The following is a 72,089-nucleotide window of genomic DNA, read 5'->3' as shown; positions in this document are numbered from 1 at the left end:
CTTCTCCTTCTTCTTCTCCTCCTCCCTCTCCTCCTTCTTCTCCTCATTTTTCCTCTTCCTTCCTTTCATTTTCCTCTTTTTCTCTTCTTGTCCCCTTCTTCGGGCTAAATTGGCTAATAATGCCTTTTTGGAGCTAATTATGTCATTTCGAGGATAATTAGCTAAGTATAGGTCATTTTTTATTAAATAGGCCATTTAGAGCTAACTAAGCTAATTATGTCATTTCGTAGGATAATTAGCCAATTTAGCCTTTCTTCGATAAATCTAAGCTACGTAGAAGAAGAGATAGAGAAGAAGAAGTAAAATAAGGAGGAGGAGGAGGAGAGGAAGAAGAAGCAAGAGGATAAGAAGAAGAAAAGAAGAAGGAGAAGGAGAAGGAGAAGGAGAAGGAGGAAGAAGGAGGAAGAAGAAGGGGAAGGAGGAGCTCCTTCTCCTTCTCCTCCTTCTTCTCCTTCTTCTTCTCCTCCTCCCTCTCCTCCTGCTTCTCCTCATTTTTCCTCTTCCTTCCTTTCATTTTCCTCTTTTTCTCTTCTTGTCCCCTTCTTCGGGCTAAATTGGCTAAGAATGCCTTTTTGGAGCTAATTATGTCATTTCGAGGATAATTAGCTAAGTATAGGTCATTTTTTATTAAATAGGCCATTTTGGAGCTAACTAAGCTAATTATGTCATTTCGTAGGATAATTAGCCAATTTAGCCTTTCTTGGATAAGTCTAAGCTACGTAGAAGAAGAGATAGAGAAGAAGAAGTAAAATAAGGAGGAGGAGGAGGAGGAGGAGAAGAAGAAGGAAGAGGAGAAGAAGAAGAAAAGAAGAAGGAGAAGGAGAAGAAGAAGGAGAAGGAGAAGGAGGAAGAAGGAGGAAGAAGAAGGGGAAGGAGGAGCTCCTTCTCCTTCTCCTCCTTCTTCTCCTTCTTCTTCTCCTCCTCCCTCTCCTCCTTCTTCTCCTCATTTTTCCTCTTCCTTCCTTTCATTTTCCTCTTTTTCTCTTCTTGTCCCCTTCTTCGGGCTAAATTGGCTAATAATGCCTTTTTGGAGCTAATTATGTCATTTCGAGGATAATTAGCTAAGTATAGGTCATTTTTTATTAAATAGGCCATTTAGAGCTAACTAAGCTAATTATGTCATTTCGTAGGATAATTAGCCAATTTAGCCTTTCTTCGATAAATCTAAGCTACGTAGAAGAAGAGATAGAGAAGAAGAAGTAAAATAAGGAGGAGGAGGAGGAGAGGAAGAAGAAGCAAGAGGATAAGAAGAAGAAAAGAAGAAGGAGAAGGAGAAGGAGAAGGAGAAGGAGGAAGAAGGAGGAAGAAGAAGGGGAAGGAGGAGCTCCTTCTCCTTCTCCTCCTTCTTCTCCTTCTTCTTCTCCTCCTCCCTCTCCTCCTTCTTCTCCTCCTTTTTCCTCTTCCTTCCTTTCATTTTCCTCTTTTTCTGTTCTTGTCCCCTTCTTCGGGCTAAATTGGCTAAGAATGCCTTTTTGGAGCTAATTATGTCATTTCGAGGATAATTAGCTAAGTATAGATCATTTTTTATTAAATAGGCCATTTTGGAGCTAACTAAGCTAATTATGTCATTTCGTAGGATAATTAGCCAATTTAGCCTTTCTTGGAAAGTCTAAGCTACGTAGAAGAAGAGATAGAGAAGAAGAAGTAAAATAAGGAGGAGGAGGAGGAGGAGGAGAAGAAGAAGGAAGAGGAGAAGAAGAAGAAAAGAAGAAGGAGAAGGAGAAGGAGAAGGAGAAGGAGGAAGAAGGAGGAAGAAGAAGGGGAAGGAGGAGCTCCTTCTCCTTCTCCTCCTTCTTCTCCTTCTTCTTCTCCTCCTCCCTCTCCTCCTTCTTCTCCTTTTTCCTCTTCCTTCCTTTCATTTTCCTCTTTTTCTCTTCTTGTCCCCTTCTTCGGGCTAAATTGGCTAAGAATGCCTTTTTGGAGCTAATTATGTCATTTCGAGGATAATTAGCTAAGTATAGGTCATTTTTTATTAAATAGGCCATTTTGGAGCTAACTAAGCTAATTATGTCATTTCGTAGGATAATTAGCCAATTTAGCCTTTCTTGGATAAGTCTAAGCTATGTAGAAGAAGAGATAGAGAAGAAGAAGTAAAATAAGGAGGAGGAGGAGGAGGAGGAGAAGAAGAAGGAAGAGGAGAAGAAGAAGAAAAGAAGAAGGAGAAGGAGAAGAAGAAGAAGGAGAAGGAGGAAGAAGGAGGAAGAAGAAGGGGAAGGAGGAGCTCCTTCTCCTTCTCCTCCTTCTTCTCCTTCTTCTTCTCCTCCTCCCTCTCCTCCTTCTTCTCCTCATTTTTCCTCTTCCTTCCTTTCATTTTCCTCTTTTTCTCTTCTTGTCCCCTTCTTCGGGCTAAATTGGCTAAGAATGCCTTTTTGGAGCTAATTATGTCATTTCGAGGATAATTAGCTAAGTATAGGTCATTTTTTATTAAATAGGCCATTTTGGAGCTAACTAAGCTAATTATGTCATTTCGTAGGATAATTAGCCAATTTAGCCTATCTTGGATAAGTCTAAGCTACGTACAAGAAGAGATAGAGAAGAAGAAGTAAAATAAGCAGGAGGAGGAGGAGGAGGAGAAGAAGAAGGAAGAGGAGAAGAAGAAGAAAAGAAGAAGGAGAAGGAGAAGAAGAAGGAGAAGGAGAAGGAGGAAGAAGGAGGAAGAAGAAGGGGAAGGAGGAGCTCCTTCTCCTTCTCCTCCTTCTTCTCCTTCTTCTTCTCCTCCTCCCTCTCCTCCTGCTTCTCTTCATTTTTCCTCTTCCTTCCTTTCATTTTCCTCTTTTTCTCTTCTTGTCCCCTTCTTCGGGCTAAATTGGCTAAGAATGCCTTTTTGGAGCTAATTATGTCATTTCGAGGATAATTAGCTAAGTATAGGTCATTTTTTATTAAATAGGCCATTTTGGAGCTAACTAAGCTAATTATGTCATTTCGTAGGATAATTAGCCAATTTAGCCTTTCTTGGATAAGTCTAAGCTACGTAGAAGAAGAGATAGAGAAGAAGAAGTAAAATAAGGAGGAGGAGGAGGAGGAGGAGAAGAAGAAGGAAGAGGAGAAGAAGAAGAAAAGAAGAAGGAGAAGGAGAAGAAGAAGGAGAAGGAGAAGGAGGAAGAAGGAGGAAGAAGAAGGGGAAGGAGGAGCTCCTTCTCCTTCTCCTCCTTCTTCTCCTTCTTCTTCTCCTCCTCCCTCTCCTCCTTCTTCTCCTCATTTTTCCTCTTCCTTCCTTTCATTTTCCTCTTTTTCTCTTCTTGTCCCCTTCTTCGGGCTAAATTGGCTAAGAATGCCTTTTTGGAGCTAATTATGTCATTTCGAGGATAATTAGCTAAGTATAGGTCATTTTTTATTAAATAGGCCATTTAGAGCTAACTAAGCTAATTATGTCATTTCGTAGGATAATTAGCCAATTTAGCCTTTCTTGGATAAATCTAAGCTACGTAGAAGAAGAGATAGAGAAGAAGAAGTAAAATAAGGAGGAGGAGGAGGAGAGGAAGAAGAAGCAAGAGGATAAGAAGAAGAAAAGAAGAAGGAGAAGGAGAAGGAGAAGGAGAAGGAGAAGGAGGAAGAAGGAGGAAGAAGAAGGGGAAGGAGGAGCTCCTTCTCCTTCTCCTCCTGCTTCTCCTTCTTCTTCTCCTCCTCCCTCTCCTCCTTCTTCTCCTCCTTTTTCCTCTTCCTTCCTTTCATTTTCCTCTTTTTCTGTTCTTGTCCCCTTCTTCGGGCTAAATTGGCTAAGAATGCCTTTTTGGAGCTAATTATGTCATTTCGAGGATAATTAGCTAAGTATAGGTCATTTTTTATTAAATAGGCCATTTTGGAGCTAACTAAGCTAATTATGTCATTTCGTAGGATAATTAGCCAATTTAGCCTTTCTTGGAAAGTCTAAGCTACGTAGAAGAAGAGATAGAGAAGAAGAAGTAAAATAAGGAGGAGGAGGAGGAGGAGGAGAAGAAGAAGGAAGAGGAGAAGAAGAAGAAAAGAAGAAGGAGAAGGAGAAGGAGAAGGAGAAGGAGGAAGAAGGAGGAAGAAGAAGGGGAAGGAGGAGCTCCTTCTCCTTCTCCTCCTTCTTCTCCTTCTTCTTCTCCTCCTCCCTCTCCTCCTTCTTCTTCTCCTTTTTCCTCTTCCTTCCTTTCATTTTCCTCTTTTTCTCTTCTTGTCCCCTTCTTCGGGCTAAATTGGCTAAGAATGCCTTTTTGGAGCTAATTATGTCATTTCGAGGATAATTAGCTAAGTATAGGTCATTTTTTATTAAATAGGCCATTTTGGAGCTAACTAAGCTAATTATGTCATTTCGTAGGATAATTAGCCAATTTAGCCTTTCTTGGATAAGTCTAAGCTATGTAGAAGAAGAGATAGAGAAGAAGAAGTAAAATAAGGAGGAGGAGGAGGAGGAGGAGAAGAAGAAGGAAGAGGAGAAGAAGAAGAAAAGAAGAAGGAGAAGGAGAAGAAGAAGAAGGAGAAGGAGGAAGAAGGAGGAAGAAGAAGGGGAAGGAGGAGCTCCTTCTCCTTCTCCTCCTTCTTCTCCTTCTTCTTCTCCTCCTCCCTCTCCTCCTTCTTCTCCTCATTTTTCCTCTTCCTTCCTTTCATTTTCCTCTTTTTCTCTTCTTGTCCCCTTCTTCGGGCTAAATTGGCTAAGAATGCCTTTTTGGAGCTAATTATGTCATTTCGAGGATAATTAGCTAAGTATAGGTCATTTTTTATTAAATAGGCCATTTTGGAGCTAACTAAGCTAATTATGTCATTTCGTAGGATAATTAGCCAATTTAGCCTTTCTTGGATAAGTCTAAGCTACGTACAAGAAGAGATAGAGAAGAAGAAGTAAAATAAGGAGGAGGAGGAGGAGGAGGAGAAGAAGAAGGAAGAGGAGAAGAAGAAGAAAAGAAGAAGGAGAAGGAGAAGAAGAAGGAGAAGGAGAAGGAGGAAGAAGGAGGAAGAAGAAGGGGAAGGAGGAGCTCCTTCTCCTTCTCCTCCTTCTTCTCCTTCTTCTTCTCCTCCTCCCTCTCCTCCTTCTTCTCCTCATTTTTCCTCTTCCTTCCTTTCATTTTCCTCTTTTTCTCTTCTTGTCCCCTTCTTCGGGCTAAATTGGCTAAGAATGCCTTTTTGGAGCTAATTATGTCATTTCGAGGATAATTAGCTAAGTATAGGTCATTTTTTATTAAATAGGCCATTTAGAGCTAACTAAGCTAATTATGTCATTTCGTAGGATAATTAGCCAATTTAGCCTTTCTTGGATAAATCTAAGCTACGTAGAAGAAGAGATAGAGAAGAAGAAGTAAAATAAGGAGGAGGAGGAGGAGAGGAAGAAGAAGCAAGAGGATAAGAAGAAGAAAAGAAGAAGGAGAAGGAGAAGGAGAAGGAGAAGGAGGAAGAAGGAGGAAGAAGAAGGGGAAGGAGGAGCTCCTTCTCCTTCTCCTCCTTCTTCTCCTTCTTCTTCTCCTCCTCCCTCTCCTCCTTCTTCTCCTCCTTTTTCCTCTTCCTTCCTTTCATTTTCCTCTTTTTCTGTTCTTGTCCCCTTCTTCGGGCTAAATTGGCTAAGAATGCCTTTTTGGAGCTAATTATGTCATTTCGAGGATAATTAGCTAAGTATAGATCATTTTTTATTAAATAGGCCATTTTGGAGCTAACTAAGCTAATTATGTCATTTCGTAGGATAATTAGCCAATTTAGCCTTTCTTGGAAAGTCTAAGCTACGTAGAAGAAGAGATAGAGAAGAAGAAGTAAAATAAGGAGGAGGAGGAGGAGGAGGAGAAGAAGAAGGAAGAGGAGAAGAAGAAGAAAAGAAGAAGGAGAAGGAGAAGGAGAAGGAGAAGGAGGAAGAAGGAGGAAGAAGAAGGGGAAGGAGGAGCTCCTTCTCCTTCTCCTCCTTCTTCTCCTTCTTCTTCTCCTCCTCCCTCTCCTCCTTCTTCTCCTTTTTCCTCTTCCTTCCTTTCATTTTCCTCTTTTTCTCTTCTTGTCCCCTTCTTCGGGCTAAATTGGCTAAGAATGCCTTTTTGGAGCTAATTATGTCATTTCGAGGATAATTAGCTAAGTATAGGTCATTTTTTATTAAATAGGCCATTTTGGAGCTAACTAAGCTAATTATGTCATTTCGTAGGATAATTAGCCAATTTAGCCTTTCTTGGATAAGTCTAAGCTATGTAGAAGAAGAGATAGAGAAGAAGAAGTAAAATAAGGAGGAGGAGGAGGAGGAGGAGAAGAAGAAGGAAGAGGAGAAGAAGAAGAAAAGAAGAAGGAGAAGGAGAAGAAGAAGAAGGAGAAGGAGGAAGAAGGAGGAAGAAGAAGGGGAAGGAGGAGCTCCTTCTCCTTCTCCTCCTTCTTCTCCTTCTTCTTCTCCTCCTCCCTCTCCTCCTTCTTCTCCTCATTTTTCCTCTTCCTTCCTTTCATTTTCCTCTTTTTCTCTTCTTGTCCCCTTCTTCGGGCTAAATTGGCTAAGAATGCCTTTTTGGAGCTAATTATGTCATTTCGAGGATAATTAGCTAAGTATAGGTCATTTTTTATTAAATAGGCCATTTTGGAGCTAACTAAGCTAATTATGTCATTTCGTAGGATAATTAGCCAATTTAGCCTATCTTGGATAAGTCTAAGCTACGTACAAGAAGAGATAGAGAAGAAGAAGTAAAATAAGGAGGAGGAGGAGGAGGAGGAGAAGAAGAAGGAAGAGGAGAAGAAGAAGAAAAGAACAAGGAGAAGGAGAAGAAGAAGGAGAAGGAGAAGGAGGAAGAAGGAGGAAGAAGAAGGGGAAGGAGGAGCTCCTTCTCCTTCTCCTCCTTCTTCTCCTTCTTCTTCTCCTCCTCCCTCTCCTCCTGCTTCTCCTCATTTTTCCTCTTCCTTCCTTTCATTTTCCTCTTTTTCTCTTCTTGTCCCCTTCTTCGGGCTAAATTGGCTAAGAATGCCTTTTTGGAGCTAATTATGTCATTTCGAGGAAAATTAGCTAAGTATAGGTCATTTTTTATTAAATAGGCCATTTTGGAGCTAACTAAGCTAATTATGTCATTTCGTAGGATAATTAGCCAATTTAGCCTTTCTTGGATAAGTCTAAGCTACGTAGAAGAAGAGATATAGAAGAAGAAGTAAAATAAGGAGGAGGAGGAGGAGGAGGAGAAGAAGAAGGAAGAGGAGAAGAAGAAAAGAAGAAGGAGAAGGAGAAGAAGAAGGAGAAGGAGAAGGAGGAAGAAGGAGGAAGAAGAAGGGGAAGGAGGAGCTCCTTCTCCTTCTCCTCCTTCTTCTCCTTCTTCTTCTCCTCCTCCCTCTCCTCCTTCTTCTCCTCATTTTTCCTCTTCCTTCCTTTCATTTTCCTCTTTTTCTCTTCTTGTCCCCTTCTTCGGGCTAAATTGGCTAAGAATGCCTTTTTGGAGCTAATTATGTCATTTCGAGGATAATTAGCTAAGTATAGGTCATTTTTTATTAAATAGGCCATTTAGAGCTAACTAAGCTAATTATGTCATTTCGTAGGATAATTAGCCAATTTAGCCTTTCTTGGATAAATCTAAGCTACGTAGAAGAAGAGATAGAGAAGAAGAAGTAAAATAAGGAGGAGGAGGAGGAGAGGAAGAAGAAGCAAGAGGATAAGAAGAAGAAAAGAAGAAGGAGAAGGAGAAGGAGAAGGAGAAGGAGGAAGAAGGAGGAAGAAGAAGGGGAAGGAGGAGCTCCTTCTCCTTCTCCTCCTTCTTCTCCTTCTTCTTCTCCTCCTCCCTCTCCTCCTTCTTCTCCTCCTTTTTCCTCTTCCTTCCTTTCATTTTCCTCTTTTTCTGTTCTTGTCCCCTTCTTCGGGCTAAATTGGCTAAGAATGCCTTTTTGGAGCTAATTATGTCATTTCGTGGATAATTAGCTAAGTATAGGTCATTTTTTATTAAATAGGCCATTTTGGAGCTAACTAAGCTAATTATGTCATTTCGTAGGATAATTAGCCAATTTAGCCTTTCTTGGAAAGTCTAAGCTACGTAGAAGAAGAGATAGAGAAGAAGAAGTAAAATAAGGAGGAGGAGGAGGAGGAGGAGAAGAAGAAGGAAGAGGAGAAGAAGAAGAAAAGAAGAAGGAGAAGGAGAAGGAGAAGGAGAAGGAGGAAGAAGGAGGAAGAAGAAGGGGAAGGAGGAGCTCCTTCTCCTTCTCCTCCTTCTTCTCCTTCTTCTTCTCCTCCTCCCTCTCCTCCTTCTTCTTCTCCTTTTTCCTCTTTTTCTCTTCTTGTCCCCTTCTTCGGGCTAAATTGGCTAAGAATGCCTTTTTGGAGCTAATTATGTCATTTCGAGGATAATTAGCTAAGTATAGGTCATTTTTTATTAAATAGGCCATTTTGGAGCTAACTAAGCTAATTATGTCATTTCGTAGGATAATTAGCCAATTTAGCCTTTCTTGGATAAGTCTAAGCTTTGTAGAAGAAGAGATAGAGAAGAAGAAGTAAAATAAGGAGGAGGAGGAGGAGGAGGAGAAGAAGAAGCAAGAGGATAAGAAGAAGAAAAGAAGAAGGAGAAGGAGAAGGAGAAGGAGAAGGAGGAAGAAGGAGGAAGAAGAAGGGGAAGGAGGAGCTCCTTCTTCTTCTCCTCCTTCTTCTCCTTCTTCTTCTCCTCCTCCCTCTCCTCCTTCTTCTCCTCATTTTTCCTCTTCCTTCCTTTCATTTTCCTCTTTTTCTCTTCTTGTCCCCTTCTTCGGGCTAAATTGGCTAAGAATGCCTTTTTGGAGCTAATTATGTCATTTCGAGGATAATTAGCTAAGTATAGGTCATTTTTTATTAAATAGGCCAATTTGGAGCTAACTAAGCTAATTATGTCATTTCGTAGGATAATTAACCAATTTAGCCTTTCTTGGATAAATCTAAGCTACGTAGAAGAAGAGATAGAGAAGAAGAAGTAAAATAAGGAGGAGGAGGAGGAGGAGAAGAAGAAGCAAGAGGATAAGAAGAAGAAAAGAAGAAGGAGAAGGAGAAGGAGAAGGAGAAGGAGGAAGAAGGAGGAAGAAGAAGGGGAAGGAGGAGCTCCTTCTCCTTCTCCTCCTTCTTCTCCTTCTTCTTCTCCTCCTCCCTCTCCTCCTTCTTCTCCTCCTTTTTCCTCTTCCTTCCTTTCATTTTCCTCTTTTTCTGTTCTTGTCCCCTTCTTCGGGCTAAATTGGCTAAGAATGCCTTTTTGGAGCTAATTATGTCATTTCGAGGATAATTAGCTAAGTATAGGTCACTTTTTATTAAATAGGCCATTTTGGAGCTAACTAAGCTAATTATGTCATTTCGTAGGATAATTAGCCAATTTAGCCTTTCTTGGATAAGTCTAAGCTACTTAGAAGAAGAGATAGAGAAGAAGAAGTAAAATAAGGAGGAGGAGGAGGAGGAGGAGGAGAAGAAGGAAGAGGAGAATAAGAAGAAAAGAAGAAGGAGAAGGAGAAGAAGAAGGAGAAGGAGAAGGAGGAGGAAGGAGGAAGAAGAAGGGGAAGGAGGAGCTCCTTCTCCTTCTCCTCCTTCTTCTCCTTCTTCTTCTCCTCCTCCCTCTCCTCCTTCTTCTCCTCATTTTTCCTCTTCCTTCCTTTCATTTTCCTGTTTTTCTCTTCTTGTCCCCTTCTTCGGGCTAAATTGGCTAAGAATGCCTTTTTGGAGCTAATTATGTCATTTCGAGGATAATTAGCTAAGTATAGGTCATTTTTTATTAAATTGGCCATTTTGGAGCTAACTAAGCTAATTATGTCATTTTGTAGGATAATTAGCCAATTTAGCCTTTCTTGGATAAGTCTAAGCTACGTAGAGAAGAGATAGAGAAGAAGAATTAAAATAAGGAGGAGGAGGAGGTGAAGAAGAAGGAAGAGGAGAAGAAGAAGAAAAGAAGAAGGAGAAGGAGAAGAAGAAGGAGAAGGAGAAGGAGGAAGAAGGAGGAAGAAGAAGGGGAAGGAGGAGCTCCTTCTCCTTCTCCTCCTTCTTCTCCTTCTTCGTCTCCTCCTCCCTCTCCTCCTTCTTCTCCTCATTTTTCCTCTCCCTTCCCTTCATTTTCCTCTTTTTCTCTTCTTGTCCCCTTCTTCGGGCTAAATTGGCTAAGAATGCCTTTTTGGAGCTAATTATGTCATTTCGAGGATAATTAGCTAAGTATAGGTCATTTTTTATTAAATAGGCCATTTTGGATCTAACTAAGCTAATTATGTCATTTCGTAGGATAATTAGCCAATTTAGCCTTTCTTGGATAAGTCTAAGCTACGTAGAAGAAGAGATAGAGAAGAAGAAGTAAAATAAGGAGGAGGAGGAGGAGGAGGAGAAGAAGAAGGAAGAGGAGAAGAAGAAGAAAAGAAGAAGGAGAAGGAGAAGAAGAAGGAGAAGGAGAAGGAGGAAGAAGGAGGAAGAAGAAGGGGAAGGAGGAGCTCCTTCTCCTTCTCCTCCTTCTTCTCCTTCTTCTTCTCCTCCTCCCTCTCCTCCTTCTTCTCCTCCTTTTTCCTCTTCCTTCCTTTCATTTTCCTCTTTTTCTGTTCTTGTCCCCTTCTTCGGGCTAAATTGGCTAAGAATGCCTTTTTGGAGCTAATTATGTCATTTCGAGGATAATTAGCTAAGAATAGGTCATTTTTTATTAAATAGGCCATTTTGGAGCTAACTAAGCTAATTATGTCATTTCGTTGGATAATTAGCCAATTTAGCCTTTCTTGGATAAGTCTAAGCTATGTAGAAGAAGAGATAGAGAAGAAGAAGTAAAATAAGGAGGAGGAGGAGGAGGAGGAGAAGAAGGAAGAGGAGAAGAAGAAGAAAAGAAGAAGGAGAAGGAGAAGAAGAAGGAGAAGGAGACGGAGGAAGAAGGAGGAAGAAGAAGGGGAAGGAGGAGCTCCTTCTCCTTCTCCTCCTTCTTCTCCTTCTTCTTCTCCTCCTCCCTCTCCTCCTTCTTCTCCTCATTTTTCCTGTTCCTTCCCTTCATTTTCCTCTTTTTCTCTTCTTGTCCCCTTCTTCGGGTTAAATTGGCTAAGAATGCCTTTTTGGAGCTAATTATGTCATTTCGAGGATAATTAGCTAAGTATAGGTCATTTTTTATTAAATAGGCCATTTTGGAGCTAACTAAGCTAATTATGTCATTTCGTAGGATAATTAGCCAATTTAGCCTTTCTTGGATAAGTCTAAGCTACGTAGAAGAAGAGATTGAGAAGAAGAAGTAAAATAAGGAGGAGGAGGAGGAGGTGGAGAAGAAGAAGGAAGAGGAGAAGAAGAAGAAAAGAAGAAGGAGAAGGAGAAGAAGAAGGAGAAGGAGAAGGAGGAAGAAGGAGGAAGAAGAAGGGGAGGAGGAGCTCCTTCTCCTTCTCCTCCTTCTTCTCCTTCTTCTTCTCCTCCTCCCTCTCCTCCATCTTCTCCTCCTTTTTCCTCTTCCTTCCCTTCATTTTCCTCTTTTTCTGTTCTTGTCCCCTTCTTCGGGCTAAATTGGCTAAGAATGCCTTTTTGGAGCTAATTATGTCATTTCGAGGATAATTAGCTAAGTATAGGTCATTTTTTATTAAATAGGCCATTTTGGAGCTAACTAAGCTAATTATGTCATTTCGTAGGATAATTAGCCAATTTAGCCTTCCTTGGATAAGTCTAAGCTACGTAGAAGAAGAGATAGAGAAGAAGAAGTAAAATAAGGAGGAGGAGGAGGAGGAGAAGAAGAAGGAAGAGGAGAAGAAGAAGAAAAGAAGAAGGAGAAGGAGAAGAAGAAGGTGAAGGAGAAGGAGGAAGAAGGAGGAAGAAGAAGGGGAAGGAGGAGCTCCTTCTCCTTCTCCTCCTTCTTCTCCTTCTTCTTCTCCTCCTCCCTCTCCTCCTTCTTCTCCTCCTTTTTCCTCTTCCTTCCTTTCATTTTCCTCTTTTTCTCTTCTTGTCCCCTTGTTCGGGCTAAATTGGCTAAGAATGCCTTTTTGGAGCTAATTATGTCATTTCGAGGATAATTAGCTAAGTATAGGTCATTTTTTAATAAATAGGCCATTTTGGAGCTAACTAAGCTAATTATGTCATTTCGTAGGATAATTAGCCAATTTACCCTTCCTTGGATAAGTCTAAGCTACGTAGAAGAAGAGATAGAGAAGAAGAAGTAAAATAAGGAGGAGGAGGAGGAGGAGGAGAAGAAGAAGGAAGAGGAGAAGAAGAAGAAAAGAAGAAGGAGAAGGACAAGAAGAAGGAGAAGGAGAAGGAGGAAGAAGGAGGAAGAAGAAGGGGAAGGAGGAGCTCCTTCTCCTTCTCCTCCTTCTTCTCCTTCTTCTTCTCCTCCTCCCTCTCCTCCTTCTTCTCCTCCTTTTTCCTCTTCCTTCCTTTCATTTTCCTCTTTTTCTCTTCTTGTCCCCTTCTTCGGGCTAAATTGGCTAAGAATGCCTTTTTGGAGCTAATTATGTCATTTCGAGGATAATTAGCTAAGGATAGGTCATTTTTTATTAAATAGGCCATTTTGGAGCTAACTAAGCTAATTATGTCATTTCGTAGGATAATTAGCCAATTTAGCCTTTCTTGGATAAGTCTAAGTTATGTAGAAGAAGAGATAGAGAAGAAGAAGTAAAATAAGGAGGAGGAGGAGGAGGAGAAGAAGAAGGAAGAGGAGAAGAAGAAGAAAAGAAGAAGGAGAAGGAGAAGAAGAAGGAGAAGGAGAAGGAGGAAGAAGGAGGAAGAAGAAGGGGAAGCAGGAGCTCCTTCTCCTTCTCCTCCTTCTTCTCCTTCTTCTTCTCCTCCTCCCTCTCCTCCTTCTCCTCATTTTTCCTCTTCCTTCCTTTCATTTTCCTCTTTTTCTCTTCTTGTCCCCTTCTTCGGGCTAAATTGGCTAAGAATGCCTTTTTGGAGCTAATTATGTCATTTCGAGGATAATTAGCTAAGTATAGGTCAGTTTTTATTAAATAGGCCATTTTTGAGCTAACTAAGCTAATTATGTCATTTCGTAGGATAATTAGCCAATTTAGCCTTTCTTGGATAAGTCTAAGCTACGTAGAAGAAGAGATAGAGAAGAAGAAGTAAAATAAGGAGGAGGAGGAGGAGGAGGAGGAGAAGAAGAAGGAAGAGTAGAAGAAGAAGAAAAGAAGAAGGAGAAGGAGAAGAAGAAGGAGAAGGAGAAGGAGGAAGAAGGAGGAAGAAGAAGGGGAAGGAGGAGCTCCTTCTCCTTCTCCTCCTTCTTCTCCTTCTTCTTCTCCTCCTCCCTCTCCTCCTTCTTCTCCTCATTTTTCCTCTTCCTTCTTTCATTTTCCTCTTTTTCTCTTCTTGTCCCCTTCTTCGGGATAAATTGGCTAAGAATGCCTTTTTGGAGCTAATTATGTCATTTCGAGGATAATTAGCTAAGTATAGGTCATTTTATATTAAATAGGCCATTTTGGAGCTAACTAAGCTAATTATGTCATTTTTTAGGATAATTAGCCAATTTAGCCTTTCTTGGATAAGTCTAAGCTATGTAGAAGAAGAGATAGAGAAGAAGAAGTAAAATAAGGAGGAGGAGGAGGAGGAGAAGAAGAAGGAAGAGGAGAAGAAGAAGAAAAGAAGAAGGAGAAGGAGAAGAAGAAGGAGAAGGAGAAGGAGGAAGAAGGAGGAAGAAGAAGGGGAAGGAGGAGCTCCTTCTCCTTCTCCTCCTTCTTCTCCTTCTTCTTCTCCTCCTCCCTCTCCTCCTTCTTCTCCTCATTTTTCCTCTTCCTTCCTTTCATTTTCCTCTTTTTCTCTTCTTGTCCCCTTCTTCGGGCTAAATTGGCTAAGAATGCCTTTTTGGAGCTAATTATGTCATTTCGAGGATAATTAGCTAAGTATAGGTCATTTTTTATTAAATAGGCCATTTTTGAGCTAACTAAGCTAATTATGTCATTTCGTAGGATAATTAGCCAATTTAGCCTTTCTTGGATAAGTCTAAGCTACGTAGAAGAAGAGATAGAGAAGAAGAAGTAAAATAAGGAGGAGGAGGAGGAGGAGGAGATGAAGAAGGAAGAGTAGAAGAAGAAGAAAAGAAGAAGGAGAAGGAGAAGAAGAAGGAGAAGGAGAAGGAGGAAGAAGGAGGAAGAAGAAGGGGAAGGAGGAGCTCCTTCTCCTTCTCCTCCTTCTTCTCCTTCTTCTTCTCCTCCTCCCTCTCCTCCTTCTTCTCCTCATTTTTCCTCTTCCTTCTTTCATTTTCCTCTTTTTCTCTTCTTGTCCCCTTCTTCGGGATAAATTGGCTAAGAATGCCTTTTTGGAGCTAATTATGTCATTTCGAGGATAATTAGCTAAGTATAGGCCATTTTATATTAAATAGGCCATTTTGGAGCTAACTAAGCTAATTATGTCATTTTTTAGGATAATTAGCCAATTTAGCCTTTCTTGGATAAGTCTAAGCTATGTAGAAGAAGAGATAGAGAAGAAGAAGTAAAATAAGGAGGAGGAGGAGGAGGAGGAGAAGAAGAAGGAAGAGGAGAAGAAGAAGAAAAGAAGAAGGAGAAGGAGAAGAAGAAGGAGAAGGAGAAGGAGGAAGAAGGAGGAAGAAGAAGGGGAAGGAGGAGCTCCTTCTCCTTCTCCTCCTTCTTCTCCTTCTTCTTCTCCTCCTCCCTCTCCTCCTTCTTCTCCTCATTTTTCCTCTTCCTTCCTTTCATTTTCCTCTTTTTCTCTTCTTGTCCCCTTCTTCGGGCTAAATTGGCTAAGAATGCCTTTTTGGAGCTAATTATGTCATTTCGAGGATAATTAGCTAAGTATAGGTCATTTTTTATTAAATAGGCCATTTTTGAGCTAACTAAGCTAATTATGTCATTTCGTAGGATAATTAGCCAATTTATCCTTTCTTGGATAAGTCTAAGCTACGTAGAAGAAGAGATAGAGAAGAAGAAGTAAAATAAGGAGGAGGAGGAGGAGGAGGAGAAGAAGAAGGAAGAGGAGAAGAAGAAGAAAAGAAGAAGGAGAAAGAGAAGAAGGAGAAGGAGGAGGAAGAAGGAGGAAGAAGAAGGGGAAGGAGGAGCTCCTTCTCCTTCTCCTCCTTCTTCTCCTTCTTCTTCTCCTCCTCCCTCTCCTCCTTCTTCTCCTCATTTTTCCTCTTCCCTCCTTTCATTTTCGTCTTTTTCTCTTCTTGTCCCCTTCTTCAGGCTAAATTGGCTAAGAATGCCTTTTTGGAGCTAATTATGTCATTTCGAGGATAATTAGCTAAGTATAGGTCATTTTTTATTAAATAGGCCATTTTGGAGCTAACTAAGCTAATTATGTTATTTCGTAGGATAATTAGCCAATTTAGCCTTTCTTGGATAAGTCTAAGCCACGTAGAAGAAGAGATAGAGAAGAAGAAGTGAAATAAGGAGGAGGAGGAGGAGGAGGAGAAGAAGAAGGAAGAGGAGAAGAAGAAGAAAAGAAGAAGGAGAAGGAGAAGAAGAAGGAGAAGGAGAAGGAGGAAGAAGGAGGAAGAAGAAGGGGAAGGAGGAGCTCCTTCTCCTTCTCCTCCTTCTTCTTCTTCTTCTTCTCCTCCTCCCTCTCCTCCTTCTTCTCCTCATTTTTCCTCTTCCTTCCTTTCATTTTCCTCTTTTTCTCTTCTTGTCCCCTTCTTCGGGCTAAATTGGCTAAGAATGCCTTTTTGGAGCTAATTATGTCATTTCGAGGATAATTAGCTAAGTATAGGTCATTTTTTATTTAATAGGCCATTTTTGAGCTAACTAAGCTAATTATGTCATTTCGTAGGATAATTAGCCAATTTAGCCTTTCTTGGATAAGTCTAAGCTACGTAGAAGAAGAGATAGAGAAGAAGAAGTAAAATAAGGAGGAGGAGGAGGAGGAGGAGAGGAAGAAGGAAGAGGAGAAGAAGAAGAAAAGAAGAAGGAGAAGGAGAAGAAGAAGGAGAAGGAGAAGGAGGAAGAAGGAGGAAGAAGAAGGGGAAGGAGGAGCTCCTTCTCCTTCTCCTCCTTCTTCTCCTTCTTCTTCTCCTCCTCCCTCTCCTCCTTCTTCTCCTCATTTTTCCTCTTCCTTCCTTTCATTTTCCTCTTTTTCTCTTCTTGTCCCCTTCTTCGAGCTAAATTGGCTAAGAATGCCTTTTTGGAGCTAATTATGTCATTCCGAGGATAATTAGCTAAGTATAGGTCATTTTTTATTAAATAGGCCATTTTGGATCTAACTAAGCTAATTATGTCATTTCGTAGGATAATTAGCCAATTTAGCCTTTCTTGGATAAGTCTAAGCTACGTAGAAGAAGAGATAGAGAAGAAGAAGTAAAATAAGGAGGAGGAGGAGGAGGAGGAGAAGAAGAAGGAAGAGGAGAAGAAGAAGAAAATAAGAAGGAGAAGGAGAAGAAGAAGGGGAAGGAGAAGGAGGAAGAAGGAGGAAGAAGAAGGGGAAGGAGGAGCTCCTTCTCCTTCTCCTCCTTCTTCTCCTTCTTCTTCTCCTCCTCCCTCTCCTCATTCTTCTCCTCATTTTTCCTCTTCCTTCCTTTCATTTTCCTCTTTTTCTCTTCTTGTCCCCTTCTTCGGGCTAAATTGGCTAAGAATTTTTTTTTGGAGCTAATTATGTCATTTCGAGGATAATTAGCTAAGTACAGGTCATTTTTTATTAAATAGGCCATTTTGGAGCTAACTAAGCTAATTATGTCATTTCATAGGATAGTTAGCCAATTTAGCCTTTCTTGGATAGGTCTAAGCTACGTAGAAGAAGAGATAGAGAAGAAGAAGTAAAATAAGGAGGAGGAGGAGGAGGAGGAGAGGAAGAAGGAACAGGAGAAGAAGAAGAAAAGAAGAAGGAGAAAGAGAAGAAGAAGGAGAAGGAGGAGGAAGAAGGAGGAAGAAGAAGGGGAAGGAGGAGCTCCTTCTCCTTCTCCTCCTTCTTCTCCTTCTTCTTCTCCTCCTCCCTCTCCTCCTTCTTCTCCTCATTTTTCCTCTTCCCTCCTTTCATTTTTGTCTTTTTCTCTTCTTGTCCCCTTCTTCGGGCTAAATTGGCTAAGAATGCCTTTTTGGATCTAATTATGTCATTTCGAGGATAATTAGCTAAGTATAGGTCATTTTTTATTAAATAGGCCATTTTGGAGCTAACTAAGCTAATTATGTTATTTCGTAGGATAATTAGCCAATTTAGCCTTTCTTGGATAAGTCTAAGCCACGTAGAAGAAGAGATAGAGAAGAAGAAGTAAAATAAGGAGGAGGAGGAGGAGGAGGAGAAGAAGAAGGAAGAGGAGAAGAAGAAGAAAAGAAGAAGGAGAAGGAGAAGAAGAAGGAGAAGGAGAAGGAGGAAGAAGGAGGAAGAAGAAGGGGAAGGAGGAGCTCCTTCTCCTTCTCCTCCTTCTTCTCCTTCTTCTTCTCCTCCTCCCTCTCCTCCTTCTTCTCCTCATTTTTCCTCTTCCTTCCTTTCATTTTCCTCTTTTTCTCTTCTTGTCCCCTTCTTCGGGCTAAATTGGCTAAGAATGCCTTTTTGGAGCTAATTATGTCATATCGAGGATAATTAGCTAAGTATAGGTCATTTTTTATTAAATAGGCCATTTTTGAGCTAACTAAGCTAATTATGTCATTTCGTAGGATAATTAGCCAATTTAGCCTTTCTTGGATAAGTCTAAGCTACGTAGAAGAAGAGATAGAGAAGAAGAAGTAAAATAAGGAGGAGGAGGAGGAGGAGAGGAAGAAGGAAGAGGAGAAGAAGAAGAAAAGAAGAAGGAGAAGGAGAAGAAGAATGAGAAGGAGAAGGAGGAAGAAGGAGGAAGAAGAAGGGGAAGGAGGAGCTCCTTCTCCTTCTCCTCCTTCTTCTCCTTCTTCTTCTCCTCCTCCCTCTCCTCCTTCTTCTCCTCATTTTTCCTCTTCCTTCCTTTCATTTTCCTCTTTTTCTCTTCTTGTCCCCTTCTTCGGGCTAAATTGGCTAAGAATGCCTTTTTGGAGCTAATTATGTCATTCCGAGGATAATTAGCTAAGTATAGGTCATTTTTTATTAAATAGGCCATTTTGGATCTAACTAAGCTAATTATGTCATTTCGTAGGATAATTAGCCAATTTAGCCTTTCTTGGATAAGTCTAAGCTACGTAGAAGAAGAGATAGAGAAGAAGAAGTAAAATAAGGAGGAGGAGGAGGAGGAGGAGGAGAAGAAGAAGGAAGAGGAGAAGAAGAAGAAAATAAGAAGGAGAAGGAGAATAAGAAGGAGAAGGAGAAGGAGGAAGAAGGAGGAAGAAGAAGGGGAAGGAGGAGCTCCTTCTCCTTCTCCTCCTTCTTCTCCTTCTTCTTCTCCTCCTCCCTCTCCTCATTCTTCTCCTCATTTTTCCTCTCCCTTCCTTTCATTTTCCTCTTTTTCTCTTCTTGTCCCCTTCTTCGGGCTAAATTGGCTAAGAATTTTTTTTGGAGCTAATTATGTCATTTCGAGGATAATTAGCTAAGTACAGGTCATTTTTTATTAAATAGGCCATTTTGGAGCTAACTAAGCTAATTATGTCATTTCATAGGATAGTTAGCCAATTTAGCCTTTCTTGGATAGGTCTAAGCTACGTAGAAGAAGAGATAGAGAAGAAGAAGTAAAATAAGGAGGAGGAGGAGGAGGAGAAGAAGAAGGAAGAGGAGAAGTAGAAGAAAATAAGAAGGAGAAGGAGAAGAAGAAGGAGAAGGAGAAGGAGGAAGAAGGAGGACGAAGAAGGGGAAGGAGGAGCTCCTTCTCCTTCTCCTCCTTCTTCTCCTTCTTCTTCTCCTCCTCCCTCTCCTCCTTCTTCTTCTCCTTTTTCCTCTTCCTTCCTTTCATTTTCCTCTTTTTCTCTTCTTGTCCCCTTCTTCGGGATAAATTGGCTAAGAATGCCTTTTTGGAGCTAATTATGTCATTTCGAGGATAATTAGCTAAGTATAGGTCATTTTTTATTAAATAGGCACATTTGGAGCTAACTAAGCTAATTATGTCATTTCGTAGGATAATTAGCCAATTTAGCCTTTCTTGGATAAGTCTAAGCTACGTAGAAGAAGAGATAGAGAAGAAGAAGTAAAATAAGGAGGAGGAGGAGGAGGAGGAGAAGAACAATGAAGAGGAGAAGAAGAAGAAAAGAAGAAGGAGAAGGAGAAGAAAAAGGAGAAGGAGAAGGAGGAAGAAGGAGGAAGAAGAAGGGGAAGGAGGAGCTCCTTCTCCTTCTCCTCCTTCTTCTCCTTCTTCTTCTCCTCCTCCCTCTCCTCCTTCTTCTCCTCATTTTTCCTCTTCCTTCCTTTCATTTTCCTCTTTTTCTCTTCTTGTCCCCTTCTTCGGGCTAAATTGGCTAAGAATGCCTTTTTGGAGCTAATTATGTCATTTCGAGGATAATTAGCTAAGTATAGGTCATTTTTTTATTAAATAGGCCATTTTGGAGCTAACTAAGCTAATTATGTCATTTCGTAGGATAATTAGCCAATTTAGCCTTTCTTGGATAAGCCTAAGCTACGTAGAAGAAGAGATAGAGAAGAAGAAGTAAAATAAGGAGGAGGAGGAGGAGGAGGAGGAGGAGAAGAAGAAGGAAGAGGAGAAGAAGTAAAATAAGGAGGAGGAGGAGGAGGAGGAGGAGGAGGAGGAGAAGGTAGAGGATAAGAAGAAGAAGGGGAAGAAGAAGAAGAAGAAGAAGAAGAAGAAGAAGAAGAAGAAAAGGGGAAGGAGAAGAAGAAGAAGTAAAATAAGGAGGAGGAGGAGGAGGAGGAGGAGGAGGAGGAGAAGAAGGAACAGGAGAAGAAGAAGAAAAGGAGAAGGAGAAGGAGAAGAAGAAGGAGAAGGAGGAAGAAGGAGTAGGAGGAGCTCCTTCTCCTTCTACTCCTTCTTCTTCCTCCTTCTCCTTCTTCTTCTCCTCCTCCCTCTCCTCCTTCTTCTCCTCATTTTTCCTCTTCCCTCCTTTCATTTTTCCTCTTTTTCTCTTCTTGTCCCCTTCTTCGGGCTAAATTGGCTAAGAATGCCTTTTTGGAGCTAATTATGTCATTTCGAGGATAATTAGCTAAGTATAGGTCATTTTTTATTAAATAGGCCATTTTGAAGCTAACTAAGCTAATTATGTCATTAGATGGAAGTCTAACTATTTTGAAGCTAACTAAGCTAATTATGTCATTAGATGGAAGTCTAGCTATTTTTTATTAAAACACTAGAAATAACATACCTAAGTTAGGGTGAAGCACGGTGGCTCTGGCTTGTTTCACCTGGAGAAGGCTGCCCTGGAGAAGGCTCGACTATAGAAGGGTCGTGCGATGCGTTTCGGGACATATTCTGCACCAAACATCGTTTGCAATGTGCAGTTAGCATGAGGACACTCTTAAGATCACTCCACTGAAATGAAACTCACCGTCCCCGCCACGTTAATGACTGGCATCGGCGGAGGGACTTGGCCGTTCTTCTCGCACATAGACTGTACATTTGGTTTCGACAAGTCAAACTTTTTATTTATTAATGAAACGGACATTCAAATGCAAGATTTGAAATAACATGAAGAAGAAACTTACCACGAAGAGCTCGTATGTGGCCCTGGTAGACGCTTCATTCCGTGCCCTCTCCGCCTCCACCAATGCAGTCGTCCTCTCCTCCAGCTCCCTAATTTCCTTATCCTTCTCCGCCATAGCCGCCTGCATTGCCGCTCCCTCTTTCTGAATAGCAGCCTGCAACACAACTCATTGTTAGCAATGTAATCATATTGGTTCCAACGCACAACATAATGCGGAAAGATAGTTGAGTCCATTAAACTAACCTCGATGGCGAGCTCGACTGGCCGTGGACGACGTGTTATCTCCGGACAAGAGCTCGTTTGGCGTGCCTTTATCTGCCGGAGAGTGCTAGGACAACGCATAAGGCCGTCTCCAATGGCGATCGAGCCATGGGGCCTCCCGTTGCCAGCTATCATCACCAGCTCTGGATCAATAGGCCCCTCGCTCGGGTTAAAGTCCTCCCCTTTCCTCGCCTTCCCGTGATCTCTGTACTTCGCGAGCTTGTCGTGGGAGGAGATGTTGGTGAAGTTTTCGGGATGCTCGAGGTCAGACTCAGAGAATGCCTTGACCTTCTTGTACGAGGCAGTATGGGCCATCGCATACAGGTCGTACATCTGTGGCGCCTCCGTCTTATTGTGACGCGCCTAAAAGAGAGAGAGCAGAAAATTGTATTGGTAAAGGGCTCAAGATAGCATTAAGAATGAATTGCATGAGGCATGAAGCAAACCACATACCCAGTTCTCGCCAAATTAGATTAAGTTGACGCTCCCTTGATGGTGTGGCACGCCAACCATTTTGCCACGCCTCTCTTTGGCGTTGTTGTGGCTGGTCTCCCACGTTTCGGAGCACCACTGGTCCACCAAGGCCTCCCAACAATCCATCTTATCCACACACCATCTCAGGGGCACCTAAGTTAATAAAGAGAAATTTGAGTGCGTAAGAACCAAATCAAGGAAACTAACTACAAAGCCTTAATAATATGTAATTACCTTCATGTAATGCTCCTTCTCCATCTTAGCATCACGGCACTTCTCCTTATCAATCCTAATACGCCACGTGGCATAGTAGTCTCGAACAGCCTGCACCCGAGCCTCGTGCCGAATGTTTTGAAGTAGGCGGCGACATTCGGTTTCGATAACCTTTGCCGCGTCGTCCTCGTATCCCTCCTCACACCTGTAGAAGGTCTGCAAACGAGACAACACCGATTAGTACAATAAATAGCTATGGTTAATTTATAATTGTGTAAAAGAGAAATTACCCAGAACTTTCGGATCACCATGTCCACCCTCGTGTCACACAAAACACCGTCGATCTCGACCTCCGGCGGGGCCGGGGCACCCAAGTAGTGCTCCCAGGTCATCCCTACCTCTCGCTCCCGACCGGGCAACGTAACAAACCCTGGGAAGTTTTGACGGCAAAGAACACCGAGGACGCTGTTGGGCTTGTGGACACCGTTGGCAACAATCCAACCCCTACAGTATGACAAATTAAAGCCAAAACATTAGATATTTGAGAAAACGCGAAGGCAAAAGGTTAAATAAGAGTAAATTAACTTACTTGTCCCCATTTGGCCTAATCGAGCACCTCTGCTGGGGGGTCGCTGGCACGAGCGGGAGCCCCGAACTACCACGCTGGTAGACGGTATCCCCCTCACCCAGCTCCTCGTCGCTACCAGCATGGCCAATTGGCTCTGGCCAGGGATCCCACTGGGTCTCTTGGGACGTACCCTCATCCCTGCTGTGCTCCGCAGTCGTCTGGAAGGAAGCCTCTGGGACACGAGTCTCGTGGGTCAAAGGCTCGTCGACCTGAGGCTCGTCGACCCGAGGCTCATGAACCGGAGACCGTGTAGCCTCCACCTCAGACGAATCCACCCTAGAAGTCCTCCTGTGCTCATGTGAATCAGCTTGGGGTGGTGGCGGAGACCGTGTAGCCCTACCTCTCCCGCGGCCACGTGTACCTTTAGTACAACATAAATACCAACATGAGTAATAAAATGTATATAAATATCAATATGCATACAAGATGAGTACAACATAAATACCAACATGAATACAACGTGTACCTTTAGTGCCTCTCGGCTTCGCGGGTGGTCGACCTCCTCTCACGGGGGCCGCTCCTTGCATAGTAGAGAGCAACACTCTCCGAAGAGGCGAGGCAGGAATGGAAGTACCCATCCCATCACCCGCCGACGAAGAAGCATCCGCGGCGTGCTTTCGACCCTTTCCCACCATCTTTCAACACCTGTCATGACAAAGAGTAAATGAAATTAGTACAACATAAATACCAACATGACTAATAAAAATTGAATACCTAACATGAACTCAAAATTTATATATAGTATAATAGTTGAATACCTGACATGAACTAATAACAATCGTCCTCGTCTATATATGCTTCGGGGTCAATAAATGCATCATGATCATCACTATCATCAATAAATGCATCATCATCATCACTATCTAGAAGAACAAGTGGAAGGCCACCATTATGTAATCGGTCAAGAAGTGAGAGGTCATCCGCAGCAGTAACCTCTTCTTCTTCCAGCTCTTCCTGTTCGGGCTCAGGGGTTAAGACGGATTCACTGTCGCTGTCTACTTCAATGTTCTGGGGTGAAGTAGAGTGGTTCATGAAACGTTTCTTGGACATACGTGTTTCTTGGAAGAATTCTCCTTCAAATGTGTCTGGGTTAATGTGAGGTTCGTAATCCTCTTCATTAAGGGTAGGTGGTCTAAAATGTGGTGGCACTTCATAAACGACATCCCAACCTTTGAGATTTGGATCAGTTTGGCAGGCCCACGGTAGATAGAAAACTTGTGTCGCCTGTTGAGCCGTAATATAGACATCGGGAACATCTAAGTGGGTGTTTTGGTTGATTTCGACTAGTCCTATATGTTCATGAGTCCTTCTAGTCTCCCTCGGCTCAAACCAATAACATTTGAAGACTACGACGGTCGGTGGGTTTTCACCATAGAATAGAAGTTCATAAATTGCTTCAACCCTTCCATAATACTCGGTGTCTCCTTCGCCGATAGCAGAGACAGAACAATTTGTAGTCTTTAGGTCGGGCATAGATAGCTCTTTGCCAAAGGTACGAAAGTGATACCCGTTGATGTTGTATTTGTCAAATGAACGGACCTTATAGTCAAAACCATTAGCAACTTGTCTCAACTCGGCGTCCATAGACTCTGCATCAGCCTACAAGTTTAATACGAAAGAATGGATGCATTAGCCACAAATTAGACCAATAAATCAAATGGGCCCTTAATGGTAATTAATTACCCTTTGTTTGAACCAAGAGATGAAACCAGGATAGTCGCCTCCATGCTTTGCGAGAAGCTCATACTCTTCGACGGAATCCTTTTCGATGACCGCTCCATCCGAGAATTCGGCGACGTATCGACTATATCAAATATCCGGGAATAAGAGTAGTTCAAAGCAATTAGAAGTTGCGGAACAATAAATTACCGAGAACTTACTCGATATACGGCCGCATTTCTGTTAGGTTGGTGAAGATATACAATGAAATGGTCCGCCATTCTTCGACATCCAACGATTTCCCTTTCGAAGCACTGGATGGTGCGAGCTTACCTTTGAATAGGCTGAGGTTGGATCGAACTTTTTCTCGATCGCCATTATTGTACCGAGGCTTCGGGTTATGCAAATAATGATATTTGGCTTCGTAGTGTGTTGTCACGAAGTTTGCCGCCTCCTCAGTAATGAATGCCTCGGCCATCGATGCTTCAATTCTACGTTGATCTTTACACTTAGCTCGAAGCGTCTTCTGGATCCTCTCAATTGAGTAGCACCATCGATTTTGAACGGGCCCCCCCATTCTTGCCTCGGTCGGGAGATGCAAAATCAAATGTTGCATTGGATTAAAGAAGCCCAGTGGAAAGATCTTTTCTAATTTGCAGATCAACTCCGGCGCCAACTCTTCCATTTCATCTAGCACGCCAGGCGATAGTTCTTTCGCACAAAGAGAACGGAAGAAATAGCTCAGCTCTGCCAGTACTAGCCATTCATCCTCAGGGATAAAGCCACGCAACATCACCGGCATTACCCGCTCAATCCATATGTGCCAATCATGACTCTTGAGCCCAAATATTTTCAATTTCTCAAGACTCGCTCCCCTCTTTAGATTTGCAGCATACCCATCGGGGAACATCAACCGCATTTTTACCCACAATAGCATTTCCCTCATAGCTGGCCTTTCAAGATTGAACCATGCTTTTGGCTTCGCTATGCTTTGCTTTCCTTTCCGTTGTCGCAAGTTTTGCAACGGTCTATCACATAGAGCCTCCAGGTCGATTCTAGCCTTAGGATTATCTTTTGACTTCCCCTCTATGCCGAACAATGTACCAAAAATGGCCTCCGCAATATTCTTTTCAGTGTGCATCACGTCAATGTTGTGTGGGCAAAGGAGGTCTTTGAAGTAAGGGAGATTCCATAAGCATGACTTGTGAGTCCAGGCGTGTTCCGTATTATAACCTTTGAAGTATCCTGGATGCAAAGGATCAGGCTCAAGAGCGCTTAACTTATCAAGGGTCTGTTGGCCTGTCAACGCAGCTGGTGCAGTGTTTTTGACAACTCTACCTTTGATGAAATTCTTCTTGTCTTTTCCGAACTTATGGTCAGGATCCAGGAATTGTCTATGCATGTCGAAGCAAGAATACTTGCGACCAGCCTGCAGCCAACGGAACTGAAGAGCTGCCTTGCATGTGGTGCACGGGAACCTTCCCTGCACACACCAGCCAGCGAATAGCGCAAACGCCGGATAATCATGCGTCGAGTACATGTACCACACATGCATTTTGAAATTTGTTTTGGTAGCCGTGTCGTAGGTCTTGATCCCATTATCCCAGGCTTCTTGCAACGCATCCTTAAGCGGCTGCATGTACACATTCATATTCTTACCCGGATAGTTGGGCCTGGAATTATCAACGTCAGGAAAATGTTCTTTCTTTTCATAATCTCTCCGGGTGGCAAATTTAGTGGAATGACAAATACAGGCCAACAACTGTATTGTGCTGCCGTCATACCATACACATTGAACCCATCCGTGCTGATGGCAACTCTAGGTTGCCTTGGATCTTCCGATTTATCCTTATGTAATACATCGAAGTGCCTCCACGCAAAACCATCTGAAGTGTGTACCAGCATCTTGTTCCCATCCGCATCTAGTTCGGTTCTTTTGCCCAATTTGTGCCATGTCATCTGTCTGGCCGTCTCTTTGACCATGAAAAGACGTTGAAGTCTTGGTATGATTGGCAGATATCGAAGAACACTAATGGGGATTTTGGTCTGATTCTTCTCACCCATGCCGTTGTCTACCACAATATACCTTGAAGAATTGCAAATGGGGCAATAGTTCAAGGCCGCATACTCAAGCCTAAATAAGGCACATCCATTCTCACAGTCATGTATCTTCTCATAGGGCATCTTAAGTACACGGAGGATTTTCTCTGACTGGTACAGGTTTGCAGGCAGTACATGGCCTTTGGGTAGAAAGCGTCCAAATATCGTCATCATCGCGTCGTAGCATTCTCTCCCTAGGTTGAATTGAGCCTTCAGAGCCATTACTTGCGCGATGGCATCCAGCTGACAAAGCTCAGTCTGCTCGTGGAGAGGACGTTTTGAAGACTCCAACATTTCATAGAAGGACTTTGCAGATTCCTCCATCTCATCGTCCGAATCACGAGCATCATCAAAGTCTTGCACCATGTCTTCAATCCCGGTACCATGCTCGTCGGTGCGACGACGAATCACCTCAGCTCTGGCACGTTGGTCAGACTCACCATGAAAAGTCCACACCGTATAATTAGGCGTAAAACCCCACTTCTGCAGGTGTTTACCCATTTCAAACTCTGTCTGCTTTTTCCAGTTGTCGCAGTTGGGACAGGGGCACCATGTTTTATGCTGGCCATTTGCAAATGCGGCTCTCACAAACCCCCTGGTTTTTGTTAACCATTCATGGGTCATGTCTTTCTGACTAGGGTGACCAGTGTACATCCAAGCACGATCACTCATGTTGCCTAGCTACCTATGGGGGCACAAGAAATAAATATATAATTCATTATCTATATTCATACGCTAATCAAGTTTGTTAGTTTTATTACGTCCATGCAACCTACACGCTAATAGGTAAAGATAGGTCCTAATCCCACCCGAGTATGTGTAGACTGGGTTCGTTTTCCCATGCTCTGCTCCAGATGCGACGCAGAATTTCGACAGCACCTCGCCGCTGTTCTCCTGATACACGTCTCGGCAATAAGCAGAGAGGATGTGTACCCGGAGAACAACAGGGGAGGCACTGACGAAATTCCGCATCAGATCCGGAGCACAGCATACGGGAAAACAAACCCAATCTACACATACTCGGGCTGTCCATGGATAATGTTGGACAATTCGAAAGGATGGCGGTTATAAATATACAAAGAAATGCATATTTATAGATGTCGCCCTTTCGAACGGGAGACGCATACTGGTCACGCATACTCTTGATTGAAGAAACCTATAGCTAGCAAGTTTCATCGGCACGAAGACCGGGACAGAGCAAATTAAGGGGGTAGGAGGAGAAGTCATTTGTGCTCACCAACAACGCAAGGGCGGAGCTCGTCCAACGCACGTGGAGGTCGTCGAACAACTGCACATTGAAATTCACCCGATCAACACAAATATGATGTTTTTATAATTAACCTAACTATATGACCTAACTCATAACTATGTGGGTCAGTGTCATCGGGGGTCGAAGGTCACTGGCGTCGGGGATTGGGGTCTTTTCGGTCAACAAGAGGCCGAAGAGGTGTCGGGGCTCGGGGGTTGGGGGTCAGTGGCGTCGGGGATCGGGGTAGGGGGTCGGGGGTCGAGGGTGAGTGTTGTCGGGGGTCGGGGGTCGAGGGTCAGTGGCGTCGGGCGTCAGGGGTCGGGGGTCAGTGGCGTCGGGGGTCGGGGTAGGGGGTCGGGGGTCGAGGGTGAGTGTTGTCGGGGGTCGGGGGTCGAGGGTCAGTGGCGTCGGGCGTCGGGGGTCGGGGGTCAGTGGCGTCGGGGGTCGGGGTAGGGGTCGGGGGTCGAGGGTGAGTGTTGTCGGGGGTCGAGGGTCGGGGGTCGAGGGTCAGTGGCGTCGGGCATCGGGGATCGGGGGTCAGTGGCGTCGAGGGTCGGGGTCGGGGGTCGGGGTCGAGGGTGAGTGTTGTCGGGGGTTGAGGGTCACTAGCGTCGGGGGTTGGCGTCTTTTCGGTCAACAAGAGGCCAAAGAGGTGTCCGGGCTCGGGAGTTGGGGGTCAATGGCGTCACGGTCGGGGTAGGGGGTCGGGGGTCGAGGGTTAGTGGCGTCGGGGGTCAAGGGTCAGTGGCGTCGGGGGTCGGGGGTTCGCGTACTACGGCATCTCCTCCAACTTCATCAGCTACCTGACCGGCCCGCTCGGGGAGAGCACGGCCGCCGCCTCCGCCGTCAACGCCTGGTCCGGCGCCCCGTCCATGTTTCAAAATTTCATTGTTTTGTCCGGTGGAAGCACACATACCACAACATAGTTCTTCCCACGTCGCTGTGCTCATGAATCAGCTGGACCGGGTCGATCTTTTTTTTGGGAGGGTACCGGGTCGATCTTCGAAGATAGAATAACGTGCTCAACCCTAAACCTTTTTCTTTTCTAATGACACCACTTTTTTCTTGAAACACATCATCAGGGGCATGACAGTAATCCACATGCGAAATCACGTTTTAGCTCCCGTGGACCTGCGACACAATTCTCTAGGCCTTCTCATGGACAACAGCGGCATGTATGTGCCACATGCATCGGCTTTTCTCTTCCAGAAAAAAAATAAGGGGCGAGATGACATGCAAGCTCACGCATATAAAGGGTCGCAAAAGTCCAAAACGAGGAGCATGCATTGCATGTCAAAGCTAGGTAGAGTCGGCAGCCAAGTTCTTGTCAAGTTAATTATTGCATGATTGGTTGTATTATTGTTCTTGTCAAATTAGAAATATTTAGTTTCCAAATTATAAAGTGATTAGTTGCCACATACATAAATACTAATTGGCTGCTAGCTAAACGTATTAGTCACCAGATTATAAAGTGCTTAGTTGCCAAGAAAATTAAACATGTTAAGTTGCATTACATGTTCTCAGTACAGGATTTCCATGATTAAGCAAGTGTAATTGTCAGATTTAAGTGGATACGGTTGTCACATATTTACACATGGTTATCAGTTTAAATAGATGTAGTTCTCGGACTTAAGCGATCGTAGTTGTCAGATTTAAGCAACAAATCAGTGTAGTTACCTGGTGAATAAAGTTGTAGTTATCAAATTATTATCTCAGTACTGATTAGACAATGGAGAAGGCATCCGTACACTGCACAACAAGCCAACTGTAGTTATAAAAAGAAGCAAGCCACTGTAGCAGCTGTTACTGTAGCCATGAGGTAATACGCGCTGGAGCCAGTAATGATGTTGTGGGCCCACAAAAAGAGAGATTTTTTTATCTAAAGCCACACTGCTGCGCTACAGCTGCATGTACCCATAAATATTTAAGATAATTGCACCGCCGCACGGGAAGGAAGCAATGCGCACGCCTCCACTTAGATTTTCCCCAAACTAATTACCACAAACTAATTACCATGAACCTAAAAATGACAAAAGAGAAAAAAACAAAAAAACAGAAATAAATTTACCTATCTTGGAAGGGCGGTGCAGGGAGGAGGGGCGGCGCAGGGAGGAGGGGTGTCGCAGGGAGGAGGGGCGGCGCAGGAGGGGCGGTGTAGGAGGGGCGGCGCCGGGAGGGGCAGGCGACAGGGGAGTGGGCGGTGCACGGAGGAGGGGCGGCGCGGGGCAGGCGGCGGCGCGGGGCAGGGAGGAGGAGCGGCGCGGGGCAGGGAGGAGGAGCGGCGCGGGGCAGGCGGCGGTGCGGGGCAGGCGGCGGCGCGGGGCAGGCGGCGGCAGGCGGCGGCACGGGGCAGGCGGCGGTGCGGTGCAGGCGGCGGCAAGCGGTGGCGCGGGGCAGGCGGCGGCGCGGGGCAGGCGGCGGCGCGGTGCAGGCGGCGGCGCGGGGCAGCGGCGGCGCGGGACGTCGGTAGGCGACGGGGGTTGGAGGGGAGATACGTGGGAACGGTTGGAAGGGGGCGGGGGTGCGCGTGGACGTGGCTAGGCTGCCGGCCCTTTGCCGTCCGCCGCGCTCCTAGGCTGACGGCAAAGGCAGCCAAGGCCGACGGCAAAGGTCCCGGGGGGGGGGGGCACCGGGTGGGTGGTTGGGTTGCTGGGCGCCGACACCTTTGCCGTCCGCCGCGCTCCTAGGCTGACGGCAAAGGCAGCCAAGGCCGACGGCAAAGGTCCCGGGGGGAGGGCACCGGGTGGGTGGTTGGGTTGGTGGGCGCCGACACCTTTGCCGTCCGCCGCCCTCCCAGGCAGACGGCAAAGGGCCCCAAGCAGACGGCAAAGGAAGGGGAGTGTGGGGTGACGTTTCGGCCGTTGTGTGGCGGGGCTTTGCCGTCCGCTTAGGGCTTCTTTGCCGTCGGCCAGCGGACGGCAAAGAAGTGGCCGACGGCAAAATAATCTTTTTCCATCTGCCACCTCTTTGCCGTCAGCACTGTGGCAGCTGACGGCAAAGAGTACCTTTGCCATGTGTGAGCTGACGGCAAAGGCCAAGCAGACGGCAAATTTCTGGATTACAGTAGTGTATATATATTGAAAGAATTGAACATCTATATATTCCGCTCGACAAAACTTAGCACAATTTAGCAAGCAAAAGTGAGAAAGTAACTACTGTTTTATGCATTATATTAACACCAACAAAAGGATGATATTTGTAGGTTTGGTGAAATATGTATATGTGCCCTTTTTCCTCTTCAATGTTTAAATAAGTTGTTCAAACAATTGTACTACTTTCGACATTCACCAAATGCATGTTGCCTTCACTGCAATAATCCAATCCATGTTCATTTCACCCGCTGAGATATAATAACTCTTCATGCTCGCATCATGCATCATCATATATAATAACAAGTCCTACTAATTAATCATCATCATACAATTTCTACTCGTTATTATAATAACAAGTCATACGATCATCATCCTCATAGTCATCGAACCAACCCTACTTAATTGTTCTTAGCACATGATCATAAGTATTAGGTAGGACCAATAAGCAAAACCAAATCATAAAATAAAGTAGTATTCAAATTAGCATGCATTCAATTATAAGCAAAACTACATCATCTCTTGTGTCCGTACATCGTCGAATATAAAACGACCAATCTCTTTCGAAGTACGAGGGTTTCATACAGAAATTCGTCTGTTACAAAGGGATTTCATTTTTTTGAACTTATTTGAACTCCATAGTTTTTCTGTGTTCAAAATGCACCATTCAAAGCCACATCATCAATTTACAACCCTTTCTGACTTCATTTGTTATTTGTCATGCATTTACTAATTATTTTGAGCTATAAGACCATGAAATTGAAAATCATTTGAAAATAACTCTAAAAAGGTTCCAAGTTGGCATGGTATCATCATTTCACCCACATAGCATGTGCGAGAAAGTTGAGAGGGTTACGGAAAAAACTGGATGCACTTCGTGTACAAAACGGACAAACTGTTTCGAAGTATGAGGGTTTCATACGGAAACTCGTCCGTTACCAAGGGATTTCATTTTTTTGAACTTATTTGAACTCCATAGTTTTTCCGTGTTCAAAATGCACCATTCAAAGCCACATCATCAATTTACAACCCTTTCTGACTTCATTTGTTATTTTTCATGCATTATTTATTATTTTGAGGTATAAGACCATGAAATTGAAAAGCATTTGAAATGAACTCTGAAAAGGTTCCAAGTTGGCATGGTATCATCATTTCACCCACATAACATGTGCGAGAAAGTAGAGAGGGTTACGGAAAAACTGGATGCACTTCGTGTACAAAACGGACAATCTGTTTTGAAGTATCAGGGTTTCATACGGAAACTCGTCTATTACAAAGGGATTTCATTTTTTTGAACTTATTTGAACTCCATAGTTTTTATGTGTTCAAAATGCACCATTCAAAGCCACATCATCAATTTACAACCGTTTCTGACTTCATTTGTTATTTTTGATGCATGTACTGATTATTTTGAGCTATGAGACCATGAAATTGAAAAGCATTTGAAATGAACTCTGAAAAGGTTCCAAGTTGGCATGGTATCATCATTTCACCCACATAGCATGTGCAAAAAAGTAGAGAGGGTTACGGCAAAAACTGGATGCACTTCGTGTATAAAACGACCAATCTCTTTCAAAGTACCAGGGTTTCATACAGAAATTCGTCTGTTACAAAGGGATTTCATTTTTTTGAACTTATTTGAACTCCATAGTTTTTCTGTGTTCAAAATGCACCATTCAAAGCCACATCATCAATTTACAACCCTTTCTGACTTTATTTTTTATTTCTCATGCATTTACTGATTATTTTGAGCTATAAGACCTTGAAATTGAAAAGCATTTTAAATGAACTCTAAAAAGGTTCCAAGTTGGCATGGTTTCATCATTTCACCCACATAGCATGTGCGAGAAAGTTGAGAGGGTTACGGCAAAAACAGGATAAACTTCGTGTACAAAACGGACAATCTGTTTCAAAGTATCAGGGTTTCATACGGAAACTCGTCTGTTACAAAGGGATTTCATTTTTTTGAACTTATTTGAATTCCATAGTTTTTCTGTGTTCAAAATGCACCATTGAAAGCCACATCATTAATTTAGAACGCCTTTTAAACTTATCTGAACTCCATAGTCTTCACGTTTTCTTCGCTAGTGTCCTTTCCTTATTGTGCCGTAACCATGGATAATCTTCATCATTTATCAGGATGCTTGGGTCAGCCTAGACTTTGATGGGAGGAATTTCATGAAACTTTTCATAATCTTCGGACATGTCTGTCTTGCCCTCCACTCCCAAGATGTCCCTTTTTCCTGAAAGAACTATGTGGCGCTTTGGCTCATCGTATGATGTATTCGCTTCCTTATCTTTTCTTTTTCTCGGTTTGGTAGACATGTCCTTCACATTGATAACCTTTACCACATCATTGCCTAGGACGAACGGTTCATCAGTGGACCCAAGATTGTTCAGATCTACTATTGTCATTCTGTACTGTGGGTCTACCTGTACCCCGCCTCCTGACAGATTGACCCATTTGCACTTAAAGAAAAGGACCTTAAAATCATGTCCATAGTCAAGTTCCCATATGTCCACTATGTAACCATAATATGTGTCTGTTCCCCTCTCGGTCGCTGCATCAAAGCGGACACCGCTGTTTTGGTTGGTGCTCTTTTGATCTTGGGCGATCATGTAAAATGTGTTCCCATTTATCTCATATCCTTTGTAAGTCAATAGAGTCGAAGATGGTCCCCTGGACAACGAGTACAGCTCAACACAAACAGTGTTATCACCTCTAAAACATGTTTCCAACCAACTGCTGAAAGTCCTGATGTGTTCACTTGTAATCCAGTCGTCGCATCGCTCCAGGTGTTTGGAGCGCAGACTGTTCTTGTGTTCATCGACATACGGGGTCACCAAGGTAGAGTTAATTAGTACTCTATAGTGTGCTTGAGACCAAGATTATCCGTCCCTGCATATTATTGAGTCCCCTCCAAGCGTGCCTTTTCCATTCAGTCTCCCCTCATACCGCGATTCAGGGAGACCTATCTTCTTAAGGCCAGGAATGAAGTCAACACAAAACCCAATGACATCCTCTGTTTGATGGCCCATGGAGATGATTCCTTCTGGCCTAGCGTGGTTACGGACATATTTCTTTAGGACTCCCATGAACCTTTGAAAGGGGTACATGTTTTGTAGAAATACGGGGCCCAGAATGAATATCTCGTCAACTAGATGAACTAGGACGTGCATCATGATATTGAAGAAGGATGGTGGGAACACCAACTCGAAACTGACAAGACATTGCACCACATCACTCCTTAGCATTGGTATGATTTCTAATCGATCACGTTCCGAGAGATTGCATTGAGGAATGCACATAGCTTCACAATGGCTAATCGGACGTTTTCCGGTAAAAGCCCCCTCAATGCAACCGGAAGCAGTTGTGTCATAATCACGTGGTAGTCATGAGACTTTAGGTTGTGGAACGTTTTCTCTGCCATATTTATTATTCCCTTTATACTCGACGAGAAGCCAGTCTAGACCTTCATACTAAGCAGGCATTCAAAGAAGATTTCCTTCTCTTCATTGGTAAGAGCGTAGCTGGCAGGACCTTCATACTGGTTTGGAGGCATGCCGTCTTTTTGATGCAAACGTTGCAGGTCCTCCCATGCCTCACCTGTATCTTTTGTCTTCCCATACACACCCAATTAGCCTAGCAAGTTCACGCAAAGGTTCTTCGTCACGTGCATCACGTCGATCGAAGAGCGGACCTCTAGGTCTTTCAAGTAGGGTAGGTCCCAAAATATTGATTTCTTCTTCCACATGGGTGTGTGTCCCCCAACTTCACTCGGAACAGATAGTCCGCCGGGACCCTTTCCGAAGATTACTTTTAAATAATTGACCATAGCAAGTACGTGATCACTGTTACGCATGGCGGGCTTCTTCCGGTGATCGGCCTCGCCTTTCTTTCGACATTGATGGTTGGTCGGAAGAAATCAACGATGGCCCAGGTACACATTCTTCCTGCATTTGTCCAGGTATATACTTTTAGTGTCAGCTAAATAGTGCGTGCATGCGTGGTAACCCTTGTTTATCTGTCTTGAAAGGTTACTGAGAGGGGGCCTATCGTTGATGGTTACAACCAGCAACGCGTGCAGGTCAAATTCCTCCTGTAGGTGCTCATCCCACACACGTACACCATTTCCATTCCACAGGTGTAAAAGTTCTTCAACTAATGGACTTAGGTACACATCAATGTCGTTGCCGGGTTGCTTAGGGCCTTGGATGAGAACTAGCATCATAATGAACTTTCGCTTCATGCACATCCAAGGAGGAAGGTTATACATACATAGAGTCACGGGCCAGGTGCTGTGATTGCTGATCTGCTCCCCGAAAGGATTAATGCCATCCGCACTTAAACCAAACCATACGTTCCTTGGGTCACGTGCAAACTCAGCCCAGTACTCTCTCTTGATTTTTCTCCACTGCGACCCCTCAGTCCCTATCTCCCTTCGGTAAAATCTTCTTCGTCTCATCGCCCTCCTGCTACAGCAAAGATCAAAAGCCCTAGTGCCACCGCTAGACGTCTCGATGCCGGCGAGGAAAAGCTTGACTGCCTCGACCTCTCCGTCGCCGAAACCACGCCGGAACCTGACCATCTTCGTCCGCCGCCGCCGTAGCTTTCCTCTGTTGCCGAGTTAGGGTGCATTGGACTCACACCGAAGAGCATCTACTGCTACTCCCTTCTCTGTTCTTCGTGCGCGCCATCTAGGGTAAATAAAAACCCTATTTTTACAACTCGTTTGATCTACTATTTTACCTTAGAGATGTCAAATCTGTTTTTCCTCAAGTATCCATCAGTTTCTTTTTCCTCAAACACTGCCTATCACTCAACTATTGATGAACTTCACTAAGCATCTAAGATTTTCACGAGATTCCTCAATTGTGCAAATTTTCGAATCTGTACAACTCTGGAACCCAAGAACAGTGTGCTTAGACGAATTCCTCAACCACTGGTCAAATTCCTCAACTTTCAAAAAAATTCATTTCATCAAATCTGAGAACGCATATGACCTCTCCAAATTCCTCGCAACTATACTCTGTTCACAGGTACAAACATGTCAGCTGATGAATCTCAAGGTTCTCATCAACTTAACTCATTTGCAGCGTTTCTTGAAGAAAATCTGCAAGTTTCATCGGAATCCTCAAGAGTTTAATTTCCTCAGCAAAAGCCTCAGCTGAAGAAAATGGAAGATGAAAGGAAGCAAAAGGGTGGCAAAAAGATCGAGCAGAACACTGCCATAGATATCCCTGAGGATATATACCTGGAATACTGCAGACCTGATGAGCAAGAATCTATGACCAAGAGGGAGATAAGGCTTCAAAAGATAGAACACCGATGGGCTAAGGAGTGGAAAGAGTATAGATTTGTCACTCCCAAGTATGCGAAGAAATTCGCTCTGAAGCCTCCTGGGAAACGGCCTCCTCTTGAGGATTATTAGGATGCACACCCCTCAAGCCTCAAGACAATTGATGAGTATCTAGAGGAAAAGTCAAAACACGTGTCAAAGCTTCAGAAGCAAGCAGAAGCCGCCGTGAGGAAATTCAATGAAGAATCTACTACTGCTGCAACTGCCGCAACTTCCTCTGCAGCTGAGACTTCTGGTACGGCCATTCCTCAAATGAAGTCTATGCCACCAAAACCAAAGGCTTCAAAGCCTCAAGAGAAAATGCCTCAGAAAACTGCACCAGCATCAGCACCAAAACCCTCAGCACCACTAAAGGCTTCAAAGCCTGAACAAAAGCCGAGAGTGAAGCAACTGCCCACTGTCTCTAGCTCCTCAGTCCCATCTGCAATAAGCTCCGAGACAAAGTCTTCACCGACTCCCCTGAAGACTGAGGTGACTGCTGGGAGAGGAACAAGACCAATCCCAAGCAAAATCATCAAGGTTCCTTCTGCATCAGAAGGTAGTGATGAATTTGATGATGACGCTCTGCAAGCCATCATCAGAAACAAGCAAGAGAGGGTAGCTCAAGCTTCTGACAGCTCTATTCCTCTGGCCATGGACCCAAAAGTCCTCCTGGATTACATCAACATCTGGTATGAGGACCCCAACACTCCAATCGATGATTTCAAGCTTCCCCCGGGCATCAGCCACATGGTGGCCACATTCATCAACGAGGCCAAGTGGAAGGAGCAGCAAGCCAAGCAGGCTAAGGTTGCAAAGCTCAAAAAGGAGAAATTCCTCAGACAAAATCTCCTCAACCTGACGCCTGATGCACTTGTGTCAACACATGCTGAATTGAAGACTTTGACTGACAAGTACAATAAGCTCTCTGATCGTCAAAGTCTCAAAAACAACTTCATCAAATTTGCCACTAACGCAGTTGATGATTACAACAAGAAGGCTGCCCCTCCAGTACAAACATCTCAGCCTCTGATTGAAGAACCAATTGATGAAACTGCTCATGATGAGGAAATCCCTCAAGAAAGCCGCGCTGTTGAACTGACTATTGAGGAAATTGCCAAGGAAAATCCAGCTGATGATTCTGCTACAGCTAGTGAACCTACTCCATCTGCTTCTAAGCCAGCTGATGACTCTGCTCCAACTGATGAAACTGCTTCAGCTGAGAAAATGCTTTCACCAAAAACGTCAAAGGTGAAGAAAATGACTCCGTCTGCATCAGACGTGAAGAAGACTAGAGCTGCTGAAAAGGAAGCCAGGAAGAGAAAAGCTTCCTCAGCAGAAGAATCCACTGAGGCCAAGCGCCTCAAAGCTCTTGAAGAAAATGCACCTCTGGATCCTGTGCCTCTCAACGTTGCCCCATCATATGAGATGACTCCCTTTGAAAGCGAAGACAAGGAGCACGGGGCTGATGATGAAATGAAGAATGCTGAATCTGAGGAACATACTGATGAGGAAATTCGCATCGATGACAGTCCTCAGTCTTTAATTCCTCCTGAAGAAACTGCACAAGGATCAGATGCACCAGCTGATGAATTTGGCTCCTCCACCAAGCAAGCTCCTCAAGTTGAGGAAAAACAAAGTGAAAATCCTCAGCTTGATGAAATTCAAAATCCTGAGCAAAACCCTCAACCCAAGGCTCAGGCAGACCCAATTCCTCCTCTTGAGCAAAATCCTCAAGCTGAGGCTCAGGATGAACAAATTCCTCCTCCAGAGCAAAACCTTCAATAAGAAGCTCCGGTTGATGACATTCCTCAACCAGAGCATGCTCCTCAGCCTGAAGCACAAGCAGATGAAATTCCTCACCCCGAGGAACATGCTGAGGACAATGCACCAGATCCAGAGAAAGCCCTTGTCGTCCTCAACCCAGAAACTGCAATGATTGTCTCTCCTCAAGGCAAGCCACAAAATCTTCAACCAATGCAGCGTCAGCCGTTCGCCAAGCGGCCAAAGTTTCAAAAGGAATCATTCTTTGAAGAACGCATGTTCTTCATCGGAGAAAATCCCTATGACAAGCCTCGCATCAGGCATTTGAAGTTTCGGACCAGGACACAGCTCAACTACTATGCCTCTATGTTGTGTGGAAGAAACAAAGATTTTCCAGCACACGCACATTCCTCACGTTGAGCTTGAAGAAATTCCTTGCTTCGCCCCAGTCCTCAACGTCCTTTATGAAGTTGGACTCCTCCATATGTGCTCAGATATTTGGATTGGAATAGTGAACTCATTCTTCAATTATATGCAACTCTGCACATCTCTGGAGATCCACCAAACATCAGCACATGGGTGCTGGATTGGATGACCCAGAACACACACTTCAAGGCTCCTACCAATGAGCTGCTGCGTGAACTACTACTGTCAATTCCCTTAGAGCAGGCGTAAAGCTGTATGATGAACGTGAGCTGGCAAACAAGATGATGGATGTCCTCCTGAAGCCTTTGGCTAAGGGGCAACGACCAAGAACAACCTTCCTGGTCCATGAACTGAAATATGAACCCAGGACGGTTTACAGAATCCTCTGCAGCGTTCTTGCACCAATCAAGGGTCATGATGATGAGGAAGACATAGTTGGCATCATGAAGAATATCCCCTTCAACATCACACATGGCATTCCCATCAACATCCATGATTTCTTCTTGAGGACTCTGGCAGAAAATGCTATGGCCCGTTTTGACCTGAAGATTTACGCTCCATGGATCATGAGATTCATCAGACGCAGGTCACGCATCACCTATCACGCTGATTTCAACAATCATATCGGTTATATGCCTCCTCTAAGGTTCAACAAGAAGACTTTAGAGCCTGTTGAAGGAAAAGGCAAGTCTGTCATTGATGAAGGCAGTCGGCCCTTGATGGCCAGTTCCGAGAGCTAGAGGCTTATTCCTCATGGGATGACACTGAAACCCATCCTCCAAGTCATGTTGCTCCTAGGGTGATGAATACCAGAGAGCTTCTTCTCAGTCTTCACCAGAAGTTGGATTGGAATCACAAGTGGGTCAAACGCCAGTTCGGCGCCATTGTGAAAACCCTCAATGAAACGCAGAATGTTGTGAAGCTTAACCATCATTATCTTCATGAGGTTTTTGATCGCACCTAGGCCACACTGGCTCATTTGAAGACTCCATCAGAACTTGAAGAAATGGAGTTTGTGCAGGACTTCGACTGGTCGTGGCCACCAAAGAACAAATTCAGGCCAATTCCAGTTCCAGACCTTGAGGACAGTTTGTTTTCTTCATTCCGCACTGCTGAATCAGATGAAGATCAACAAGACACTGCCACCGGTCCAAGGAGGAAGTGTCCTCCCAAGAATCCTCATGCATCTTCCTCAACTGCCAAGAAGTGAAAGTCTTCACGGGCGTTAGTCCTCAGTTTGTCCCCTTTTGTCACTTGATGACAAAGGGGGAGAAACTTGAGAGATAGTGTTCGCGCGGGATATTTTGGGGGCTTATAAACTTCATTTAAGTTATAAAATTTTGGCTCTTCTGAAGTGTTTTATGTAATGAGTTGTAACTTAAGCCCGATGGTACTCTCATGCTTTTGAACGCTTTTCTTCGCATGCTTATTCCTCAAAATTTTAATGCACGCATGCTGGAATTTGTTAGAAACCATTTGTCATCATGCATCCTCAATTTCTTCATACTATATGTCGTATGTATGCATGATTTAAAAGACTCAGGGGGAGATCTCCATGATATCAATCATCAATGTGCATTTGCTGTGAAAAGAAAAATCCTCAAGATATGCACATCTTCAAGGGGAGTCTCTCTGAATCTTGATTTCAAATTCCTCAAATGAGTATTTACACTTCATATTTTTATCCCTGTTGAAGACTTAACCTAATTGTCATCAACCACCAAAAAGGGGGAGATTGTAAGTGCATCCAGTGCCCCTTAGTGATTTTGGTGGTTTGAAGACTTATAGGTTAAGTATCTAATGTGTTTCTGATTGTACACAGGATCTATAAGTCGCTGAGGAGTTTGAAATATTCGATGAATATCGACCCCTAAAAATGTATATCTTCGGTTGAACAAATAGGTCTGAAGCTGATGAATTGAATCGCGAAGAATTTGCGATGAAATTTATATTCCTCATGAAGATATTGAAATTCAGGTATTCGATGTGTCCTGAAGAAAATCAATCTAAAGACATTGAAGCATGAAGATTTAGCCTTTCTGTTTTATTTTCTTCACACTTGAGTAATAGGAATACCGTACTGTTAAAGGGGGTCGAGGTAACACATTGGAATGAATTTCCTCATGATGCTCAACCCAAGCCTAATCCTACCAAAAGCCTCAAGTGAGGTATATGAGAGACATGAGGACTCTCACAGTTGAGGGTCCCGACCGTTACCGATAGTCGCCACATCATTGGTCTTATCCACACCAATAGTCATATTGTTTAAGGGCATTAATGTGAAATCATGTCGGGATACTCCCAGGATATAAATAGCCGACCCCCACAACCATTAGCTGGTTGGCTGCTCCGTTAGAAACTAACACTTGTTATAAGAGCAACCCAAATTCCTCAGAGTCTTCGAGAGTAATTCATCAGTGAGGAAATACCCCAAACACCAAACCACAAACCAAAACCGAGTGATTGAGCATCACTGAAGAAATTGTTCATGTGTGGGACTGAAGCCTTTTACGTTTGAGGACTGTGCAAGCTCCAGACGGTTAGGCGTCATGGTCTAGAGCAATCCAGCAGTCAATTGTGGATCGCCAAGTGACCAAGTTCGTGAGGGATTGGAAGTCTGCCCTGAAGACTTACCACGAGTGTTGGGCGAGGACTATGTGTTCTTAGCCCAAGGAGAATACGGTAGGGACTGTGTGTCCCGGGACTGTGTGTCCTTTGGTTTCAATACCAAGCCGCTCCAAACTAGATGTACAACTGTCACAACAGTTCGAACTGGGTCATCAACCACTGTCTTCACTGTGAAACGGGTTCTATTTCCTCAACTCTTTATATTCCTCAGATTGTGTGTTAATGATTTTCACTGTCACTGTTTGAACAATTTGCTGAAGACTTTCTCTGAAATTCCTCAACCCCAAATTCTTCAGGCGAGTTAATCCTCATCTATTTTCTGCGTGCCTGCATACTGTGGAAACTGTTTTCATATTCTTCATCCTGAAAACTGTTGTAGTGATACTTTGCACTCCTGATCCTTTGTTGTTTTCGCCGTAAGTTAGTCATCAGTGAGGAATTTCCTCAAAAGGAATTTCCTGAGTGATGAAATTCTAAAAATCTCCTATTCACCCCCTCTACTCGATATAACGTACTTTCATAATATGAGAGTCATGGTAGTAAGTAATTGTGAATTATAAGAAATACTTGTGTTAAATCTTGTGATTCCCGTAGCATGCACATATGGTGAACCATTATGTGATGAAGTTGAAGCATGATTGGTATAAAGACTGTCAACCCTTGTGTGGAGGTCGGGATCTTGCGATGGTTAACTCTTACCAACCCTTCTGCTAGGAGCATGTGTCTAATACTTTCCTTTGATAACTATTAGGCTTTTGCAATAAGTATGTGAGTTCTTTATGACTAATGTTGAGTTCATGGATTATACGCACTCTCACCCTTCCACCTTTGCTAGCCTCTCTAAGTACCGCGCGACTTTCGCCGGTACATTAAACACACCTTCCTCAAAATATCCACCATATATTTTCCTCAAAATAGCCACTATATCTACCTATTATGGCATTTTCATAGCCATTCGGAGATATATTGACATGGAACACCACCGTCCCATTTTCATGACATGCACCATCACTTCCATACTGCTTATAGAGTCATATTTTGTTCTAGAAATCGAGTTGTAATCTTTGAATTGTAAGTAAATAAAAGTGTGATGATTTTCATTATTATAGCATTGTCCCGTGTGAGAAAAAGACGATGGAAGCTATGATTCCCTCACAAGTTGGGATGAGTCTCCGGACTTTACAAAAAATAAAAGAGGCCAGCGAAGCCCATAAAAAATAAAAGAGGCCAAAGAAGCCCACCAAAATAAGAAAAAAATATGAGATAAAGAGAGAAGGTACAATGCTACTATCTTTTCCACACTTGTGCTTCAAAGTAGCACCATGTTCTTCATAGAGTCTCTCCTATTTTGTCACTTTCATATAACTAGTGGAATTACATCTTTTGCACAACCACTTAGTTTCCTTTTTGAGCTTTCATACACTTATAGCTCTAGTGCATTTGTTGCATGGGAATCCCTACTCACTCACATTGATATCTATTGATGGGCATCTCCATAGCTCGTTGATATGCGTAGTTAATGTGAGACTATATTCTTCTTTTTTTCCAACCTCCACCATAATCTATTCCACCTATAGTGCTATATCCATGGCTCACGCTCATGTATTGCGTGAGAGTTGAAAAGGTTTGAGAACAGAAAAAAGTGTGAAACAATTGCTTGATTTTCATCGGGATTGCGCATGATTTAGATACTTTGTGTGGTGAAGATGGAGCTTAGCCAGACCATATGACTTTGTAGGGATAACTTTCTAAGACCATGTTATTTCGAAAGGAAGCAATTGCCTTATTAGTATGCTTGAAGTATTATTGTTTTATGTCAATATTAGAATTTTCTTTTGAATCTTATTGATCTTAATATTCATGCCTCAATAGAGAATATTACATGGATAAATATGTTAGGTATAATTCCACATCAAAAATTTTGTTTTATCATTTACCTACTCGAGGACGAACAGGAATTAAGCTTGGGGATGCTTGATACGTCTCCAACGTATCTATAATTTTTGATTGTTCCATGTTATTATATTATTAGTTTTTGATGTTTTATATGCATTGATATGTTGTTCTATATTATTTTTTGGGACTAACCTACTAGTATAGAGCCTAGTACCAGTTTTTATTTTTTTCCAAGTTTTTGACTATTGCAGATAAGGAATATTAAACGGAGTCCAAACGGAATAAAATCGTGAGGATGATTTTTCTTGGACCACAAGAAACCCAGAATACTGTGAGTAGGGGGCAGGACACAAGAGGCAAAAGCCTGCAGGGCTCACCTTAGGGGGTGCGTCCCCCTTGCTTGTGGGTCCCATGTAGGTCTCCTAACCCTATTATTCAGCCTATAAATTCCCAAATATTCCCCCATCGCTAAAGGGGAGCCATGAGAAATAATTTTCCGCCGCCGACATCCTCTGTTCCCTTGAGATCCAATCTGGGAGCCTTTCCCAGTAATCTGCCGGAGAGGGAATTGATCACCGAGGGCATCTACATAAACTCCATTGCCACTCCGATGATGCGTGAGTAGTTCACCACATACCTACGGGTCCATAGCTAGTAGCTAGATGAATTCTTCTCTCTCTTTGATCTTCAATACCATGTTCTTCATGATCTTCAAGGGTTTCTATCCGACGTAATACTCTTTTGCGTTGTGTTTGTCAAGATCCGATGAATTGTGAGTTTATGTTTAGATTATCCATGAATGTTATTTGAATCTCTTCTGAGCTCTTATATGCATGATTTCATATCTTAGCAAGTCTCTTCGAGTCATTCGTTTGGTTTGGCCAACTAGATTGGTAATTCTTGCAATGGGAGAAGTGCTTAGTTTTGGGCTCAATCTTGCGGTGTCCTCACCCAGTGATATAGTAAGGGTAGCGAGGCACGTATTGTATTGTTGCCATCGAGGATAAAAATATGGGGTTTTCATCATATTGCTTGAGTTTATCCCTCTACATCATGCCATCTTACTAAATGCATTACGCTGTTCTTCATGAACTAAATACTCTAGATGCAGGCAGGAGTTGGTCGATGTGTGGAGTAATAGTAGTATATGCAGAATCGCTTCGATCTACTTGACACAGACGTGATTCCTATATGCATAATCATTGCCTTGGATATCTTCATAATTATTCGCTTTCCTATCAATTGCTCGACAGTAATTTGTTCACCCACCGTATTATTTTCCTTTATGAGGGAAGCCTCTAGTGAAACCTATGGCCCCCAGGTCTATTTTCCGTAATGTACTTTCAGATCTATAAACCAAAAATACAAAAAATATCTTGCTGCAATTTATTTACTTTTTTTCCGCAATCTTTTATATCTATCTCTATCACATCTCATCCTTTTAAATCTATGGTCCCTCTTTAGCATTGGGTGCAAGTGTTTGATTATTTGTCTAGGTACTACGATTGGGGCCTTGCTTGTTCCTCCTACTCGATTGATACTTTGGTTCTCAACAAACTGAGGGAAATACTTATCTACTTTGCTGCATCACTAACGCAAGCTCAAGAAGTAGCAGGGGGTGGGTGTTATACACCTCCGCATTTCTCGCGATGCGGGACTCCAGGCTCCTGCGCACCAGCCTCGCGAATGTGGCTCCGGCACCCTCCTGGCTGAAAGGCATACGCATGAGCCAGGGTGATCCCGCGATCTGGTTGATCCACGGAGAAGCGAAGGGGCTCGTTAGGCGAGCCTGGTCGAGGGCGACCAAGTCGATGCATGTGCACCCATTGTCGTGCGGCTTGGATACGGGGGTGGGTTTTGCGATCCACTTGGGGTGGAGAGCTTCACGGACGACTGTTGCACCCTAGAGCTTCTTGAATTCCTCGGTGATGGCTTCCTGCTTCTCGGGCACGTCATGCCATTCCTTGTGCTTGATGGGACGGATGCTGTCGCACAGGGTTGAGTCGTGCTCGATAACCTCCCTCATTAGACCGGGCATGCCTTATACTTTCCAAGACAACGCATCAAAGCTTTCCCAGATGAAAGTGACAAGCACGTCTTTCTATTTGGGGGAGGGGCCGCCATTGATGGCGAGGGAGAGACCTTCGTCACCCCCATCCAGCGATACCTTCTTGGACTCGACCCGCTCCTAAGAGAATAGGGGCATAGTCTTCATGGGCGCCTCCTCGACCTGCCCAGGGGAGTCCTCATCAGCTGGGTACGTGGTGGAGGCAGCCTTGTAGGCGTGCTCAAGGGTTCGCATCACGTCCTTTTCGTTGAAGCAGATGGTTAGGGTACCTCTACAGCTGGGCATATTGATGAGGTCTTAGGAATGATGGGTTACGATAATGAACTTGGAGTGCACCGGGTAGTCCAAGATGGCGTTGGAGGGCAGGCTGATGTGAGCCACATCAAAGGCGATGAACTTTGTACGATGGTTCTTGCAGGTGCCGAAGGTGATGGGAAGGTGCACTTTCCCAAGGGAGATAGTGGAGCCATCGGTGATGCCCTAGAAGGGCAATCGTAAGGAACTTGAAGCATCTCAAAGGTCTCCATAGAGAGTATGATGAGGCATGCACCAGCGTTGATGAGTGTCTTGGTGATGGCCACATTACTGACGGTAGGATTGCACAGCAGGGGGTGACACCCACGACCTTCGTAGACTTGGGTTGTACACAGTGTTGAAGGCGATGGGGAACTCACACAACTTGAGGCGGTTGGCGGACTCGGGCGCCGGGAGGGCCGCGCTCACCTCACGAGAGAACTCCTTGAAGTGGCGGTCGAGTGGAGGGGCCTGGCCCATTGTAATACCCAAGATGCGATCCTATCCTTATTTTGGCGCGAGGTCCTCGACTGGGATAGAAACGCATCACATCATTTCGCAAGAATGGATATCGTTACAAGTACAGGTAGTTAAAATATGAGTATATGGAATTGGGTTACACTCGCCACAAGGTACATCAAGTTCACATCAATACAGAAATATACATTCATCGTGTAGAAGAGCAGGGTCCAACTACGGACCAAAACAAACAATAAAAGAACGACGTCCATCCTTGCTATTCCACGCTGCCGGCCTGGAAACCATCCCAAGATCTATGATGATGAAGAAGAAGCAAACTCCAAATAGAATAGTCATCGCGCTCACGTCAAAGTATTGCTTTACCTGTACCTACAAGTGTTGTTGTAGTAATTTATGAGCCACGGGGACTCAACAATCTCATTTCCAAAGGTATCAAGACTAGCAAAGCTTAATGGGTGAGGTATGGTTAAGTTGGGAGGCTGCTGCAAGCGACTAAGCATTTATTTGAGTGGCTAACTTAAGAGTAGAAGAATAAAGAGGGGGGTGATCTACGCATAGTGGCATGCTCTAATGATGATCAAATGAATGATCCTGAACACCTACTTACGTAATCAACACATCATGAAGAAGAGCAGGGTCCGACTAGGGACAAAAAACAAACGATAAAAGAATGTCGTCCATCCTTGCTATCCTAGGCTGTCGGCTTTGAATCCATCCTAGATCGATGAAGACGAAGAAGAAGAAACACCAAATAGCACAATCAGCACGCTCATGTAGAAGTAAATCTTTACTTGTACTTGCAACTGGTGTTGTAGTAATCTCTGAGACACAGGGACTCAACAATCTCATTTCCAAAGATATCACGACTAGCCAAGCATAATGGTTGAGGTATGGTTAAATGGTGAGTCTACAGCAAGTGACTAAGCATTTATTTGAGGTGGGTAACTTATGAGTACAGGAATAAGAGTGGGATGATCTACGCATAGCGCACGTGTGTAATGGTGATTAAATGAATGATCCTAAACATCTACTTACGTTAGACATAACCCCACCGTGTCCTCCATCGGAGAAGGAGCTCATGAAAGAGACAGTCACGGTTACACACTCAGTTGGCAAGGTTTTAATTAAGTTTTCTTCAAGTTATCTAGAACCAGATGTTAATCAAAATTTCCACGTTGCCACATAACCGCGGACACGATTTTCTGAAAGATTTAACCCTGTAGGGGTGCTCCAACTAGTCCATCACAAACTACCACATGTTGTGCGGGAATAACCTCGATCATGGAAAAACGTGATCTCCTCGAGTTCCTATTGGAAAACCTCAACCTCGAGATAGCAAAAAGCATCCTCAAAATCCCTCGCACAAGACGCTCGAGAAAGGTAAAACAAGTCCAGCAAGGCCGCCCGGCGTGTCGACGATAACGATAGGAGTCGTGTATCTCGTTCTCAGCACACGACGGATAAGCACAACATATGGTGGCCTGATAAAAATCTCCCGAGTTGCCCCAGGTTGACCCCGCAAATGGCTCTAGTTTGGACTAGCACCAGTAGCACTGGCCCCCCTGTATTATGTTAATTTACTCCTCGGGTTCATGACGCCCTATGTTTTTTAGAATTAAGAGAATAGTTATGTTGGGCAAATCTAGTACCATAGTTGGGCCTTGCCAGACGAGCTTTATTCAACACAAAAGACAAGAGGGTCCCCGTAACAACCCCAAGCATGTTAGGAGCGCTCATTTATGGAACATAACACCGATATCCGAAACTAAGGCGGCAAAGGTGGAACAAAACACCAGGCTAGAAGGCCAAGCCTTCCACCTTTTACCAAGTATATAGGTGCATTAAATTAAATAGCATATATATGGTGATATAACAAGGAACCCATGTTTTCACATGGAAACAACTGTACCTGCAACTAGCAACGCTAAGAAAAAGGCTGAGCAAGCAGTAACATAGCCAAACAGTGGTTTGCTCGGTTGTGGAAAGCTTAGAGGGTTTTCATGGCAATGTTGGGAGGCTTATTAAACAAGTGGTAGGCAACGATACTTAGCGAAAGAAACGAGACGACTAGCTTGGCATTGATAGTAATGGTATCTAGGGAAATGATCATCTTGCTTGTAATCCTGCTTGGAAGAAGAACAACTGCGTGAAGCAGACGAATTGACGTAGCTAAACGGACCCTCACATTCCGACACGCTTGCGGAACTCTATCGAGACGAAGCAAACCGGAAAAAGTATCAAAACACAATGTTCACCACGTCACATGCACGTTATGATGCACACCCTACTATGATGCCTGATTGGTTTTGAAAATATGCAAGGCATGGCTTGTCAATCACAACAATCAAACACTACACATTAAGTGAAGATCAATATGCAACGAGTTGCATATTGACGACACTCCACATTTGAATTCCTTAGTTCACTTCCGTTTAGTTCACTTCCACCAAAGAAATATTAAATGTTGTTAAGCATGGCAAGGGGTGAAGCACAAATAAACTACCTATCTAGGTATGTTAAATGAGGCGAGAAACGACGTATAGCATCTCCGAACTGACCCCATGCATTAACTTCGAAATCTGTCCAGATCTGTCCTAAACGTATTTTAAGTTTGTTAAACGGAAAAACAAAGTGGTTCACGTGAATCTACTTGTTGTTCTAGTCCATTTACATATATGGCTCATCTCCAACGGAGCTACGATTAATTAACTACGAACTAAACCGTGTTAACACGTTGTCACGCAAACCAACGCTAACAGTTTTAAATATGCTTGAGAGTTGGTAAAAAAAAATTATGTGAAATTCTACACGTTTTACATATATACGGTTTTGCATATGATGCACGGTTTAAAATATATGAATGTTTTAAAAACAATGATTTTTCTGAAACCTGAAATTCCTCGGTTAAATGAAAAAAACATAGAACGCGAAAAAACACTAATGGGCCGAATCTGGTGGTGCTGGATAACAAGTCATTGCATAAGGCGCTCAATAGAGGGTGTCAGTTACTCGGGGCTCACCCAATGGGCCAAAACTGGCCTGCTGGTGGAGGGGTTGGGCTAAGGTCGCGACTGGGCCACGGGGGCTCGCCCTGGCCAACGCAGGCACTGGGAGGCCAGCCCACACGAGAGGCTACGGGCGCTAGCCATTGTCTCCCCCGTGCCTCTGAATGAGGCAGAGGACTTGGCGGTGGCGGCTCCATGGACAAGGGGGTGGCGACCGGCGCAGTGCTTCGGTCCGGCTGGGAACGAGACTATGGCAAGCGGAACCGGTGGATCCGGTTGGTGTCTTCCGGATCGAGGCTCCACGACGGGCGACATCCTGCAGCAAAGAGAGAGAGATATTAGAGCAGGAGAGAGGGAAGAAAGGGAATAGAGGGAGACTGGTGGCCCTGGACACGAGTTTTTAAAACATCGAACGTCCGATAATTTAAATCGTCTATAGTGCCGCTATAAAATAAACGGTACAAGTATCAAACGAGCTCTGATTGCGAAATTTGGCAGGCGACCTGCCTACATTAAAATAAGACTCCATGCCAAGTTTGAACCATATCCGATAATGTTTTATACACACTTTTTAAAACAAAATTTTATAGATGCCACGGGCGCGTGCGTGTGTGGTCGGTCTCAAAACGGTCAACGCCGAAAATGGAGAGAACCGGCAACTAATAATGGATGCAAGTTTTTAAAACTGGCAGCAACAGAGTGCCGATGCAATGCAGATGATGCGCATGATGCGATGATGAATGCGACAGACAATCTAATTGCCCGGCCGCCACGGAATAAATGGGAATCTTCTGGAGCGTCGGTCCCGGGCTGTTACAACTCTCCAACACTAATAAGAGATCTCGCCGTGGTATCTAAGAATGAAAAGGGAAAGAGGAAGAGAAAGAGCAAACAGTAAAGCTTAGTCGCTTCTTTGACAAATGAGTGAAACCAATGATTCTTGAAGGCTGCAAAGAGATGAAGAATGATATGAGGAACAAGACATAATTCACAAGAACTTTCGGCAGCACTTCGATAGGAAATTGAGGCCAAAATTTGATAACATAGAAAGATCTTGACAGGATTGACAACAAACCATATAAGCAAGGAAAGAACATGATCTTGACACAACAAGATGATAGATTGAAGAGAGTAACATCACCACAACTACGGAACAAGAGAATAGAAACTAGATCTTTGATAAGAATAGAATGAAGAAGAAAATGACAATTTCCATCACAATTGAATTTGCCAAGCATCCTTGCAAGAAGAATAAAACGGAGTTGTTGGAAACCCAACAAGGGAATGAATAGCTTGTAGTGGACTTATGAAAACCATCCCAAAATAATGAGGTGACAACCAGCCACTAACACAAAGAACGATTTATTAGATGCAATAAGAAAGGCAAAACTTCTTACACCAAGAGGATACATAGAGGACTTGGATCAATAATAATCACCATAATAGCAACAATCCCTAGGAAAATATTAAGGTGAAATCTAATCCAAGATAACTCAATGAAGAAACCATGGGTCAAAATATGTCATGATCAAGCGATTTGGTGGGTTTGCATATTTAATTCTTGAAACAACTTATCTTGAAGACTCCTCCACTAACAAGGAGGAAGCATTGCTCTTTGAAATGCAAGAGAAAGAATACTTGAGGTTCTCCAACAAGAATCTTGCAGAACACCTTGAGAAGAAGAGATAATGATCCATCTAACAGAAAACTTCAACAACGCCTGAGAATAATTGAGAGACGAACGAAGAGACAACAATTGAGAAGAATTTGAGAATGGAAGCTGAAAGCTGAGAGCGGAGAAATCTTCTGAAATGACGGCCTTCGGAGGATAGAGAATGAAAACAAATCAAAAATGCACCGAATAGATATGCAAGGGATTTCTCATGATTGATAACAACGGAAAGGATAGCACGAAACTGAAACATGAATCTTGAAAAGAATGGACCAAGATTTAAGAGAACCACTTCTTCAGTCTTCCAAGCTGAAAATAATGAGGAGAACACCACCAAGAATTACTGAAACACACCGGAATGATGAAGAATGAAAGGTTGAGCCAAAGATGAGAATTAATTTTGAAGCAATCTTGGAGAAGGAATATGACTGATGAAACCATACTTATGTAATACTTGAAAAAAATTTGAGATCTCTGGAAAAGATAAGAAGAGCCAGGTAAGATCCTGGGAAAATTCCGTGGGTTATGGGCCCACTAAAAGAAAACACCATTGAAACAAGTACTTAGACAAGAGAGATTAAACTGGTACAAATCAAAACATGATGTGATGAGAGCCTTGAAACAATTGAAAGGATGGAGAACAAGAAACTTATCAGATATCTTCATCACACCGAATAGAACAGAGATGGATGAATAACAAGAGAGGCTTGAATGGGAATTTCTAACACGGGAAAAAATGAAGGATGAAAAGGATATGATGAACACCTATAACTTGAATTGAATCCACCACAGAAGAAAACTAGAATAAAAATGATGGACTAGCAACTCCTGAGAATCTTCAAAATGAATCACCAGGGAAAAAAAGAAAAGATAGAAGAAGCAATAATGAAAAGAAAGGCACTTGGATGATAATTGAATTACTGAAGAAAAGGGCGGGAAGGATGGATAAAACGAAGACAACGTGGGACGGATGGGATGAACTCCGGAAAGAAATGAGAGATTCATCTTGCAAAATTGGAGAGGATTGAATTCATTTGAAGAGAAGCACATGGTGGAAAAGAATTGATATGATGACCCCGGTTGAAAAGAATTGTGAAGACAACTTCATTAAGCAAAAGAATTTGCATTTCCATAAAAATGTGAGAACACCTCTTGGAAAGTTATAAATTCACCACTTGACATCGAAGCAACTCGAATTACCATACTCCACGAAAACAAAGGATGATGCTTACCAAACAAGCCAAAACAAATTCATCATAGAGATTTTGTCCGATATTTTGGTGGATAGGATCGCACTGGCTCTATCCTATAGTAGACATCATGTACAAGGAAGTGCACACGACATACGAAGCGTCCCCAAGTCATAGCAAGCTACAAGGACTCATTAAGACACAACGAGATGCACTATAAGACGAACGTGAACAAACGAATCCACTAGATGTCGAGCCCCAACCTCACATCATGCATCTATTGGAAGATTGTCCAATAAGTAACTACTTCAATTCCTACCTAAGAACTCCCGAAATTTATGGTCATGCAATCTGGTCCACGGATACAAGGAGAAAATTTCAGTCAACTACTAGAATCTAACCCATCCAGTGTATCACATCCGTCAAAACATAAGCAGAATCTCGGAAACTCATCTATCTCAGATCCTCGTAATCACAACGCTACTAACTATGGCGGCACCCCCGAACTCTCTTCACCAGTACTGGGGATGCCGGGCTTATCTCGCCTCTACTAGTATTGAAGCATTTTTAAACATCCTCCGTCCTGAGATACTAAGATATCTTAATGGTAATGATGGGCTCAAGAATTCCGTGGATCTCAACTCTTTAACTACGATATATAACAAGACTCAAAGCAGTTTTTAACTAGACTCGACTCGGCTAAGTGCGATCAATAAAGGGGGCTCGAAGCTCGGTACTGCTCTGATACCAACTTGTAACGCCCAAGATGCGACCCTATGCTTATTTTGGCACGAGGGCCTCGACAGGGATATAAACGCATCTGGTCATTTCGCAAGAATGGATATCATTACAAGTACATGTATTGAAAAGATGAGCATATAAAATTGGCATACACTCACCACATGCTACAACAATGCCACATCAATACATCAACATAATCAATCATCACGAAGAACAGTAGGGTCCGACTATGGATGAAAAACAAACGATAAAAGAACGACATCCATCCTTGCTATCCCAGGCTGCCGGCTTGGAACCCATCCTAGATCGATGAAGAAGAAGAGGAAGAAACTCCAAATAGCACAATCAACGTGCTCACATCAAAATAAGTCTTTACCTGTACCTGCATCTAGTGTTGTAGTAATCTGTGAGCCACCGGGACTCAGAAATCTCATTTCCAAAGGTATCAAGACTAGCAAAGCATAATGTGTGTGGTATGGTTACGTGGTGAGGCTGCATCAAGCGACTAAGCATTTATTTGAGGTGGCTAACTTACGAGTACAAGAATAAGAGGGGGATGATCTACGCATAGCGGACGTGTCTAATGGTGATCAAATGAATGATCCTGAACACCTACTTATGTTAGATATAACCCCACCGGGTCCTAGATCGGAGAAGGGGCACATGAAAGAGACAGTCACGGTTATGAACTCAGTTGGCAAGGTTTTACTTAAGTTTACTTCAAGTTATCTAGAACCGGATGTTAAACAAAATTTCAACGTTGCCACATAACCGCGGGCAAGGTTTTCCTAAAGATTTGACCCTGCAGGGGTGCTCCAACTAGTCCATCACAAACTACCACACACTGCGATGGAATAACCTCGATCAGGGAAAACCCATCATCTCCTCGAGTTCCTATTGGAAAACCTCAACCTCGAGATAGCCCAAAGCATCCTCGGAATCCCTCGCCCAAGACGCTAGAGAAAGGTAAAGCAAGTCCAACAAGGCCGGCCGGCGTGTCGACCATCCCGACAGGAGTCGTGTATCTCGTTCTCAGGACACGACGAATAAGCATAGTGTACGGTGGCCTGATAAAAATCTCCCGAGTTGCACCGGGTTTGCCCCGCAAATGGCTCTAGTTTGGAACAACACCAGCAGCACTGGCCCCCCTGAATTATATTGATTTACTACTCGGGTTCATGACACCCTATGTTTTTCAGTATTAATAGAATTATTATGTTGGGAAAATTTAGTACCAATGTTGGGCCTGGCCAGACGTTCTTTATCCCCAAACAAAAGTCAAGGGGGTGCCCATAACAACCCCAAGCATGTTAGGAGCACTCATTTATGGAACATAACATCGGTAGACGAAACTAAGGTGGCAAAGGTGGAACAAAACAGCAGGCTAGAAGTCCAAGCCTTCCACCTTTTACCAAGTATATTGGTGCATTAAATTAAATAGCATATACTTGGTGATATAACAAGGAACCCATGTTTTCACATGGAAACAACTGCACCTGCAACTAGCAACGCTAACCAATGGCTGAGCAAGCAGTAACATAGCCAAATAGTGGTTTGCTGGGTTGTGAAAAGGTTAGAGGGTTTTCATGGCAATGTTGGCAGGCTTATTAAACAGGTGGTAGATAGCAAGACTTAGCGAAATAAACGAGATGACTAGCGTTGCATTGATAGTAATGGTATCTAGGGATATGATCATCTTGCCTGTAATCCCGCTTGGACGAAGAACGACTTCGTGAAGCAGACGAACCGACGTAGCTGAACGGATCCTCACATTCCAACACACTTGCGGAACACTATCGAGACAAAGCAAACCGGAAACAAGAATCAACACACGATATTCACCATGGCACATGCACGATATGATGCACACCAGAATATGATGCATGATCGGTTTTTAAAATATGCAAGGCATGGGATGGCAATCACAACAATCAAACACTACACATTAAGTGAAGATCAATGTGTAACGAGTTGCATATTGACGAGACTCCACATTTGAATTACTTAGTTCACTCCCGTTTAGGTACACGTAAATACTAAATGTTGTTAAACATGGCAAAGGGTGAAGTACAAATAAACTACCTCTCTAGGTATTTTAAATGAGGGCAGAAATGACATATACCATCTCTCAACTCACCCCATGCATTAACTTTGAAATCTGTCGAGATCTGTCCTAAACATATCTCAAGTTTGTTAAACGGCAAAATAAAGTGGTTCACGTGATTCTACTCGTCGTTCTAGTCCATTTACATATATTGCTCATCTCTAATGGAGCTACGATTAATTAACTACGAACTAAACCGTTTTAACACGTTGTGAGGAAAACCAACGCAAACAGCATGGTAAGAGTTTTAAATATGCATGAGAGTTAGAAAAAAATATTCTACGCGAAGTTATACACATTTCACATTTCTACGGTTTTTGCATACGATGCACGTTCAAAAGATACGGGTGTTTTAAAAACAATGCTTTTCTGAAACCTGAAATTCCTCGGTTAAATGAAAAAAACGTGAAACGTGGAAAACACACTAATGGACCGAATCCGGTGGCGCTGGATAATAGTTCATTTCATAAGGATCTCAATAGAGGGGGTCGATTGTTGGGGACTCACCCAATGCGCGAAAACCGGCCTGCTGGTGGAGGGGTTGGGCTAAGGCCACGACTGGGCCACGGGGGCTGGGCCTGGCCTAGGCGGGGGCTGGGAGGCCGGCCCACAAGAGAGGATGCGGGCCCTGGCATTCATCTCCCGCGTGCCTCTGCACGAGGCAGAGGACTTCACGGCGGGAGCAACAGGGACAAGGGGGCGGCGACCGACGCAGGGCTTCGTGCCGGCCGGGAATGAGACGACGGCGACCGAAACCTGCGGATCCGATTGGTGGTGTCCGGATTGAGGCTCCGCAATAGGCAACATCCTATAACGGAGAGAGATATTAGAGCAGGAGAGAGGGAAGAAAGGGAAGAGAGGGAACCTGGTGGCCCGTGACACGAGTATCAAACGAGCTCCGATTGTGACGAAATTTGGCACGCGGCCTATCTACATTAAAATAAGACCGCACGCCAAGTTTCAACACAATCCGAGAATGTTTTATACACATTTCTAAAAACAAAAATTTATCAATGTCGCGGGCACGTGCGTGTGTGGTCGGTCTCACAACGGTCAACGACGAAAACAGAGAGAACCGGCTACTAATAATGGATGCAAGTTTCTAAAACTGGTGACAACGGAGTGCCGATGCAATGCACATGATGCGCATGATGTGATGATGAATGTGACAGACAATCTAATCGCATGGCGGCAACGGAATAAAAGGGGAATATTCTGGACCATCGGTCTCGGGCTGTTACAGCCATGCCGAAGATGCAGGCCACTCTATGAGACTCTTGGTATCACGAGGCATTTTAGTGGGAGCGGGTCATTGGCGCGTGGCGAGGCGGCGTTGGCCTGAGGGTCAGCTAGCCGCGGCTGCTTTTATGAGCCCTGACACTTGTTGTCGTCGGTGCCGTTGTTGTTGTTGTCACCCCAATGGCCACCTCAATTGCTGCCACCACGTCCCTTGTGATGCTCCTTGTGGCTACCGCAGCGCTTGGTGTGGACCTCGCGAGACAACTTGAGCTTGTGGAGCCTTTAGTGTTGTGGGATTTCATGTTGTGGTAGGCGTAAAAAGGACGGTCGTCATTGTTGGCTCGCTGTGGTCGCAACCATGCTTGTTGTCCAGCTCCACCGCAAGCACGGCTGGGCCATTGCGCTTGGTGTCCTTGGCGTTGGACCTTGTTGTGCCAGGCTCAGTGCCAGGGTCGTTCTGGAGGAAAAGGCGTCCCTCTTCGGCCTTGGTGCAACGGTCGGTGAGGACGAACCACTTTGCTTCGGAGTTGATCTCATCCCTGATGGCGAGCTTCTCGCACATCTTCACATGTGTGACGTTATTGGTGAAGGCGGATACGATCGAAGCATCGGAATCCTTCGGGATCCTGTTGCGCACCTGGCTGAAGCGATGCATGAACTTGCGAAGGGGCTAATCGGGGCGCTGGCAGACGGCCCGCACGTCGTTGAGCCTCAGGGGACAATCGCTTGTACCCATGAAGAGGTGGACGCCTTGGGGTGGTTCATTAGCCACATGCGTGCAACGTCCTTGAGGGACATGGGAAACTAGTTCCCCTTGACCCGACCGTCCCCCTTCACGGCCTGGATGCTGATGGTGTAGAGCAAGAGGAACTCTGTGGGTTGGCGTTGTCGTCATAGTGGGGAGGGAGCCCTGGGTTGAACTTGTCGGGCCACACCACGCGGCGCATCCCAACCGCGAGGGGGAGGTTCCCCCTAATGGTAATGACGCCTCCATCAAGGGCCATGCAGTTTTGGCGCCCGGCCATGGGAACATCATGGAGAACACGATCGTGACGGTTGCGTGCCTTCATGAGGATCAGGCGTGCGTCTAGGGACGCACGACAGACGATCTGGCAACTGTTATCATCACCGTCCAGCGTGGACGACTCATGGGACGACTCCTGAGCGCGTGCTGCAGCACGCTGTTCGGCCGTGTCAGAGGCAAGAGAAGGAGGAGGAGCATCGCGCCCAGCCTCGTGAGCGTGCGAGGGCAGAACACGCATGGAGCAGGAGGTCGCCTCGCCATCACCTGCGGCGTCAACGAGCTCAGTAGTGTGCCTAAGCCAGGCATCGTAATTGTCCTTGATGGGACCGTAGTTCAATAACTCCTATTCAATGAGCAGCATGGCATGTAGAGCGGGAGGGTCATGACATGCAAGCTAGGAGGTGGTGGCAAAGCAGCCACACACCTGCTTGTTCACTGATAGGTGAACGGAGGATGCCACACGCTCCTAGCCGGCTTAGTGGTGGCGCGAGGGCGCCTCCCTGGGGCACCTCTTGCGGCGGGCGACACGTGGATCAAGGCGGCAGCTCAGCGCATAGCGTGTTTCTGGCGTGCGGTGATGTCGTCCATGTATATGTTTATGTCAAAGTCGAAGGTGGGAAGACGGCAAGTCCCCCTACCTTGCGTACCAAATGTTGGAGTTTGTGATTAGTGTCCAAGAAATTTCTCCAAGAACTAGGGTTTGAAATATGTGGGGCTTTGCTTGGCAACCTATGTCCCGACAACAACTATGGTTATACCGCAACGAGCGCACTCATGCACACCGGAGATGACGGGGACGCGTGAGCTACCTAGGTGTAGCAACGTATTTTTCAGAAAATAATTTCCAGAAAATATGTCTCCGTGTTTACCAGCCCCAGGATTTTTGTTAGCTGGTAGACACTTAGTTGATACAGAATATCCAAAAAAATACAAAAAAAAATTGAGTTACACGACCATGAAGGTCTACTGGGCTGAACAAAAGTCTGAAGTGGACGGCGGAAGCAACTCGAGGAACCACCAGTGCCCATCGGACTTCATTCCCACAGGAACAGTTGACCTGGATTAATTCCTATCTCACAAGGCTGCTGTCCTTGACTCCTAGGTTCCGGGGTTGATGGTATCGTGCTCCTCTCCAAACGCAATCTGGCCAAGACAATAGCCAGGGACAAGCCAGTGAGTACTTTGAATGTACTCGCAAACATCAAGAAAAAAACACGTTAAGTAGGCGAGTTGCATGCAAATTCCACTAACAGTTATATCATACTCTTGTAGTGTAACTGATGGGTGCATTCATGAAGATATGCCATGTTTCCACCAATGATTTATAAACAAGCAAGGATGATAATGTTGTATAAGTAATGATATGTGTGCCACTGTCGGGCGTGTAAGCGACACCACAGAAAAGGGCTTATATGAAACAGTAAGCATGCCACAGTCGGGCGTCTCAGCGACACCATATAAAGGGCTTATAAGAAATGATAATGAGCATGCAACAGTCGGGCGTCTAAGCGACACCACATAAATGGCTTATAAGAAATGATAATGAGCATGTCACAGTCGAGCGTCTCAGCGACACCACATAAAGGGCTTATATGAAACAGTAATAAATATTGAATATCCAGGAGGTAGAGCCGTCCCAGGGATATCCACAACATAATCATAGGGGTTAGTCGGGAGTAATAATCATAATATGATTATCCACCACATCATCATATGATTTACCACAAACATTATTATTATCACCGTTTATACTCCAAATACCGACTCTAGGACAGACACTTGACTCGTCAAACAACGCCCTTGACCAGGGACACGGCTACTCGAATAGTTTTCACTCTGCAGAGGGCGTACTCTTTACCCACAGCTCATGGATTCCGATAGTCGACAAGACACACCGATTTTCCTCCGCGAAGCCCGCCTTCACCTGGACTATACTACCAAGGGAAAACCATAAGACGGGGAGGCTCCGACCTCGACTAGCATGGGATCAAAAATTTATACCGTGCACTCACTGGGAAGGGCCATTCCCTTTCGGTCCCATGGCCGGAAACACCCATGCCCCCTGACCGGATTAATGGATTTATTCCAGGGCCATGGATACCTTCATACCGGCCCCTCTACTTGGTGTGTGACTGATAATAGGCCTACAACTTACTTTACCGAATCCATTATCCAGGAAACTTTGGTAGCACGCAATAGATGTATGACACGGACAAGACTCGATTTAGGTCGATACTGGAGTTAACCATGTTTTACCGGCATCATCGTGCACACGTCATGACCAGGCCATAACCTATCATGTTCCGCGTGACTAAGTTATTCCATGACCCCTCATAACTAGCACATGCCATCACCATATTTCACCATCATTATAATGTGAGTAGCATGCATGAATAGGCAAAGCATTATTTTATGTGATGCTAATATTAACATAACCTCAATTCAAGCGATATAAGTACCATCACAATCATCACACAAATCAAGCAAATATGGGTTCAAGATGCTTGCCGTAGGTGTGTAGAGAACTAGATTTGCACTCCAAAACTTTTGAAGGTTTACTTCTCTCTCCATCTACTATTTGAAAATAATTCTATTCAACACGCAAGTCCAAAAAACTACATAAAAGTTGTTTGCAAAATTTGCAAATAAATCTTAAAATAAACTAGAGGTAATTCTGAACCAGTAGGAAAAAGAATCAAATGATTTGGCGGTTACTATAAAAAGATATAGCGAGTCAAACTTACTGGTCAAATCTGTTTTTAAAAATCAAAATAAAGAAAACGCTTCGGGCTATTTACGCTTTCTAACAAAGAAAACGCAATCACTGCAACAACCGCGAATAAATACACTTTGCAAAAAAGAAAACGCACCAGGGGGCTTGCGCTACTCAGGGCTGGTGCTCACTCACAGACAGGCGGGACCCGCCTATCGGGTTCTCCTTCTTCCTCCCGCACGCATCTTGGATAGGAACAGAGACGCACTCCGATGATGATTGCCGGTGGCACATGGCATCTCCTGCCACGCTCCAGCTATGCACGAGCTCGGGAAGGAGTGCCACATCCATTTTTGGAAGTTGGGGCAACCACAGAGTTCAACAATGGCGGAGGGAGCTTCTGTCACCTTGCTTCCTCAGTCCCATGGGGTATGGGTAGGCTAGCAGGGTTACTAGGAGGAGGAGAGGGGCTTGGGGATGCCGGAATCGAGCAGGGGATCGACAGCGGCGTTACTGACAGAGAGGTGCACCGGGGGCTGCTCGGGCTAAATTGGGCGATGCACAGGGGAGCTACTGGTCTTGGGAGGTTTTTGGTAAACTCAAAGTGCTCGGCGGCTCCTTAAATAGCTAGCTAGAGTTGGTTCTGCGGAGACCTTCGGATAAGATCGTCGGCAGCAGTCTTTGGCAAACGGCTCAGGAGCACAGGAGCGGCGGCAGGGCGCAGTAGGGGCAGCAAGGGGAAGCGAGGCAGGGGAGGGACCGCGGCTTGCTGGCGCTCAGAGGGAGCTTGGGCGGTGTCGGCCATGGCAGGAGCAGAGAAGAGGCCACAGCGATTGCGCTACCATTGCACTGCTCACGCATAGGGCGATGACCGACGGCGGGTAGGGGTTGATGCGCTGCTTGCTGCTGGCAAAAGGGCAAGGCACACGGGGATGTGGCGGCTCGGTAGCAGCGCGTGCAAAACGTGCGCCCTAGTGCACCCAGAGCATGCACGACACCTGCTCGACGAAATGCCAAGCATCACCACTGGACTCCAAATCTGTTTTAACTTAACAAGGCTAGGCTATGGGCTAAGGTAAAGCTACTGGACATGCTGGCTTGAGTGGAGGGGCAACTCCACAATGCAAGCATAAACTCATGCCAAATGTGGTCATGCTCCCAAGTGTTTGATGAAATGCCAGGGACTCCTAGTTAGCTCTTCTGGCCACCAAAATTACCAGATCAGGGTCTCTCTAATTTCTCGCAATGGTGGTGAGGTTAGTTTGGCAATAATCAAAACAAGCCAATGCAATATTTTGAAAATCACCATACTGGACAAAAACTTGGGGCTATTATCACATGTATTATTTCATCCAATGGGGCTCAAATCCTGGAGCTAAGGTTTTGGTAGGGTTGCAAACAAGAATGCAAAATTTTAAAGTAATCAGAGCAAGAAAAATTAGGGTTGCAGTGTAAGGCACCAAACTGGACCAGAAGAGCAAAATGGTTGCACTGCTAAATATTTACATAGCACATAGTGAGGTTTTTGCATAAAAATGAATCTCATGCTATACTGGACATACCCAATTTTTTATGGAATTTATGAAATAATATTTCTAGGGGTTGTAGCACAACCTCAATTCTGTACGAGATTAGAAAAGCAGTTATTGTGCTTAAAATATTCAAAATACTTGAGTAGGTTTTTCCATAAATGTCACCTAGAAACATCACTGGTCACCTACAAATTTTTATAGAATTTTTGGAAGAATTTATCACAAGGTTGCAGTGCGAATCAGCCTTAAAAGGAACTATAAATCTGTTTATGGATAAAAGAATCCTTGGTTAAAATATTAAAAACAAAATATCCCAAGAATTTACGAGAAGAAGGAAATGCTTTTATGCAAGTAATCAGGTTCCAACATAAATTATCAAAAATATCTACCTAGGGAAAGTATCTTTATAAAGGAAAAAAGTGTTTCAAACATTAATTAAAAATCCAGAAATTCAAATATCAAATGGACATAGCCAAAATAATATTCTCATCTAATTAAATAAAGAACTCAATTTGTCTCAAGTAGGGGTTCAAGCATGAAAAGTATTTTTTGAAAAGCCACTAGAAATGAGAAGTTTTTGGAAAGAGGATTTCAGAAGAGCCATGAAACAATTCATTTTCTCAAAAAAATTAGTCTAGGAAAAAATTTATTTTAGAAAAATATTTTTAAAATTTGGGGGTGTGACAGTAGGTTCAGGTCACTCTGCGGTGTAACACCCTACTCCTGCCTATGTTGGATTGCTTTGTAACGAAGAGCTTGTGGCTCGAGGTACACCAGGTGTGCGAACAATGGCTCGATCCCCTTACATAAAAGCGGTTCTGCTCGTTTTGTAGTCCCTTAATCCTCTTCCCCGAAAATATAAGTGGGAAAGGGTGGCCACAGGGCAGAATTCAAAGGGCAACAGGCAGTCTCCGCCTCATTAAGTAGCCATCCTAACGCGCTGCTGGGCTCAGTGATGACCTCCGTCCTAGCACACCGATCCGTCTTGGTTTCCTTACACCAAAGAGGAAACACTTTTGGACTTGCTTTGGAGGAGGCAGACGCCGCTGCTCCCTTATCACCAGAATGAAAACTGGACTTGGTTACAGCCCGCCGTCCTTATCCTGATAGCGGGACGTCATCCATGTGATGGGCACGGAGCCCCGCAGATCACGTGTTAGGACCTTCTTCATGAAGCGGCCTCATGAGGGGAGCCTGTGAGGAGTTGTGATGCTTGTAAGCCTAAGTAGGGATTGATCCGGCGGCTTGGGGCTTCGCGAGGCTGCTCCCTCACGAGCTGGCCAGGGCAGGGCCATCTTCCGTGGGCCGGCCCAAGTTCCATCCTCAGGGCCAGTGGTAGACAGGTCGTAGTACCCTGGTTCCCACTGGCCGACTGATACGTCTCCATCGTATCAATAATTTGTAATTGTTCCATGACAATGTTCTACTATATTTTAAATTACCTTCCAGTGCCGACTGTGAGTTCCTATTTTTGTGTGTTTTTTGTTTCTCAGAAATTCCATTTCAAACGGGGTCCAAACATGATAAAATTTACGGGTTTGTTTGGAATAAATGTGAAATTTGGGAAGAATAACCAACACCACACGATGCCCGAGGCTCTCATAAGGCAACATGGCGCGACCAGGGGTGGTCACGCCCTGATGCCATGTGGACACCCCTTAACTTAGTTGGGGCCCTACTTTGGCCTCAAGAAATATATTTTTGCGATAAAAATCCCGTAAAAATTTATCCCTGTCCGTGTTACTTATCTCTGGATATTTAAGAAACTGTGAAGCTCTAGAAAACAATCGCGAAAGCAGGAGAGAAACAGAGAGAGATCAAACGTCTGAGGGGTTGCTGCCATCCGGGAGCCATGGCAGCCATGTATAAGAGGGGAAACCCTCCTCCCACCTAGGGAGGAGGCCAATAAGAAGAATAAGGAGGGGGGCTCTCTCCCCCTATCTCTCGGCGACGCCGGAGCATCGCCGGGGAAACCATTGTGACGGCGATCTACACAAACAACTTCACCGCCGTCACCACCAACTCTCTCCCCCGCAATGTAGCGGTGTAAACCCTCTTCTCCCCATTGTAATCTCTACTTACACATGGTGCTTAATGCTATATATTATTATCTAATGATGTTTGGCTATCATGTGATGTTCGAGTTGATCTCTTTTGTCCTATGGGTTAATTGTGGTATGATTTTATTGATATGAGTTGTATGTTGCTATGGTGATGTCCTAAGGTGCATTCCGTGAGGCGCACATGTGAAGGATTCTTGCTAGAGGGTTTGCAATATGTTCATAATTCACTTATAGTGGGTGGCTAGAGTGACAGAAGCTTACACCCGAGTAAGGGAGTTATTTGTGTGTGGGAGTTAAAAAGACTTGATGTTTAATGGTATGGTTGGGTTAACCTTAATGATTTCTAGTAGTTGTGGATGCTTGCTGGAGGTCCAATTATATATACATATGAACGATGTACGCAAAATGTGTTAGAATATGCCTCTCCCTCATTGCACATGATAAGTATCTATCATGTTATATTAAATTGCCTATAGACAATCTTTCTCATACGTTACAAAAATCTTTCTACTGAAGAACTAACTAAATTAATATTTATCTGAAATACTACATAACTTTTATTTTTGCGTTCTCTATTACCTTGCAAACCTATCTATGACACCTACTGAGTACTTCTAGTTTTATTCTCGCATAGTAGTTTAATACTAGTTCTTGGTAAACTAAGCGTTAGCGTGCGTAGAGTTGTATTGCTGGTTGATAGAACTTGAGAGAATTATAATTATTCCTTTAGCTCCTTGTTGGGTTTGACAAATTGACTTACGAAAAAAGGTGACAAAGGATCCCCTACACTTATGGGTTATCAAAACCTTTTTCTGGTGCCGTTGCTGGGTAGCAATAGCGTAGCGGTTGATATTCTCATATGTGCTTGTTTTGTTTATCACTAAGTAATTTTATTTTCTGTTCTAAGTGGTTTTATATCTTTAGTTATGGGTAGTAAATGCAAAGTACCAAAAAAATATATGTACTTGCTAACCCAGTCGTTGAGGAACTACCCAAATTGGATCATACTTCTAAGGCTTTTTACTAGGATCATCTTTCATCCCTTTATGTTCGTGTTGAAACCCCAACTAGCTTAGTTGGGGGAAAATAACTAAATGAGCATGCTTGTTATATGTGACACCGCTTATCCCAAGAAGGGAAACTCTTGAGACAACAAATTAATACTTTGTGTGAATTACATGATTTTATTTGTTGTTTTGAAGAAATTAAAAAACACCTCCCCTATGAGTGTGAATTTAATGATAATGAAATATTATATTCTTAGGCCAATGATGCCTATTGTTATTAGGATGTTGAATAAATTGAAGAATTTGTTGCTTTTAAGTGTGCTTGTAAAATTACTACTTTCATTGAGAAGTATGATGCTACTCTTTACAAATCTAATTTTCTTTGTCGTACTTAAGAATTGCTATGAAAACTATGCTTTTAATGTTTATGTTAAAGAATTTATTGAAATAATGTCTACTCCCTATGAGGAGATTAATATTTTATAGGAATCTATGGGTGAAGAAATTGCTGAAACTCTGAGCTCATTAGATAAAAAAGATGAAGAGGACAATGGAGAACAAAAAGAGCAAGAGCGAATTAGCTACTCGTGCCCACCTTCTAACGAGAGTACCTCCTCAACTCATACATTTTTTAATTTCCTTCACACATACGGAAGGATGAATGCTATGATCCCTTGGATTCGTTTGAAATACCCCCTTTTGATGAACTTGATGCTTGCTACGCTTCCGAAGATGATAATATGAATTATGCTTACGAAGATGAACTTGCAATAGTTACTTATGTTAAGAATGAAATTTTGCTATTGCACCCAGACAAGATAGTCCAATAATCTTTTTGAATTCTCCCAACTACACAATATGGGATAAGTTTGCACTTATCAAGTATTATGTTGATGGGTTGTTCTTTGCTATTACACATGACGATTTTGATGAATATAATATGCATGTTCTTGTTTCTCCTACTTGTAATTATTAAGATAAAGGAACCACATGTTCACCTCTCTACGTTTCCAATATGATAAAATTGGAAGAAACTACTTATGCTATGTATTGGCCTTTACTTTGTGTGACTGAACTGTTCTTTTATGACCTAGCAATGCATAGGAAGAGAGTTAGACTTTGTTGTCACATGATATGTATCACTTTGTTCTCGCTACTTAATTCCAAATCAATGTCAATTAAAATTGGTTTTGATGTACCTTGGGTGGGTGGATCAATTACTTGAGCACTATAAGCCTAACTTAATGGATTGAAAACAACACTACAAGGGAGACAACCTCAAAGTTTTAGAGAGTTCTTTATTTCTATTGTGTGCTTTTAAAATAATTTAAAAAAGTGGGGAGCCTAAAACTTTTTCAAAAAGAAAAGTGAAAGCGACAAGGACGAGCATAGTTAAAGTGGGGGCTAGACTTGAACTTTGTTCATGCCCATGGAAACTTTGTGAATGTTGATTACAACAACTTTTCAACATAAATAATTACCCCCTTGTACAAATCCATTGTATTATAAAAATAATGTGCCAAGAATTACCTTAAGGATATTTGAATTTCTTGTTCGATATGTGAAGTGCAAAAACATTAACTTTGGATTTAGTGTTTGATTTTTCATATTTTACTGTAACGTAAAAAGTTTGTGAATTTTTTACATGCTACTTTTATACACATTTTTACCATGCCATATATTCTCAGAATTGTTTGAGTTACAGAAATATGGCATTCATCTGCATCTTTCGAGACTTTCATGTTTGTCACAGATTGCTATTATAGTTGCTTTGTGTCCTTATGCGTGAATTCTTGTTGAGCCCCACTGACTTGGGGCCACAGAATTGTAATAGCATACAATAGATAATGTTGGATTATAATTATACAATAATTTTATGGAAGGAAATGATGAGATTTGATGTTCTATGAACTAACTTCTCTAATAAAAGTTTTCTTAAGTTTTGTGTGGATGAAGTGTTGTAAGATCGAGGAGGTATTGATATATGAAGAATATGGGGAGACAAGAGTTTATTCTTGGGGATGCCCAAGGCACCCCAACTAAATTTTCAAGGAGACTCACGCGTCTAGGCTTGGGGATGCCCCGAAAGGCATCCCATCTTTTGTCTCCAACAATTATCGGTATGTCATCGTTTTTGTTTTGTTCACATGATATGCGTAATATCTTGGAGCGTCATGTGCATTTTATTTTCCTTTTATCTTTGCACCATGCTGGTATGGGAAAGTGCATGGTTTATTTATAGATTGCTCTTTGCACTTCACTTATATCTTTTGAGTGTGGCTTTATAGAATGCTTCACGTGATGCACTTATATCATTTGAAGTTGGATGTGTGTTGCTCTACATATAGAAAATAGTTATTTGTAGAATGCTCTTTTGCTTCACTTATATGTATTAGGGTGTGGTATTTTGTAGAAAATATTAAACTCTCATACTTCACTTATACCAATTTAGAGAGTCAACAGGAATTGGTCACTTACATGGTTAGTTATAAAATCCTACATAAAACTTGTAGATCACTGAATATGATATGTTTGATTCTCTACAATAGTTTTGTAACATTAAGATAGTAATATGCGGGTGCACTAGTGGATGATTGTGGATTACTAAGAATATTGATGTTAAGATTTTTTATTCCCGAAGCATGCACTTATAGTCTCTATTTATGCGACTAAGTTGGAGCATAATTTATCCTTGACTATAATCCTTTGTGCTATTATAATCGGGGGCACATGATGATTAACTCCTACCAACCTCCTCCCTAGGGGCATTCGAGTAGTGCTTTGCTTCCACAGAGCTAATAAAACCTTTCAATAAGTATATGATTTATTTACGATAAATATGAATCCATGGATATATGCACTCTCACCTCCACATATTTTCTAGCCTCTTGAGTACCGTGTTTTTCCCATTCTCACCTCAAGAATCAGGGCAACTTTCGCCGGTACTTCCAAACCCTGTGACATGATACGCTCTATTGCACATAAGCCTCATTATATCTTCCTCAAAACAGTCACCATACCTACCTATCATGGCATTTCCATAGAAATTCTGAGATATATTGCCATGCAACTTCCATCATCATCCTATACATGAGTTGATCATTCATTGTCATATTGCTTTGCACGATAGTAATATAGCTAGCATGATATTTCCTAGTACACTACCAGAGGCATTCATTGTCATATTGATGTATTTTACTATGCTAGATCATTGCAAATCCTAGTACACTACCAGAGGCATTCATATTGAGTCATACTGCTATATAGGTTTTCATATCGAGTTATAAGTAATTAAAAGTGTGTTGCTCATAATTATTAGAGCATTGTCCTAGTGAGAAAAGGATTATGGAGACTATGATTCCCCCATAAGTCGGGATGGGACTCCAAACGAAAAATGTAAAAAGAGGGAGGCCAAATGAGCCCATCACGAAAAAATACAAATGGGGGAAGAAAAAAAGAGGCCACCATGAAAAACATAAATAAATAAATGAGAGAGAAAAGAGAGGATGGACTTTGCTACTATCATTTATCACACTTGTGCTGCAAAGGGGCATGAAGTTCTTCATATACAGAGTCTCTTGTTTTGTCACTTCCATATGCTAGTGGGAATTTTTCATTATAGAACTTGGCTTATATATACCATTCACGGGCTTCCTCAAATGCCCTAGGTCTTCATGAGCAAGAAAGTATGAAGCACACCCACTTAGATTCAATTGATCTTTCATACAGTTATAGCTCTACTACATCTGTTGCATGGCAATCCCTACTCCTCGAATTGGTATCTAGTGATGGGCATCTCCATAGCCCATTGATACGCCTAGTTGATTCGAGACTTTTTTCACCACTTTTATCCCTTTTGAAACCTACCACGATATTCTATTCCACCTTTATGCTATATCCATGGTTCTCGTTCATGTATTGAGTGAGTAATAAAAGCTGAAGCACATTAAAAAATACGATCCAATTTCTTGGTTTGACACTGGGGTGCTTATGATTTATACTTTATGCTAGGAAGACCAAGGATGAGAGGCTATATGATTTTGTAGGGACAGTGTTCTTTAGCATTCTTATTTTGGAAGGACATAATTGTTTGCTAGTAAAGCTGAGTATGGATTTTTTTGTTAAAAGATAGACTATTGCCTTGAATCACTTGTATCTTAATATTCATGCCATGATTAGACATTTGTTAAATATTGTGTTAGGTAGCATTCCACATCAAAAATTATCTTTTTATCATTTACCTATTCGAGGATGAGCAGGAATTAAGCTTGGGGATGCTGATCGTCTCCGTCGTATCTATAATTTTTGACAGTTCCAGGCCAATATTCTAAAACATTCATATATTTTTGGCAACACTTTATATTATTTTTAGGACTAACTTACTTATCCAGTGCCGAGTGCAAATTCCTATTTTGTGTGTGTTCTTTGTTTCCTAGAAGTTCCATATCAAACAGAGTCATAATGGGATAAAAATTAACGGAGATTTTTTTGGAATATATATGAATTTTGGGAAGAAGATGCCCGAGTCTATCACAAGGCAACAGGGTGCGGCAAAGGGTGCCTTGTGGCCACCCATTAAGTCGCTTGGGTCGTGTGACACAATCGATTAACTGCTACAGTAATCCTTGTAATCAAGCTACAATAACATGAGGATTAAGCTAATCCATTTTTCTAATCCAAGTATGATCACTGTTGGAATCTTACCATAATTCAATTTATTTTGCAATTCAAATTCAATTGAAAAGTGGAATTGAAAGTTTTTCTAACTAGTAAATAAAAATAATGAATGGGTTACAAATAATCCACATGCTTTTGAAAAATTGTAATCAACATTTTATAAATTATTTTGGGCCTCAAAGTAAATAAAAGAGAAGCCAATTCATTTTATATATACCTCTTTTGAATTATGTGGTTTTCAAATAATTTCAACAGCCCTCCAAACATTTGTGGCAGTGTATAAAAATACAATGGGATTAATGGACCAAATGCCATATTTTTACAAAAGTATTTTGTTACCAAAACAAATAAAACCAGAAATAAATAAAATAAAAACAGAATAAAAAGAAAAGAATTTTAAAAAGGAAATAAACAACCCCTTCCCACTCGTGGGCCTCGGCCGAGCTGACCGACCTAGTCAGCCCATCCTCCCCCCGGGCCACACTCACCCCTCCCCCTCCTATAAATGGGGGATCAACCCCGCGACCTAGGGATTTCCCTCCCCACTCCCTCTCTCCCTCACCCCACTCGCCCGATGGCGACTCCCCGGTTGCGTCGTCCCCCTCTCGAGCTTCGCCGGCCCCTCCCCTTCAATGGACGTGAGCACCCCCACTTCTCTCCTCACCCCTAGCCTGCAGCGAGCTCTCCAAACTTGCTCTGGTAAATCTCCCCCCCCCCCCCCGTCCTCCTGGCACCGCTGTCGCAACTCCCCTGTGCACCCCGGCACTGCGAGCCCCCTCCCCAGCCGCTACCACTCCCAGCCGCGCACGCACGCCGCCGCCCTCCCACGCAGATGTAGTTCCCGCGCGTGCCAGTCCCCCCACCCGCGTGTCGCTCGCGCCATCGTCGCGCTGGCCTCGGCTCGGGCATCTCCCCCTATTTCGGGTTAGTGGGAGTAACTCCCGCCACGGGGCAAATCCCCCTTTCCCCTTGTGAATGACAAGTGAGGCCCGCCCCTCAAAAGTTTTTAAAAAAATAAAAGCTATAAACACTTAATATTAAATAATACTAAAATAATTAATGATTTATTTAAATACTATGTAATTAGTCAACCTAATTAAACCTAATTTTTTTAAATTAATTCTGTTATTTAAATTATAGTGTATGACATGTCGGACCCACTCATCAATTTGACGAGTCAAACCTTAGTGTTGACTAATGATGTCAACTTGATGTCATGATGCTATCATAATTATATTTACTAATTAAAATAAATCTACTTAATTTCATAATCATAATAATACTTTAAAAATTAATATAAAATAATTCGTAGCTTAGATGAAATTATTTTGTACATGAAAGTTGTTCAAAAAACAAGACAAACACGGATATGCTGTCCATTCGTGTGTCATGTGCTCCTAGCATATCTAATGTGGAATTTTTCCATCGAGTTCATCTTCCTAGTAGTAGCCAGAGACCTGAGAAATATAATCAGATAATTTCCCGATCCGTCCATGACGTGTAGTACTGAGTTAGCTCATGCCTAGTGCTGCATGCTGCAATGTCATACATCATGATGCACCTGCTTGTTGTTATTTATTGTTTCTTTCCCCACTTCTCTCAGGTAGACACCTACGCTAATGCTGCTGCCAGATACGACTACTATCCTGATGACCAGCCGTTTGCAACACAACAAGAAGGCAAGTAACCCCCCCCCCCTTGATCATCCCTATATCACCCATTCCTGCTCCCTCATGCTTGCATTGGATTTTGCTAATGTTGTAGATAGCTCCTATTATGATGCATAGCCTATTTTTGATACACTACTATGTACTCTACCGTACATTGAATGCTCAGTATAGGTCGAGCAATGATCCCCATTGAGTCCTTAGTCCCAGTTTCCCCCACTTTATAATCAAATACTTGATCTAACAATCGATGAGCCAAGACCCGTCACATCACTAACCCCCCCCCTTGCTATACGACGTTGTAGAGCTACTATCGAGTACCGAGGGTGACACCTCGTTACGTATTCCTGATGCTAGCTATACATTGTAGTTAACTGGTTTTTGTTCACACAGGGTGATTCCTCCCGCACCACCTCCGATAACGGCTCTGTCGTACAACCCCTCAAGTGTGGACCATCGAGGGTGATTACTCCCTGGTCACCTTGATGGTTACATCATTCGGAATATAGAGGATGATGAGGTTTCTTGCGAGTGGATTCCCACGTGGATGTGACGAGGCGTGGCCGGGCATTCTTGGCCCTTGCCACACATCCTCGAGACGGGTCGACGAGACCACATATCATGTATTGCTGATTGTTGTCGGAGTGTTAATTAAAATGCTAATGGGATTTGGGTTTTTGATTTGAGTTAGTTATTGACCTTCACTAACCTTCATGTGGGAGAAGTTCTAGGTACTCGACGTTGTAGTATCAGCCGAAGCTCTTCAGACGTCACCAATGGAGCGATGCGCGCTCGAGTAGTCATCTTAAGCACTGATCTGGTATTAGAGGTGCGAGGAGTGACCTTGTTCACCATTGCATCGTGCAGGAGTGCAAAGGATGATGGGCCGATCACCCCAACGTGCTTAGGATTTAGACAGGTGGGTTGGCCTCTCTGTTGAGCCTAGGTAGGGATACGACGTGTTGATTTTTGGAGATCGGGCACGATCGAGGTAAGTGTGTCCGGCCAGAGTTTATCGAGCGTGTTGGGTAATTTTGTGCACCCCTACAGGGATGAAATTAACTATTTGAATAGTCGTGTCCACGGTTAGAGGACCGCATGGAATTGTATCACGATCTAATACAACTAGAACTATTACATAAATGGAATGTTTGGCTCTAAGATTGCTTTCTCGCACGGGGTCGTGGATGAATATCTAGGCGTTAATTAATTAAATTGGCTACAACAATATGACTATATATGTGCTATTGGTTCTACGCTCTTCTAATGTTGCAAGACACTGAAGATGCCAGTCTTCAATAGGACTAGTCCCTTCTCTCTATTCTTGCATTATTGTAGTCAGTCCAGATATAACCACATTCCCTTATTACTGATGCATAGTTAGCATTGTTCTAATGTTAGTATTGCGAGTACTTTGGATGAGTACTCACTATTGCTTTGCTCCCTCTTTCCCCGTGATGTGATTGCCGCGACCAGATGTTGGAGTCCAAGAACTGGCGTATTCCGCCGACAACGAGTACTAACCTGGTGGTGCATACTACTACGTAGAGGCTGCTAATGACCACGAGTTGTTGAGGAGGTTCCTAGTGAGGAGGCCTCGCCTCTCTCGGTCTTTGTATATTTTGTGCTAGCCTTCTCTAGGACATTAAAACTTATTTCTATGTCTGTCCTTAGATATTTTTTCCTGTGCTGACTTGTGTGTTCCCCGAGCTTATGTAATCGAGCCCTCGGGGCCCCTCGCTTGTAATATGAACCTTGTATGACTTCTATTGGTGTCTAGAGTTTTGTAGTGATATGTTCCCATGAGTCCCTAATCTTGGTCGCATGCATTTGCATGTATGATTAGCATACGACCAAAATCGGGGGCATCAAGAGTTGGTATCGGAGCCGAGTGCCTGTAGGTAGCCACATTTCCAACTCGTTGGCCGAAGTTGAGCCTAGTACATGAAAAACTTTTACTAACATTGTTGTGTGGCTTACGGGCACACATCCCAATCGGGTGGTATTAGTATCTTCTACTCCTCTTCTATACTCTAGGTTCTGATCTCTCTTCTCTTTCGGGTTAAATGTTTAGCTAACCCTAACATTAGGTTCTCGTAATCACATCAACCGGAGAGCTGGATTATCCACTGCTATTATTCTGAATATATATTACACACACTATCATTTGACATCATTAAACCTTCCTTTTCAGACGTGTCCCGCAAGATAGGTGGTACACATGACTATGGTTGTCGATGCGACTGGGTTCCCGACCATTCTAGTCGACCTTTTGACCAAGCTAGGATATCACTAGTACCCATAGCACACCATGTAGGAGGACTTCCACGAGTTCAACCAGGAGCAGTACCAGGCCGAGGTTTGCATCTACGATCGAGAGGACATCTCCACCAATGAGTTGCACACCTTTTGTGGTGTTGGTGTGATGATTGTTATGGACGTTCATGATGTTGTCTATATCTCTATCACCCGCCTCAGTGGATAGCACCCTCACTTGCAGGAGACTGCTTTCAGATGCATCCCGTATGCTCCCGTTGGGATGAGACTGGATCCGACCTCACTGCCTACACTGCTTTCGTGCGGGAGCACAACAAATCCTACGTTGTTGTTTGTACCTCCTATGTGAGT

The sequence above is a fragment of the Hordeum vulgare genome, chromosome 2H (assembly GCF_904849725.1).
Source record: "Hordeum vulgare subsp. vulgare chromosome 2H, MorexV3_pseudomolecules_assembly, whole genome shotgun sequence".
NCBI lineage: Eukaryota > Viridiplantae > Streptophyta > Magnoliopsida > Poales > Poaceae > Hordeum > Hordeum vulgare.
This window is presented reverse-complemented; position numbering follows the sequence as displayed.